Source organism: Hemitrygon akajei, chromosome 18, assembly GCF_048418815.1.
Source record: "Hemitrygon akajei chromosome 18, sHemAka1.3, whole genome shotgun sequence".
In the NCBI taxonomy this organism is placed as follows: domain Eukaryota; kingdom Metazoa; phylum Chordata; class Chondrichthyes; order Myliobatiformes; family Dasyatidae; genus Hemitrygon; species Hemitrygon akajei.
In genome coordinates this window covers 17,391,618-17,463,706 of record NC_133141.1, presented here as the reverse complement: position 1 = coordinate 17,463,706, position 72,089 = coordinate 17,391,618, and the positions used below count along the sequence as shown (strand labels likewise).

At 48.0% G+C, this 72,089-nt stretch overlaps 1 protein-coding gene across 1 annotated transcript; it reads right to left on the bottom strand.

Annotated features, from left to right (window-relative positions):
* Nucleotides 1–30,932: 30,932 nt before the first annotated feature.
* On the bottom strand, nucleotides 30,933–68,542 carry LOC140741156 (peripherin-like). The gene is made up of 9 exons (XM_073071001.1): nucleotides 67,930–68,542; nucleotides 46,431–46,491; nucleotides 43,211–43,306; nucleotides 40,706–40,867; nucleotides 38,877–39,002; nucleotides 36,541–36,761; nucleotides 32,502–32,545; nucleotides 32,326–32,402; nucleotides 30,933–31,403 (listed from the first exon to the last, which is right to left on the bottom strand). The coding sequence occupies exons 1-9, from the start codon at nucleotides 68,436–68,438 to the stop codon at nucleotides 31,356–31,358; spliced, it is 1,344 nt and encodes a 447-aa protein (XP_072927102.1). The 5' UTR covers nucleotides 68,439–68,542; the 3' UTR covers nucleotides 30,933–31,355.
* Nucleotides 68,543–72,089: the final 3,547 nt, after the last annotated feature.

The following is a 72,089-nucleotide window of genomic DNA, read 5'->3' as shown; positions in this document are numbered from 1 at the left end:
CTGATTGAAACATATAAGATTATTAAGGGATTGGACACACAGGAGGCAGGAAGCATGTTCCCGCTGATGGGTGAGTCCAGAACTAGAGGCCACAGTTTAAGAATAAGGGGTAGGCCATTTAGAACAGAGATGTGGAAAAACTTTTTCACCCAGAGAGTGGTGGATATGTGGAATGCTCTGCCCCAGAAGGCAGTGGAGGCCAAGTCTCTGGATGCATTCAAGAGAGAGTTAGATAGAGCTCTTATAGATAGCGGGGTCAAGGGATATAGTGAGAGGGCAGGAACGGGGTACTGATTGTGTATGATCAGCCATGATCACAGTGAATGGCGGTGCTGGCTAGAAGGGCCGAATGGCCTACTCCTGCACCTACTGTCTATTGTCTATTGTCTATATAGTACATACATATACAATCTGTTTAAGGAACAGGGAAAGCAGAAACCACAGCAATAAAAACGGGTTAATTTCTGCAGAAGGTGCAGTGAGTGGGGATAGATACATTTAACTTAAGTGCATGAGCTCCGTTGCCTATAGTACAATCACCAAACTTGATAGATCAGGGGATTACTCAACTCTCTCCACTCTGTTTGGCTATAGTGTCAACAATATATTCAACATTCAAAAATAGACAAAGGAAATGAGTTTCAGAGTTCCCAGTCTCGTCACAGTTATCAGTGAGGTGCTGAAGGAAGCAGCCCTCTGTTGCTGTGCCCGAGTATAAGGTAGCTGGTTAAACACGGGACTTGGCTGACTTCAAGGCTGTTCATTAAATTGCTCAGACAGCCTGATGTGAACAGAATAGTAAGACAATGGTTTCCATTATTAAGGTGCCACTTGCAAAAAAAAAAACAATCTTGTACGTCATTTACAGTGAATTCCTTCGTACCAGGCTCCAGAGCCATTGGTAGACAGCTCCTCATCCAGATTAACACTTGCTCACCCAGTGATTACCCACCCTCCAGCCAACATACCACCTCATCTCCAGCCTCCTTCAGTCAGTCAGCAATGATTAACCCCATGGAAGAAGGTGTCACAGGGTGCAATGAGTAGAGACACTACTTCATAGCATCAGAGATATGGGTTTGATCCTGATCTCTGGCACTGTCTATGTGTAGAGTTTAAATGTTAATCCTGTCACTGTTTTCCACTGGGTGGAATCCTGTCACTGTTTTCCACTGGGTGGAATCCTGCCACTGTTTTCCACTGGGTGGAATCCTGTCACTGTTTTCCACTGGGTGGAATCCTGCCACTGTTTTCCACTGGGTGGAATCCTGCCACTGTTTTCCACTGGGTGGAATCCTGTCACTGTTTTCCACTGGGTGGAATCCTGCCACTGTTTTCCACTGGGTGGAATCCTGCCACTGTTTTCCACTGGGTGGAATCCTGTCACTGTTTTCCACAGCTTTCCACTGGGTGCTCCATTTCCTTCTATATCCCAACGATATGCAGATTCATGAGAGTGGTGGACTTGCCAACTGTTCACACACACAAACAGGCCCTGGAACCTCTGGGCCTCCGACCCTTGGCCCTGAACTCTTACACTTGCAGACATTGTGCCTCTACCTCCGGACTCACTGATTTCAGTCTTCGAGATTCAGGCTTACTACCTCTGGACTGTCCAAGCTCAGAACTTCAACCTTTGGCTCTGCCTTCTGGATTTATCTAATCTCTGTGTATTGACTCAGGACCCACCAATGACCTTCAAGCCTTGATCCCAGGGCTCACCAATCACAAATTTGGTTTTCAGACCTCAACTTCCAGACCTGTATGGACCTCCAACACAGGTGCTTTAATGCACGTGGCCTCCCCGCCACCAGGGTAGGTTGGTGACCACCCACCCTCTCTGTATGGACCTCTGTTTTGGAGATTGTTGACATTCGACCAAGAGTGAGCATCGTATTACAGGAACCCCTGACATGATAAGTTGAACCCTCGGGACTATCTTTTTAAAGAAGCAGATGACTCCTGTCCCATATCCTGGCCAATATTTATCTGTCCTAAATCACAGCAAAAACATTTGGGACACTGGGATTTCCCCAGTGAAACCGAAATTAAAGCAAACATAAACAAAAAGCGATCAAGGCAGAAAAAAAATTATTTGTCCAAGTGTGACACAGAGTATCTGAATGTTTTGCTAGAATATATCAAAAGATTTTACTTGGATTTCTTCCAAGGTCACGACAGATAATGAAGGACAAGATGGGATCCTAATTTCCTGTCCTTTTTTTCATGTGATGCTGTATTTGGATCTTGCATCAGACATGCCACCCATTCCCTTAAAGATTTCCTGCCCGACCCACTCTGATTTCTCTTGAAATGAAGCCTCTTTAACTCTGTTTAGGTCATCCGAAGTCCACCACGATTCATGATCATGCAGTCTCCAGGCTGCAGCTATTTATACTGGCCTTGCTAAACAGAACAAGAGCTTTGTTTGTGTTTTGCCAGTCAGTGAAAGGCCACAAAGCAGTGAATGAAGTGAGTGGTTACAGGACATTGGAGGAGTGAATGTAAGTTCACACCAAGACTGAAGGTACAAGGATGAGAGCGGAGGCAGACTGGCGAAATGGAGTGTTGGAAACGAGGCAGTGAGTGGGATTGGGGCTATCAGAAGGTGCAAATGTGGAAGATGGTGGGCGAGACTGGGCAAAACTGAGAACAGAGGGATGACTGCAATGACAAAGTTAATGGGGGTTGTTGAAGAGTGATCGTAATATGACAGAATTTTACATAAAGATTCAAGGTTAAAAAGTTCAATCTGAAATCAGGAATTTATGTCTGAATAAAGCTACCGTAGATTTCGCACTACAGAGCGCACCTGATTAAAAGCCGCTGGCTCTAATTTTAGAAAGAAAATCAATTTTGTACTTGTACAAGCCGCACCAGATTTTAGGCTGCACCGGATTTTAGGCCGCAGGTGTCCCACGTTGTAATATGAGATATTTACACAGAAAGATATTACACGTGAGGATTTTTTAACTTTTAATTAAATCCATATGGTAACATAAACAAATACATATTGCAAATGCTTTTTTTCGAACCGTGCCTGTAACATGGCTACTTTTAAATATACATACGTATCGGTAACACACAAATTACGTTGCGTATACATTCCAATATCTCCTAACGACTGGTAAAAAAATATATACTGCAGCCTACCAGGAAAAGTTATTGATCGCCTTTAACTTAAAAGCAGCGTTTCGCGCTGGCCTAATGCCCCCACGTTCCCGTTTATCGCAAACCGGTATTTCCCACAAGACGCGGCGAAACCGGATGTGACGTCATAGTATCCCAGGATGTAGTACTTCTAACTTTAACTAGAAAATACTAACAAATGAATTACTAAGCGAAAATATTATAAACTAAATAACTGCCATAAAGGCAGCACAATGCTTTTCTTCGAGTGTTTTCCATGTTGATGAGGGTGAGTACAAATGACTGATTTACAATAATTTAATTGTGAAAGTGCGCTTGATTTATCGTACAATTTCATTGGACCTCTGTGAACTACTCATCAATTTTATTGGTCTACTGTTACGAGGCAAAATGTTTTTGACGGCATGAAAAAAAACCATGCATTAGCCGCACCGTAGTAAAGGCTGCAGTGTTCAAAGCTGTTCAAAATGTGGGAAAAAAGTAGCGGCTTATAATCCGACATCTACGGTAGTTACAAAGGTGCGAGATAATAGACATCCAAGGTAGGGTGGGGAAAAAACATATTAAAAGGGGGGTATTGATAATGTAGATGGTCACAATCTTTTCCCTAGAGGAGAGGAGTTTAAAACTAGAGGGCATAGGGTTTAAGGTGAGATGGGAAAGGTTTACAGGGGAGCTGAAGGGCACCTCATCTTCCCACAGAGGGTGGTGAGTATAAGGAACGAGCTGACAGAGGAAGTGTAGAAGACAGTTAGACGGATGCCTGGATAGAGGGATAGACAGAGGGATATGGGCCAAACATGGGCAAGTGGGACTATCTCAAGTAAACAATGGACGGGTTGGGCTAAAAGGCTTGTTTTCATGCTCTTTGACTCTATACAGCTGGCTGCTAGTTTCAGCTGTGAAGAGGATGCAATGCAGAAGGGTTAGATGAATGGACAGGGGTATGGTATGTAGAATATAGTATAGAAGATTGCAAGGTCATCCACTTCCATTGTACAAATAGAGAGAGAGATTGATAGGTGTAATGTTCAACGGAACTTGGGTGTTGCACACAAATCACAGAAAGCAAGTCCTGCAAGCAATTACAACTGACTGATGACCTCTAGTGCAAGTGGACTTAGTATAAGAGTTTTGCTCCAATTCTACAAAGCCCCAGTGAGACAGCATCTGGAATATTGCGTACAGGTCTGGTCTCTGTACACTTGTAACAGAAGGAGTTCAGCAAAGGTTCACCACATTGATTCCTGGGATCGTCGTACAAGGAGAGATTAAACAGGTTAGGCCTTTTGAGTTTCAATGAATGAGAGGTGACATGAACAACATTTTTATAGTGCTTGCTTGCACAAGGATATCCAGGGGTGACGTTTCTCAGACTGGGTGTCCAGAATCCAGAATAAGGTACTGGCCATTCAGGATGAGGACGAGAAGGAATTACTTTACTCAGAGGATGGTGAATCATTGGAATTCTCTACCCAAGAGGACTGCAGCGATTAGCTCACTAAGTATATTCAAGAAAAAGACAGATGCATTTTTGGTTATTGAGGGCCCTGAGGAATAAAAATCAAGTTTACCGTCACGTTCAGAAGTACATGTATGCACAGGTGCAACGAAAAACTTATTAGCAGCAGCATCACAGGCTCACAGCATCAAATACACAACATTCACAAGGAAGCATAAATTAAACAGAAGCTATATAATGTTTTTACCAGAAAGAACAACATTAGAATAAAGAAAAGCAAACTTCGTTGAAGTGCAATGTGGTTAAAGTGGTTCTAGTTTTACTATACTGAAGTAGTGCTGATGGTTGTGCCAGTTGGTTCAAGAACCGAATGGTTAAAGGGAAGTTGCTGTTCTTGAACCTGGTGGTGTGGGACTTCAGGCTTCTGTACCTCCTGCCCGATGGGAGCTGCGAGAAGATGGCATGGCCCTGATGTTGGGGATTTTGATGATTGGTGTTGCCTTTCTGAGGGAGCACTTCCTGCAGATACCTGCAGGGATGTGCCTGTGATGTATTCGGTTGAGTTTCCTACTGACTGCAGCTTCTTATGTTCCTGCACATTCAAAATGCCATACCAGACCATAATGCAACCAGTCAAGATAACATTCCCTCTCACCCTCCCCCAACACACTTCCCATTGATGCTCTTCCTGTGTACCTAACTTTTCTTCCCCCTCTCTCATGCATACTTCTTCTTGTCCTGACTTACTCCTGTCTCCCTCTTTCTCTGTTTGCTGTATATCTCTTATGCCTCCCATCTCCAGATTGATCTCTGAAGCTCTTGTGCAGCCAACTGTCATAAGGATATAAGTGACAGAGGCAGGAGTAGGCCATTCAGCCCCTCATGCCTGGATGACCTTTTTACCTCAGTGCCACTTGCCTACACTCGTCCTATACCCAAAGACCTATTGTCTTGTGGCACTTATATCAACTGTAATTAACTGCTTTGAGAGACTGGTTATGGTGTGAATCAACTCCAGCCACATGAGAAAGAGGCGTGGTTAACAGAGGCAGGGCAGAAAAGATGAAACTGGACGCCGCTCAAGACTTCTCCTCCAGGTCGTACCCTTCCCAGTCGACCAAGTTACTGCACACCCTGTCCATGACAACGCGAATTCATCAACCGGTGAACAGTGTACACTGGATCACCTTCCACCATCCCAGGTTCCGGAGGTGCAGGCTCAGGTGGGTTGAGTGGTCCTTGGACAATGGGCTTGAGGCAGGACACGTGGATGGTAGGTGTGATCCTGAAGGATGGTGGCAAATGCAGATGGTAAGTGAATGGATTGATGCGATGGGTGATCTTTAAAGGACCAATGAACCAGGGTGAGAGCTTGTGGGAGTCGGTGCACAAGAGCAGATCTCAGGTGGATGGCCAGACATGGTCTCCAGACTGGAGTAATCTAGCTGGGGGCTGACGGTGGTTGGCCTGTCAGAAGTAGGCACAGTTAGCAGCCACGATGCCCCTCCATGCTCTCTTCCAAGCAGAGCCCTGGCGGACTGAGCCTCCACTGTTGGCTTCTCCACGGTGAACAACAGGCGTTGGTAGTCATGGAGCACTTCAAAGGGTGACAAACCTGTGGCAGAGGAGGTGTGTAGATTGTGGGACAGTTCTGCCCAGAGAAAATACTTCATCAGTGTGGAAGGGTTAGAGGCGGTGAAGCATTGCAGAAACTTCTCCACTTGCTGACTGACTCTTTCTGACTGTCCATTGGTCTGCTGACCACAGCCAGAGAACAAACTCACTGAGGTGCAGAAGAGGGAGCAGAAGGCTCACCAGAAGCAGGAGACAAATTGTGGGCCCGATCCGACACAACGTCCTGAGGGAAGCTGTGGAGGAGAACTTGGGCGCTTGGGTCTCGAGAGGGGAGAGGGAGAACAGGTGACTTCAGGGAGGGATGGTGCCCAGGAGGAGGTCAATCAAGCAGTCGTGTGGCCTGTGAGGTCTTTTACTGAAGGTGATGGTGAAGTTGTGATATTCCTGTGGGAGTTTGGTGAGGCTGAGGGTTCTCTCCGTCTTCACGGATTTACAGGGTGACGGTAACTGAAGTTGCAGGGAGGTTGTCCGGCAGGTGGGTCAGTGAACCGGATGACCAGGTGAAGTGAGGGTCGTGAGTGGTGAGATTGTGAGAGGAGTGTTGCGTTAGTCGATAAGGAGGGAGTGGATCGATTCGCGGTGCTCTCCGATACTCATGTGCCCAGGCTACGTGTGTGCTCTGACCATCCCAAGGGATGGCTGCCAGTGGTCGTGATGCAGAAGATAGTGAGAGATCCCCGTGCAACAGGTTCCTGAGCAGGTTCACCAACACCTGTCCACCTGTCCATTCAGTGGGCGGGAGGAGTCGGTGTACCACACGTACACAGGATGCAAGAGGTTGTAGCCACTCTTTGAGTTCCACTTTAGTCCCGCTGTCCTCAGATACGGGCACCCAGTTCGGAAGAGGGCCGAGCAAGAGGAGGATCTCCTGGTGGGCTTGGTCCTGGGCCTTGCCAAGATGGCCATCCACAAATCGAGGCAACGGAAGGCGGAGGGTGTTGCCCGGGCCGACTGCCTGCCCTTTTCCGAGGATACGTCCATGCCCAGCTGTCCTTGGAAAGGGAGCACACGGTCACGGTGGGCACATGGGGGGCCTCCTGTGAGCGGTGGTCTCCCCGCGGTCTAGGCTGTTTTATAGACAGTCGTGACCATATTGTAATTTAAGTCTAACTACTGTCTTTGTAAATATAGATTGTTTTGTGTCTATGTGTTATTAATAAACTTTTATAGTATTGATACAAAAAAAGGGCGGGGTGAGAGATACAATAGGATCGTTGAGGAGTCCAAACCGCACACAGAGGTTCCGGTCCAGAAATTTGCCTGCAGTGCTGGAATCTACCAGAGCCTCCCATGCGCGTAGAGCTGTCAGGGTGTGGAGGAGGACGGAGAGTGTGAGTCAGACTATGGTGCTGGAACAAGGGACTGGGGGAGCTGACCAGATAGATGGTCCCTTGTCTCTACCTGGTGGTGGATGCAGTGGGAATTTGATATGTGGGTGATCAGCTGCTTCGAGTAAGCGCACAAGTTATTTCTCCTCCGATGTTTACTTTTTTTTGAAGTGGGGGGGAAATTAAGGGATCTCTCCGTAACTGCCTGGGTTCTGGAGGCATTGCTGAGGATGGTCCTGCAGCCTGAACTGGTTCTGGGAACAGAACTGGGGTTCTGGCTGGTGATCTGGGGGGGTCGTTCCACAAGATGCTTGTCGACACAGAGGGCCAGAGTGATGAGGCTTTTGAGGTAAGTGGGCATCTCACAGGTAGACAGCTCATCTTTCAAGGATTCTGGGAGGATGTGATGGTAATGGGTCACATTCCAGCCATACTCCTTGCAGGCGAAATATCCAATCTGTTGCCTCCCTTCCACTTCCCGAATGGTCGAAAGTCTGGCACATCTCAGTGGTGAATTCCTCATATTTATTGCAAATGGTGGTTTTATTGTTCCAGATCAGAGCTCATCCAGTCAAGAGAGAAATGACAAAGGCAACCACAATTCCGGGAATGAAAGGGTTAGCATATGAGGAGTGTTTGGCAGCTTTGGGCCTGTACTCGCTGGATTTAGAAGAATGTGCAAGGATCACATTGAACCTACCAAATGTTGAAAGGGCTAGATGGGGTGGATGTGAAGAGGATGTTTCCTCTGGGTGGAGGTATCCAGAACTAGAGGGCACAGCCTCAACATTGAGGGGTGCCCTTTTAGAACAGAGGTAAGAAGGAATTCTTTTAGTCAGAGAGTAGTAAATCTGTGGATGCTCTGCCATAGACTGTGGTGGAGGCCAAGTGCGTGGGTATATTTAGGGCGAAAGTTGATGGTTTCCTGATCCGTCAGGGCATCAAAGGATACGGTGAGAAGGCAGGTGTATGGGGTTGAGTGGGATCTGGGATTGGCCATGATGGAATGGCAGAGCAAACTCGATGGGCTGAATGGCCTATTTCTGCTCCTATGTCTTATGGTCTTATGGCTTGGTCCATAGAACACAGAGATAACTGGAGCTCAAAACGAAAGATGCACTGGGACAGGGAGTTGTAGCGTCGCACAGAAAGTTGGGGATCCATCGAAGCATTCAGGCACTGGAATCTGGGGCTCTGGGGAGGAAGTTGACTGGTACGGGGTTGCTGCAATATCAAGATGGAGAGTTGGCTGAAAGTGGCAAGCTGATAGTCAATGGAACTGGGTCTATCGGAGAGAGGTGAGAGACTTAAAGGGGATCTGAGGGGTAAGTTTTCCGGCACAGATGGTGATGGGTATCTGGAATGAGCTACCAGAGGAGGTGATAGAGGCAGGTACAATCCTTCAGTAGGAAAGGAGTAAAAGGATATAGACCTGACGAGAGCAAATGGGATTTGTGGAGATGTACATAATGCTTGGCACAAGGTTGTGCTGAAGGGCTCATTTCCAAGCTGTATAACTACGGCTCTAGGTTCCTTAAGATTGTTATAGCCGGGGGTGGAAATGGGGACAAGCTCCCACTACCTATTAAATGCCCCCAATGGCGTGTGACTCAAATAACCTCTGACTACCATCCAGCTCCTGGTCTTCACGTGTGGCTTAGCTCCTAAGCCCAATGGAACCGTTTCTACTGACAGGAGAAGGGGCAAAGGTGGGTTACTGGTGCTTTAAAACCAGTCGCTTCAGGCAGATGGGGCTTGTCAGCTGTGGTTGGCAGCTGATCTAGGAGAAGGAAAACCCTGATCCCAAGTCTTGTGGCTATACCCGCTCATGGAGAAGGCTTCGGGAGTAAATTCCAAGGAAAAATCCGGAGCTGGAGTCCCTAAGGCGGTCCTGCATGGAGTTCAGCACTGACTGGCAACTCCTGCGATGCTGCTGGTGCCAAACTGTATCGGTCTCTGCAGTTCCTTTGGGATCATCAGCTGTTTGGAGAGGGGGGAGCCTGTTACATGGGCAACAGCTTGGTCTCCGTATCAGACTGCCCTGGCTGTGTAACACAAAGACAGCTAGGACACAACATCCATGGTTGACCCCAATCAACAGAGGGCCTCAACTATGATTCTATGATATACCCCCTCCGTCTTTCTTTACTGTGGTGAACTAGATATACCTGTCTGACTGCTCCTGTGGCTCCTCCCACAGACCCTGCTGACTGCTTCTGTGGCTCCTCCCACAGACCCCTGCTGACTGCTCCTGTCACTCCTCCCACAGACCCCTGCTGACTGCTCCTGTGGCTCCTCCCACAGACCCCCCCTGCTGACTGCTCCTGTGGCTCCTCCCACAGACCCCCGCTGCTGACTGCTCCTGTGGCTCCTCCCACAGACCCTGCTGACTGCTTCTGTGGCTCCTCCCACAGACCCCTGCTGACTGCTCCTGTCACTCCTCCCACAGACCCCCTGCTGACTGCTTCTGTGGCTCCTCCCACAGACCCCTGCTGACTGCTCCTGTGGCTCCTCCCACAGACCCCTGCTGACTGATCCTGTGGCTCCTCCCACAGACCCCTGCTGACTGCTCCTGTGGCTCCTCCCACAGACCCCCCGCTGACTGATCCTGTGGCTCCTCCCACAGACCCCTGCTGACTGCTCCTGTGGCTCCTCCCACAGACCCCCTGCTGACTGATCCTGTGGCTCCTCCCACAGACCCCCGCTGACTGCTCCTGTGGCTCCTCCCACAGACCCCTGCTGACTGCTCCTGTGGCTCCTCCCACTGACCCCTGCTGACTGCTCCTGTGGCTCCTCCCACAGACCCCTGCTGACTGCTCCTGTGGCTCCTCCCACAGACCCCTGCTGACAGCTCCTGTGGCTCCTCCCACAGACCCCCTGCTGACTGCTCCTGTGGCTCCTCCCACAGACCCTGCTGACAGCTCCTGTGACTCCTCCCACAGACCCCCTGCTGACTGCTCCTGTGGCTCCTCCCACAGACCCCTGCTGACTGCTCCTGTGGCTCCTCCCACTGACCCCTGCTGACTGCTCCTGTGGCTCCTCCCACAGACCCCCTGCTGACTGCTCCTGTGGCCCCTCCCACAGACCCCCTGCTGACTGCTCCTGTGGCTCCTCCCACAGACCCCCTGCTGACTGCTCCTGTGGCCCCTCCCACAGACCCCCTGCTGACAGCTCCTGTGGCTCCTCCCACAGACACCCCGCTGACTGCTCCTGTGGCTCCTCCCACAGACCCCCTGCTGACTGCTCCTGTGGCTCCTCCCACAGACCCCCTGCTGACAGCTCCTGTGGCTCCTCCCACAGACACCCCGCTGACTGCTCCTGTGGCTCCTCCCACAGACCCCCTGCTGACTGCTCCTGTGGCCCCTCCCACAGACCCCCTGCTGACTGCTCCTGTGGCCCCTCCCACAGACCCCCTGCTGACTGCTCCTGTGGCTCCTCCCACAGACCCCCTGCTGACTGCTCCTGTGGCCCCTCCCACAGACCCCCTGCTGACAGCTCCTGTGGCTCCTCCCACAGACACCCCGCTGACTGCTCCTGTGGCTCCTCCCACAGACCCCTGCTGACTGCTCCTGTGGCTCCTCCCACAGACCCCTGCTGACTGCTCCTGTGGCTCCTCCCACCGACCCCCCGCTGACTGCTCCTGTGGCTCCTCCCACTGACCCCCTGCTGACTGCTCCTGTGGCTCCTCCCACAGACCCCTGCTGACTGCTCCTGTGGCTCCTCCCACAGACCCCCTGCTGACTGCTCCTGTGGCCCCTCCCACAGACCCCCTGCTGACTCCTCCCACAGACCCCCTGCTGACTGCTCCTGTGGCTCCTCCCACAGACCCCTGCTGACTGCTCCTGTGGCTCCTCCCACAGACCCCCTGCTGACTGCTCCTGTGGCCCCTCCCACAGACCCCCTGCTGACTCCTCCCACAGACCCCCCGCTGACTGCTCCTGTGGCTCCTCCCACAGACCCCCTGCTGACTGCTCCTGTGACTCCTCCCACAGACCCCTGCTGACTGCTCCTGTGGCTCCTCCCACAGACCCTGCTGACTGCTCCTGTGGCTCCTCCCACAGACCCTGCTGACTGCTCCTGTGGCTCCTCCCACAGACCCTGCTGACTGCTCCTGTGGCTCCTCCCACTGACCCCTGCTGACTGTTCCTGTGGCTCCTCCCACTGACCCCTGCTGACTGCTTCTGTGGCTCCTCCCACAGACCCCTGCTGACTGCTCCTGTGGCTCCTCCCACTGAACCCTGCTGACTGTTCCTGTGGCTCCTCCCACTGACCCCTGCTGACTGCTCCTGTGGCTCCTCCCACAGACCCCTGCTGACTGTTCCTGTGGCTCCTCCCACTGACCCCTGCTGACTGCTTCTGTGGCTCCTCCCACAGACCCCTGCTGACTGCTCCTGTGGCTCCTCCCACTGACCCCTGCTGACTCCTCCCACAGACCCCTGCTGACTGCTCCTGTGGCCCCTCCCACAGACCCCCGCTGACTGCTCCTGTGGCTCCTCCCACAGACCCCTGCTGACTGCTCCTGTGGCTCCTCCCACAGACCCTGCTGACTGCTCCTGTGGCTCCTCCCACAGACCCCCTGCTGACTGCTCCTGTGGCCCCTCCCACAGACCCCCGCTGACTGCTCCTGTGACTCCTCCCACAGACCCTGCTGACTGCTCCTGTGGCTCCTCCCACAGACCCTGCTGACTGCTCCTGTGGCTCCTCCCACTGACCCCTGCTGACTGCTCCTGTGGCTCCTCCCACAGACCCCTGCTGACTGCTCCTGTGGCTCCTCCCACAGACCCTGCTGACTGCTCCTGTGGCTCCTCCCACAGACCCCTGCTGACTGCTCCTGTGGCTCCTCCCACTGACCCCTGCTGACTCCTCCCACAGACCCCTGCTGACTGCTCCTGTGGCTCCTCCCACAGACCCCTGCTGACTGCTCCTGTGGCTCCTCCCACAGACCCACTGCTGACTGCTCCTGTGGCTCCTCCCACTGACCCCTGCTGACTGCTCCTGTGGCTCCTCCCACAGACCCCTGCTGACTGCTCCTGTGGCTCCTCCCACAGACCCTGCTGACTGCTCCTGTGGCTCCTCCCACAGACCCCTGCTGACTGCTCCTGTGGCTCCTCCCACTGACCCCTGCTGACTCCTCCCACAGACCCCTGCTGACAGCTCCTGTGGCTCCTCCCACAGACCCCTGCTGACTGCTCCTGTGGCTCCTCCCACAGACCCCTGCTGACTGCTCCAGTGACTCCTCCCACAGACCCACTGCTCCTGTGACTCCTCCCACAGACCCCTGCTGACTGCTCCTGTGGCTCCTCCCACAGACCCCTGCTGACTGCTCCTGTGGCTCCTCCCACAGACCCCCTGCTGACTGCTCCTGTGGCTCCTCCCACAGACCCCTGCTGACTGCTCCTGTGGCTCCTCCCACAGACCCCCTGCTGACAGCTCCTGTGGCTCCTCCCACAGACCCCTGTATAAAGGCGACTGTGGTCTGCTGCTCTCCCTCATTTTCCCCAGGATGTAGTGCTGTTTATTCTTCCAGTCAATAAGAGCCGATATCTCACTTCCTAAGTCTCAGCGTGAGTTATTGATGGTGCATCAATTTTATTGACTGGAAGTTACAACATGGAAACCGTTTTTCGCCCAGAACGCTTAGATTTGGACCCCCAAGACCCTGAAGCAGCTCTTGCCTTTGAACACTGGCTTGTGTGCTTCCAATCGTACTTGGAGGAGGTTCGTGCCACCGACTCAGCTGTTCGGCTCAGACTTCTCCTCTCGAGGGTCGCCCCAAAAGTTTATTCATTCATCAGGGACCTCTCCACCTACGAGGCGGCGCTTGCCGCCCTCAAAAGACAGTACTTGTGGCCGGTAAACGCAGTTTATGCCCGGCACCGCTTGGCAACACGAAAACAGCGGCCTACGGAGTCAACTGCTGAATTTCTCCGAGCTCTACAGGCACTCGTGCGGACTTGTGACTGCCAAGCGCTCACAGCGGAACAGCATACGGAACTCTTGGTCCGAGACGCTTTTGTGACTGGAGTCCGGTCAGTGTATTTACGCCAGCGGCTGCTGGAAAAAGCTGATCTTACCTTACGCTCAGCGATAGAGACGGCCGATACGTTGGAGGCTGCGCAGCTGTACGCCGAAGCGGTCCAGCCGCGCGATTCCCCGGTTCCGAGCGAATTTGCCAACGCCGCTGCCAGTCGCGGTATCACGAACTCCTCGAATTCGCCGAGTATAAAACTCTGTTACTTTTGTGGACTTCAGAAACATTCCAGGAACAGCTGTCCGGCTCGCGAAGCAACTTGTTCCAGCTGCGGACAGAGGGCCTCAACTATGATTCTATGATATACCCCCTCCCTCTTTCTTTACACCCATTCATTCTTTGGCTCTCAGTGCAAGAGTGAACCACGATCCCTAGAGAGCCTCTCTGCCCCTTCCCGTTGCTTCTGGGAAGCACAGGGCTCCTGCTCACGTCAGTAACTCCCACTTGAGTCTGTCATAGAAATAAATTGTCACCTTCTGTCTGCTTACTCACACAGCCATCACCATGCAGTCGATGAAGCTGTGGGACATTCCTGACATCTGATCTTCAGATAATTAACTGGGGAGTTTGAAGATGAAAATAGACAGAATCAGCCTTCCCCCATCTCATTCACTCATCAACCCCAAGAATAAATTGCCCAGTTAAATTAAATCTTCTAAATCCAGAATTCCCAACACTTCAATTTTCATTGACTTTGAAGATATAATAGTGCAGTAACTTATATTAAATTACATTATTTCCATTCACCCTATGTTCAAGGATAAATTCAGCATATGTAATCTGTCTACAGCAGAGAAATTAAGATTGAGACACAGTCATTTGTATTTATAGAGCAGGGGTTCCCAACCTTTTTTATGCCACAGACCAAAATCATTAGGCAAGGGATCCGTGGAGCTCGGGTTGGAAACCCCTGCTTTTAAGTACCTTTCATCCCCATGCATTTTATAGAAGGGAAAATCAAAAAGAATTTGTTGTTAAGCCATGTCAGGAGATGTCAGTGTGGGAGTCCGTAGATTTGACAATGAGGTAGGTTTTAAGGAGAGGGATGACAATTGAGGAGGTGCAGGGAGGGAATTCCAGAGTTCAAGACACAGTGCCAATGGTGGGGGATATATCGAGCATTAGTAAATCAAGGCAGCTGGACTTGCTGTGTTGTCTGGAAGACGTTTTGCCCCTCATCCGAGAGGCTTCTTCAGTTCTGATCCATGGTGGGTAGTTTTCTGGTTTATAAACTCTGTGAGTTCTTTAAAGGTATATCAATTACATGAGGGTCATTTAGAGTGTTGAGGTAATGAATGGAGGTGTGAACTGTTGTGGAGATGCTGGGGTGGAGATGTTAGGACTGCTTTGTAAGTAGCTGATCGGTGGTGTTGTACCCCACCCCCTCTGTTCAGGGATGGGTTTTCCAGTTTCAAAAAGATGGCTTCTTTAACCCCTCTTTCAAACCACCTGTCCAAAATGTGGACATTGTTATCATCAAAGGAGTGTCCCTTGTCCTTTCGGTGTAGATAGACAGCCTGAGGAGTTAGCCCTCCTCTGTTTGTGAAGTGGTTGTTTTGTCTGTGCTGTTCGCATTGCATCGGATAACATTTACAATATTGCTGTTTATGTTTGCGTGTAGGATCCTTGGGGTGGACGAGTTTCTGTCTGAGTGTGTTTGTAGGTTTGAAAAACAAAGGGATTTGGTGTTTGTTGAAAATCCTTCCAAGTTTCTTTGCAACTCCAGCTACATATGGGATGACAATGTTTTTCTGTCGCTCTGTCTGTTGGGCTGCTATTGTTTGTTGCTGCCTTGGTGAAGGCCCGGTCAGGGTAGCCGCAAGCTTTCAAGGCTTCTCTCAAATGCATGCGCTCCTTTTCTTTAGCTGTAATGTTGGTGGGCACATTCTCAGCGTGGTGACGTAATGTTCTGATAACCCCCAACTTATGTTCTAACGGGTGATGGGAGTCGAACCGTCGATACTGATCTGTGTGGGTTGGTTTCCTGTAAACTTCAATATCTAGATGTCCATTTTCTTTGATAAGTACTGCCCAGTCTGAAAAGGCCTGTCTATTGTTCTTAACATCTTCTCAAGTGAATTTGATGTTATTATCCACTGTTGATGTGTTCTGTGAAGGTTTGCACCTCATGGATTTTGATCTTGGTGTCACCACATACCTGAACCAATGACTGGGTGATGTTCCATAGAAGGTATTCAAGGCTGTCCTTTCTACTTCCATGTATAAGTTGGCTACAATAGGAGCCACAGGCGAACCCATGGCACAACCATGTTTCTGCCTGTAGAAGACATCTTTGTATTTGAAATAGTAGTGTTGAGACAAAGATTGAGTAAAGTACATACCTGATCTGAGTTGAGTGTGGTTCCACTGTCCAGGATACTATCCTGATGTAGCCATTTTCTTACTGTCTTGACAGCTTCTGAAGTGGGCACAGATGTGAATGAAGACGTGACATCACACGCACGACACCATGGTCTCGTCTGTACTCAGCTTCAGATGCTGATCAACAAAGTCCTTGGAATTTTGGATGTGATGTGGAGTGTTGCTGACCAAAGGTGTGAGAATGGTGGTAAGGTATTTCACAAGAGTTAATGCTGCTCACAATTGGCCTGTATACATTCACCTCATGATGTTATACACCTCTGTAAGCCTTGAGCTTCAGGTTTGTTTCTGAAACAGCTGAAACCATGAAATTTCCAGCTCATAGAAACAAATGTGTGTTTGAACAGCAAATGTGTGTGTGAGAGAGAGAGAGAGAGAGAGAGAGAATGAGACAGAATGGGACTGGGAGCACAAAACAGGATGGAGAATGAGAAAAAGATGAAGGGAATGAATGAAAGTAGAAGAAAAAGAGGATAAGAGAATGTTAACAGCGATATACCATGGAAAGACAGCGAGAATGAGAGGGAGATAGGGACAGAATGAGGCAGAAAGGGTAAATAAGACAGAGGAGGGAAAGGTTACGTGGTGTGGAGAACAATTTGCATCTTAAAGGAAGCAGGATAGATCTATAGGGAGGTTAAGAAGGTGTACACAGTGCCTTCCTTCATAGCATAATTGAGCAGCAAGGTTGTACTTGAACTGTGTGCAGTGCGAGCTGGTCAAATCTCATCCTGTTCTGGCCATCATGAATAAAGGGGAAAGATGTAAGTCCTTTACAAAGGAGTTTATATTTAAAGGAACTAGATTCGAAGGGGAGATGGGGAAATGGTTTAACCCAGAAGGCATCTGGAACTCATTGCCTGGAAGGGTGGGAGGCACATAAACCCCCACCGCGTTCTTGAAGAGCAATGACCTGCAGGGCAAAGGAGCCTGTGTTGGAAGTCCGGCAGCCCCTTGGCAACCAGCACAGACACAATGGGCTAAATGGCCTCCTTCTGTGTTGTAAATATTTGGTGAGAGAGGCAAGGAGGGACAAGACTTGGCGGGGGGGGGGGGGGGGGTGTGGATTTAACTGTTTGTAGTTTGAGGCCTTGCGGAACCAGGAGCCCATAGAGGTTGAGCAGAAAGAGATGAGTGAACACTGGAGGTAGAACCCTGGAGGGACTTATTTCTACAAAGCAAGGACAGCTTCTATCCTGCTGCTTCCAGACTCTCAAACAGACCTCTCGCCTGCTATAAAATTAACTCTAGACCTCCCAATCCACCTTATCATGGTCCTTGAACTTTGTGGTCTACCTATACTGTACTTTCTCTGTAACACTATAATAATAAACTAATTTCTGTTTTCTTTTCCCTGCGCTTGTGTACTTCTGCATGGAATGATGTGTCTCCATGGCATATAAAATCAATCGTTTTCCACTGTCGCTGTGACCAGGGAGATAACTGGAGCTTTTCACTCTAAACAGTACAGACGGCCTTTCTATTGGGTCTCTCAGTGGAGACTCCCTCCTTTTACAGCACGCAAAGTGGCACACATTGTATCAGAAGTCAGATAACACAAACTCCGGAGTTTCCAAGTCTCAGCAAAACTTTACTCACAAGGACACGATAAATCAGAGTAGGAGGAATCTGTTTGACCACCCACTCCCGTGTCTGACCGCCTTGTTGTCCCATATAATCACATCTGATTTTCCACCTCAGCGCCAATTTCCTGAACTATCCCTGAATATCCAAAACCCCTGTCAACTTCCATCTCAAATATCCTCACCAACTGACCCACCACAACCCCCAAAAGATTCACCACCCTCTGGGTGAAAAACTTCTCCCCATCTCAGTCCTGAGTGGCTGACCCCTTTTCCCATGACTCTGACCTACAGGTCTGGACAGCCCAGCAAACTCCACAGATCCCTGACCTGACACATTAACTGTGCCTCTCTCTCCACAGTGGATTCATAGAGTTATAGAGCACTGCAGCCAGAAACATGCCCTTCAGCCCATCTAGTCTATACCGAACTATTATTCTGCCTGTACCACAGCCCTCTATAACCCTACCATCCCTGTACCTATCCAAACTTCTCCTAATGGTTGGAATCAAGCTTGCATCCACAATTTCCACTAGCAGCTCGTTCCATACTCTCATGACCCACTGAGTGAAGAAGTTTCCCCTCATGTTCCTCTTAAACTTTTAACATTTCACCCTTAACCCCTGACCTCTGGTTGTAGTCCAACCCAACCTCAGTGGAAAAAGCCTGCTTGCCCTATCTATACCCCTCATAATTTTGGATACCTCTGTCAAATCTCCCCTCACTCTTCTACGCTCCAGGGAATAAAGTCCTAACCTATTCAACCTTTCCCTGCAACTCAGGTCAAGGCCCGGCAACATCCTTGTAAATGTTCTCTATATTCTTCAAACCTCATTGATATCTTCCTGTTGGTAGGTGACCAAAACTGGACACAATATTACAAATCAGGCCTCACCAACATCTTACACAACTTCAACATAACATCCCAACTCCTGTACTCAATAGTTTGATTTATGAAGTGGTTAAAATTCTCTCATATGTCCTTATGTCACGGAAGGAAACTATTCAGCACATCAGCTGTATGTTGGCCACAGTGCAATCCCCTACCCATTCATTTTCCCTGTAACCTATTCTCCACATGTTCCCTACTGCTATACCCCTCACTTACACACAGGGGCTACAGATCCGGAGGTATGTGTTCATATCTCACCATGGTAGTTGGGAATTTAAATTCAACTAATTAACTAAAGCAGGTCTCAGTAATGGTAACAATGAAATCACTGGTACAATCCCATCTGGTTGGCTGACGTCCTTCAAGAAGATGAAAGGAACCTGCCATCCTACCCAGTTGCACCTCCTCATTTCAGGGGCAGTTAAGGATGGGCAATAAATGCTGGCACTGCCAATGATCCCCATCTTGTGAATGCCTGGATGGCAACTGGCTGTTGCACTTGGAGGACCCCTTGTGGCCATTCTATTAGTTGCGTTCAGTTTACTCCAGAAAGACACATTTCATCACAGTTCAGGATAGCCCAAAGTGTTTAGATAGATAGATAGATAGATAGATACTTTATTCATCCCCATGGGGAAATTCAACATTTTTTCCAATGTCCCATACACTTGTTGTAGCAAAAACCCATTACATACAATACCTAACTCAGCAATAATATGATATGCATCTAAATCACCAACCCAAAAAGCATCAATAATAGCTTTAAAAAAAAAAGTTTACAGCTCGTCAGACGTAGTCTCTATTAAACAGTCAGAAACCCAATGGCCAATCTGTGCTGACAATGGTCCCCACAATCAGCCAAGTGATAATTCTGTTTCAGCGATGCTGGTTGAAAGGTAAGTGTCAGACTCACGTTTCCGGGGAGAATTCCCCTATTGTTCATTAAAATAGTGCCGCTGTATCTCTCCCATCTACCTAGGCGAGAAGCTTGAATTCCCTTTCGTGATATTCTGATCATATTTGCCGTTATTGTCCATCCCCATCACCTACACCATCTTTTCTGATGAACACAGCGACAACATGCTGGCAGCAAATACAACTATTAACTACTTTGTTTTTTTTTGGAAACGATCACTGCAACTCTTGAAAGCCTCTGTGAAGAAATGCAACAGGCCCACAGAGAATTCCAGGCCTGCAGGCACTCACAGTGGAGAAAGTGTCGAGAGGAGCAGAGTATCAAAGGGACTGCGTTCCTCACAATCTGCCCAGCCTTCTCGATTCCTGGTGCAGACCTGCCGGAGAGTTAAGTCTGCTGTTTACCCTCAATCTCTAGGGACCACCCGTCACCCTCCATCCCCAGGGATCACCCATCACCCTTGATCCTAAGGAAAAGATGATTGGTTAGTGAAGTATCCATTCATTTTCATTAATGAGTTGGGGAAATGTATTCATGGATGCCCCAGCATGGGGTTACAATAGACAATAGACAATAGACAGTAGGTGCAGGAGTAGGCCATTCGGCCCTTCTAGCCAGCACCACCATTCACTGTGATCATGGCTGATCATCCACAATCAGTACCCCCTTCCTGCCCTCTCCCCATATCCCTTGACTATCTATAAGAGCTCTATCTAACTCTCTCTTGAATGCATCCAGAGACTTGGCCTCCACTGCCTTCTGGGGCAGAGCATTCCACATATCCACCACTCTCTGGGTGAAAAAGTTTTTCCACATCTCTGTTCTAAATGGCCTACCCCTTATTCTTAAACTGTGGCCTCTAGTTCTGGACTCACCCATCAGCGGGAACATGCTTCCTGCCTCCTGCGTGTCCAATCCCTTAATAATCTTATATGTTTCAATCAGATCCCCTCTCATCCTTCTAAATTCCAGTGTATACAAGCCTAGTCGCTCCAATCTTTCAACATATGACAGTCCCGCCATCCCGGGAATTAACCTTGTGAATCTACGCTGCACTCCCTCAATAGCAAGAATGTCCTTCCTCAAATTTGGAGACCAAAACAGCACACAATACTCCAGGTGGGGTCTCACCAGGGCCCTGTACAGCTGCAGAAGGACCTCTTTACTCCTATACTCAATTCCTCTTGTTATAAAGGCCAGCATGCCATTAGCTTTCTTCACTGCCTGCTGTACCTGCATGCTTGCTTTCATTCACTGATGTACAAGAACACCTAGATCTCGTTGTACTTCCCCTTTTCCTAACTTGACTCCATTTAGATAGTAATCTGCCTTCCTGTTCTTGCCACCAAAGTGGATAACCTCACATTTATCCACATTAAACTGTATCTGCCATACATTTGCCCTCTCACCCCACCTGTCCAAGTCACCCTGCATTCTCATAACATCCTCCTAACATTTCACACTGCCACCCAGCTTTGTGTCATCAGCAAATTTGCTAATGTTACTTTTAATCCCTTTACCTAAATCATTAATGTATATTGTAAACAGCTGCGGTCCCAACACCGAACCTTGCGGTACCCCACTGGTCACAGCCTGCCATTCCGAAAGGGACCCGTTAATCGCTACTCTTTGTTTCCTGTCAGCCAACCAATTTTCAATCCATGTCAGTACTCTGCCCCCAATACCATGTGCCCTAATTTTGCCCACTAATCTCCCATGTGGGACTTTATCAAAAGCTTTCTGGAAGTCCAGGTACACTACATCCACTGGCTCTCCCTTGTCCATTTTCATAGTTACATCCTCAAAAAACTCCAGAAGATTAGTCAAGCATGATTTTCCCTTCATAAATCCATGCTGACTCGGACTGATCCTTCTACTGCTATCCAAATGTGTTGTAATTTCCTCTTTTATAATTGACTCCAGCATCTTTCCCACCACTGACGTCAGGCTAACTGGTCTATAATTCCCTGTTTTCTCTCTCCCTCCTTTCTTGAAAAGTGGGACAACATTAGCCACCCTCCAATCAGCAGGAACTGTTCCTGAATCTATAGAACATTGGAAAATGATTACCAATGTGTCCACGATTTCTAGAGCCACCTCTTTAAGTACCCTGGGATGCAGACCATCAGGTCCTGGGGACTTATCAGCCTTCAGACTCAACAGTCTATCCAACACCGTTTCTTGCCTAATATAAATTTCCTTCAGTTCATCCTTTACCCTAGTTCCTTTGGCCACTATTACATCTGGGATATTGTTTGTGTCTTCCCTAGTGAAGACAGATCCAAAGTACCTGTTCAACTCGTCTGCCATTTCCTTGTTCCCCATAATAAATTCACCCGTTTCTGTCTTCAATGGCCCAATTTTGGTCTTAACTATTTTTTTGCTATTCACATACCTAAAGAAGCTTTTACTATCCTCCTTTATATTCTTGGCTAGTTTATCTTCGTACCTCATTTTTTCTTAGTGTATTGCCTTTTTTGCTATCTTCTGTTGCTCTTTAAAAGCTTCCCAGTCCTCCGGTTTCCCGCTCATGTTTGCTATGTTATACTTCTTCTCTTTTATTTTTATACTGCCCTTTACTTCCCTCGTCAGCCACAGCCGCCCCTTACTCCCCTTAGGATCTTTCTTCCTCTTTGGAATGAACCGATCCTGCACCTTCTGCATTATTCCCAGAAATACCTGCCATTTTTGTTCCACTGTCTTCCCTGCTAGGGTATTGTTCCATTGAACTTTGGCCAGCTCCTCCCTCATAGCTCCATAGTTCCCTTTGTTCAACTGTAATACTGACACATCCGATTTTCCCTTCTCCTTCTCAAATTGTTAGAAATCAGTTCTGCCGCTATCTTTGCAACTTTCTCAGGAACATTTCCTTGAACCCCTACAAAGCAAATTTTAAGTCACTGTGACCTGCTACCAACAAGATCTGAATTGTAGTGTGTTAAGACTTGCTTGAAGGACTGTGGCCTCACCGTCTTTTGTTAAAATATCCATAAATGGGATTTATTAAGCACCTCCGACTGCAGGAGTTGTCCTTGGCAAGTATTCCCAATTTACTTTGGCAACCATTTCCTGGAATGGGATGTGGAAAGTAGGGATGAATACTGTGGTATGCAGGCAGAATAAACACAATTCCAATAAGGCCACAGGTCTTTGATGTCGCCAGGCAACTAAGAGGCATCAACATTGTGGCTTGGGAAAGGAAAAGTTGTTCTCGCCAATCACGAAACATTTTATAAAAACATCACATTGCTAAAGACACTGCACCATGGCAGAATGCTAACCCTTCATTTCAAATACGGATTTCTGTAGGTGTACCATGGAGAGCATTCTGACAGGTTACGTCATGGCCTGGTATAGAGGCTTGAAATCACAGGATCGCAAGAAGCTGCAGACGGCTGTAGACTCAGCTGACCATTGTCAAAGGCTCTTGGTTGTGAATTTCAGGCCTGGCCTTGCTGCAGCACGATGTTCCAGTCAGCAGGACATTGCTGCGTTACCTGTACTTAGTGGCAGAGTATCTCCACTTTCAACCACAAGTCCATCAGGGAATTGTCAGCACAGAACGTCCTGCAGATACTGTGCGACAAGGAAGTGGGGTGGTTCCCTAAGCAAACTGCCAAAACCATCTGGCAGAAGCTCTCATCACCAGATCTCACTGGAAAACACCAGATCTCACTTGGAGGGACCTTCTCAGTCAGATCCTCGCTACGCAGTCAGAATCTCATTCCCAACTCAAGCTGGGAATGCACCATCAATAACTCACTCTGAGACGTAAAAGCGAGATATCAGCTTTTATTGACTGGAAGAAGGAACAAGCAGTGAGTGACCACCATACTACATCCTGGAGACTGAGAGGCCGGGCTCAGACCTCAATCGCCTTTATACCGGGGTCTGTGGGAGGAGCCACAGGAGCAGTCAGCAGGGGGCGTGTCCAGACAGGTATATGTAGTTCACCACAGTTGGTAACCAGGCAGCCATTGAGAGTGCCAGGTGATTTAATTCTTGATGCCACATCTGCCTGGTCGGCCTCTCAACAACACTCCCTCCTCCTCAGTAAATTGAATTCCTTTGCACCTATTCCTACCTCTCATCATGGTGTACAACACTCCTGGGTTCCTGTTGACCGACATTCCACCTCGTTTGTTTTCGTCTGCCATGATGTACACCAACATCCCCTTAGGCCTCCTTACGATGGCCCGTTCCACATTTTGGAACTGGGCGAAAAGACTTTTATCATAAATAAGAAGGGTAGACCTGAATGTATTTCAGTAGATCACCTTAATCCAGCTCACCAAGAATTGGTGGATTCCACAACTATGCCGCTGCTGTCAGGACGTGACCATGACCGTGTCAGCACTCATCTGGACGAGCCAGAGGCCCGTGCTGTTCCTCCACCATGGAACACAGGACCCAAGCCAAGCCCTGGACAGGCTCGCAATGCCGGTTTTAGTGAATTCTGGGGGTGGGGGGGGCTGTGTAGGGTAACGTAATTGGTATAAATGTACATAATTCACAGCCACCAACACTTTAAGAGGCTGGTCTGACATGATGATGTAATTACATAAAGAGATTTTACCGTGCTTTGTGTTCAGTGTTTGGAGTACAATAAATGAGTTGTTACAAATTCCTCCACCCTTTTTATTTGCAAAAAACAATTCATTCCTATTCATTTAACGATTTATTTACTCTTGACCTGGTTCCTGCTTCATTCGGCGGCTCCATGCACTTTATGGATAAATGAATGGTCACCTTTGTCAATTCTGACTCACCCACCCTGCACACACAGCGAGATGGTCGGCCACGCCGCAGTACCGGCTATCCGCGGCAGGTGGCGATGCGAGCACACTGATCAGCGGCACCGCCGGCTGCTCTGGGAGTTTTTCAGGCGCAGTGTTTCTCAAAGTTCCCTCGATGGCCCCAAGAGCGCAATCACAATCATTTATTCAATTATTGAAATTCAAAACAAAATTTTACCTTCTAACCTTTTTTTTTATTAACCAATGCATTCACTAGGAGGCTGTTAGTGTTACAGTAATTGGGCAGTGCATTATTCTTGATAAAGCAAGGATATTAAAGCATGCGGAGACAGGGTTGCTTAAAGGAGTTAGGTCATGGGTCAGTCTGATATGTTGAATGCTGGAACAGTCTCGAAGGGCCGAACGCTCTGCCGCTGTCTACGCGTGAAGATTGGACCGTTCAGTGCAGAGCAGAAAGCTTTCCACTGTGTAATACTATATTCGCTCACAGGATGTCCCCAAAGTACCTCTCAGAATGAGAATCAGGTTTAATATCACTGGCATACGTGGTGAAATTGTTTCCCGGCAGTAGAACAGTGCAATATATATGAGGGCCAACCAATCGCCCAGTTAGCCAACCACTATTCTGCAATATAATCAAACATAATAATTAAAAATCTAGAAATTACAATAAGAATATAAAATTAAATAAGTAGTGTAAAAAGAGCAAGCAAAAGGGAAAAAAAAGCACCACACACAAAATGCTGGAGGAACTCAGCAGGTCAGGCAGCATCTGTGGGAAAAAGTACAGTCGACGTTGCGGGCTGAGATCCTTCATCAGGACTCATGGTGAAAGGTCTCAACCCAAAACATCCACTGTTTGTTCATTTCCATAGATGCTGCCTGACCTGCTGAGTTCCTCCAGTATTTTGTGTGGGTTGCTCTGGATTTCCAGCATCTGCAGATTTTCTCATGTTTGAGAAAAATAGTGAGGTAGTGCACATGGGTTCATTGTCCATTCAGAAATCTGATGGCTGAGGGGAAGAAGCTGTTCCTCGAACATTGAGTGTGTGTCTTCAGGTTCCTGTACCCCCTCTCTGCTGGTGGCAATGAGAAGAGGGCATGTCCTCTGTGATGGGGTCTTTAATTAGCCTAATGATGGATGCAGCCATTTTGAGGCAACGCCTTTTGAAGGTATCCTCAATGTTGGGGAGGCTAGTGCCCATGATGAAACTGGCTGAGCAGCTTTTCCGATCCTGTGCATTGCCCCCTCCATACCAGACCAGTTAGAATGCTCTCTACGCTACATCTGTAGAGATTTGCTAGTCTCCTGAAACCCCTAATGAAATATAGCTGCTGTCATGCCTTCTTTGTGATTGCATCGATATATTGGCCCCAGGATAGATCATCAGAGATGTTGACACCCAGGAACTTGAAACTGCTCACCTTCTGATCCCTCAATGAGGACTGGTGTGCGTTCCCTCAACTTCCCCTCCCTGAAGTCCACAATCAGTACCTTGATCTTACTGACACTGAGTGCAAGGTTGTCGTTGCAACACCACTCAACCAGCTGATCTGTCTCGCTCCTGTACGTCCTCATCACCCTCTGAGATTCTGCCAACAATAGTTGTGTCATCGGCAAATTTATAAATGCCATTTGAGCTGTGCCTAGCCACACGGTCGTGGGTGTAGAAAGAGAATAGAGCCGTGGGCTAAGCACACATCCCTGAGGTGCGCCAGGTTGAGGAAATGTTATTTCAGATCTGCGCTGACTGTAATCTTCCGCTGAGGAAGTCAAGGATCCAGTTGCAGAGGAAAGATGCAGTTGCCCAGGTTTTGGAGACGGTGGGTATGATGGTAGAATGCTGAGCTGTTGGTGTCATTTCCAAAATGGGGCAGCCAATTTGCACAGAGCAAGATCCCAAGGCAGCATGGTATTGTCAAGTTCTTGTCTTATTTGGGAAGGCTGGAAAGGAGAGGGAGCTGAAGTCAGAGGTGGGGGAAGGGGAGGACGACAAGCTGGTAGGTGATAAGTGAAGCCAGGCGAGTGGGGAGGGGGGAATGACGTGAGAAGGTGGGAGGTGATGGGTGAATGGCTGAAAAAGAGGCATGAGGCCTGGTGAGTACATGGTTGAAGAGTCAGAGAGCAGCAGAGCTGACAGAGGGGGAGCAGTGAGAGAGGTTGAGAGAGGGTCTCACTGCACTCCTGTTGAAGATTTAAACCTTCAGCCTTTTATATTTCCACTTCGAGCCTCCCAGCTTTTTACTTCGTCCCCCTCAGCTGCCAGCCTGTACTCCTTCTCCCCCCACCCCCTCCATTCTTATTATTCTGGCTTCTGCCCCCTTCCTGCCGTGGGAAATAAATAGTTGATGTCTCAGGCTTCTGGTTCACGGACTTGAGGTTTCCAAACCCATCCAAAATGCTCCCTGCTCCACTTTGAGTGGTCATGGCTGTCAAATTCCCCAAAGTCGGTGGGGTTGTGAAGCGGCATAGTTTTTAGGTGATTGGAGGCAAGTCACGGGGAATGCCAGAGTGGTGGGAGTGTGGAATGCGCAGACTCCTGATGAAAGAACCTTGTGCCGGGTCCACACATACAATTGTAGGTTCAAGATCCGCCAACACGACCAGCAGCTCTCTTGCCATTGATGGTTGCCAAAGGGCGAAGGTCAGAGGGCGTGCCGAGGCCAGGGGGTTGGGAGGTGCCAATGTGCAGAATCTCAGATACTGCCACTGGGAAGGAAATCACTGAAGTCAATCATGGAGCTCATCTGGAGCAGGTTTCATGGTGTCCTGTACAATGTGATCTGCTCTCAAAACAGGACATCAATCATACTGTGACTCTTAACCATACAGCACGGAAACAGCCCAACCAGTCCATGCTCACCAAGATTCCAACCTAAGCTAGTCCCATTTGCCAGCATTTGGCCCATCTCCTTCTAAACCTTTATCATCCATGTACCTGTCCAAATGTCTTATAAATGTTGTTAAGGTACCTGCCTCAACCACTTTCTTTGGTAGATCATTCCATATATCGTACGAGGAACATTTGATGGCTCTGGGTCTGTACTCGCTGGAATTCAGGATGAGGGGATCTCATTGAAACCTTTCGAATGTTGAAAGGCCTAAAGAGTAGATGTGGAAAAGATGTTTCCTATGGTGGGAGAGTCTAGGACAAGAGGGCACAGCCTCAGGATAGCGGGGCACCCTTTCAATGGAAAATAAACTGGACTGGTCAAAGAACACTGAGGCTGTCTACAAGAAGGGTCAGAGCCACCTCTATTTCCTGAGGAGACTGAGGTCCTTTAACATCTGCCGGACGATGCTGAGGATGTTCTACGAGTCTGTGGTGGCCAGTGTTATTATGTTTGCTGTTGTGTGCTGGGGCAGCAGGCTGAGGGTAGCAGACACCAACAGAATCAACAAACTCATTCGTAAGGCCAGTGATGTTGTGGGGGTGGAACTGGACTCTTGACGGTGGTGTCTGAAAAGAGGATGCCGTCCAAGTTGCATGCCATCTTGGACAATGTCTCCCATCCACTACATAATGTACTGGTTAGGCACAGGAGTACATTCAGCCAGAGACTCATTCCACCGAGATGTAACACTGAGCGTCATAGGAGGTCATTCCTACCTGTGGCCATCAAACTTTACAACTCCTCCCTCGGAGTGTCAGACACCCTGAGCCAATAGGCTGGTCCTGGACTTATTTCCACTTGGCATAATTAACTTATTATTTAATTATTTATGGTTTTATATTGCTATATCTCTTCACTATTCTTGGTTGGTGCGGCTGTAACAAAACCCAATTTCCCTCGGGATCAATAAAGTATGTCTGTCTGTCAAAGCTGAGTGGCGGAGAAATTTCCTTAGCCAAAGGGTGGCGAATTTGTGGAATTTGTTGCCACGAGCGGCTGTGGAGACCAGGTCATTGGTGTACTTAAGGCAGAGATTGATAGGTTCTTAATTGGACATGGCATCAAAGGTTACGGGGAGAAGGTTGGGAACTGGGGTTGAGGAGGAGATAAAAGGATCACCATGATGGAATGGTGGAGCAGACTCGATGGGCCAGATGGCCTAATTCTGCTCCTGTCGTATAGTCTATACCCATCACCCTCAGTGAAGAAATTGCCCTTCAGGTCCCCTTTGAATTCCTGCAATATGCTCCCAGTGTCAGCCCTCCCTCACCTCCTCACACAGTGGAGAGTTGGAATCTTTTGTCTGAAATTGGGAAGGAATCCTTTCACAGGAAGGATTAAAGTCAACTGATGGATTACACACCTGCCCCGGCTGGGGAACAGCCTTTGAGTTTCACTTTGACCTCAGAATCCCCAAAACCAGGGCTGAAGCAAATTACCTTCAATCACGAGGAGCTCTTCGCCCTGTGCCCTCTCCACATCCTGCCCACTTACACTCAGAGAACTGTGACAACACTTGAGGTCACTCTGCCCATCGTGTCTGAGCCAATCAATGAAGGGATCCAGGCCAGGCCAACGTTTCCTCGCTGTCAAACTCACACTCAGTCCAAAAACAACCCTTTAGCACAGTGTGTACACTTTTATTTCACAAACTGTCACTTTATGATCCAACTTGAGCTGCTTTGCAACCTTGGTGGACATGGGCAGATCTGCGACCAGTATGTTTAGTGTATTCTGAGCCAGTGGCTTGCCAACAGGAGAGCAGAAATCTAGCAAAGGCAAAGCTTCAGGAGAAAGGGGCACCAGTGAGAATCAGAAACAGGTTAATAATGTGCTTAAAGCTTGAAATATCACAAATTCATTCGAAATGACCAGCTCTTGTAACTTGGGCCCACAAGCACGACCAGATTTGTATCACTGTATCTTCAGTGCATGCTTGTTTCAATAAGGGCATTTCCTTGCCTTCCACTGTTCTGTCTGCAGTTCTGAGCCAAGTTCACTCAGGGTTACACCCCTGCAGCCCCACCCAAGCTGCCCAGGTTCACTTCTGAACCTTGGTCAAGGAATAGCAGCACAGGAGCAGGCCATTCTGCCCAGAAGACAGTGTTAGATACTAGTCCAACCTGTTTTGCCTTTTCCTTCATACTCCCTTTGCTTTAACCACACACACCAGCCTCCCCTCTGTTCACCCTGCCTACACTTCCCACTCTCAGAGATCAGGACCCTTGCTGCCCTGGACATTCTCCTCTATCCCGTTGGGAAGAAGATACAAGATGACTTCTGCTCTGCTGTTATAAGACGAATGAACAGACCTCTTTTACGATAAAGATCTTTTCACCTTACAATTACTTCATTGTCTCGATGTACTGATGTATGGAGATCTGTCCGGATGGCACACAAAGAAAGATTTTCATTGTATCCCATTAGATGTGACAAATGATAAGCCAATTACCAGTTTGTCAGTGGGCTCCAATTCAGCCACTAACTCTTCAGTCACAATGTAAATATTTCACGATCACTATATCTTTGAGTCTGAATTTCTGTGCCTACATTCCAGTGTGAATCCCAGTAACTGTACACATCGCTGGATTGGTAATGCGTGTCAACCCCTCTTGGTCTAAATCCAAGTATGCAGTCTGAGAGACCCGTGTCTGATGAGGTGCATCCCAGAGCAGTTCCACGATGCGCTCTTCCAAAACCTCAACATCATTCCCCCCGACGTCAACAGCACAAAGTACAGTGCCAAACTGTGCTAACAGGTGTCCCAAATCTCTCAATCACTATTTGAACCAACTGCAAGATATGCCAATGATGGTACCTGTGCCCTCACAGTTGACTTGAGTTACATTGGCATGCCTTGTGGAAGGCTCCCATTCCACGCTCTCTCAGCAGATAGTGCAGTTTACAGTAACTCCTGTGCACAACAGCAGGTAGAAAGTGGAGTCACAGGTAGACAGGACGACGAAGGTGGCTTTTAGCATGCTGGCCTTCATCAGTCAAAGAATCAAGTGTAAACGTTTGGAGGTCACCGTGCAATTGCACAAGATGTTGGTGAGGCTACATTTGCAATAGTGTGTTCAAGTTTTGGCTATTCCGCTACAGAAAAGATATTAATTAACTGAGAAGAGTGCAGAAAAGATTTACATTGATGTCGCCAGTACTTGAGAGACCGAGAGAGGTTAGACAGGCTAAGTCTTTATTCCTTGAAGTGCAGGAGACTGAGAGGTGATCTTAAAAGAGCTATAATCAAAGGTATGATCTTTTGTAAGTCCAGGCCAGAGACTAAAGGTTGGAGGCCTGATGTCTGAGAGTCCAGAGGCCTGGCCTGGGACTAAAGGCCTACCTGTGTGTGTGAGGAAGTGGGTGATGGGAGGGTGAGAATGGGGCTTGTGGTTTGTTTGGCTTTTGTTGTTTTGTTCTGCTGGAGAATTGTGGGCAATACTTGCAGGCTGCTCCAGCACGCTGGCCATTAATGAAAATGACACTTTTCATTGTATGTTTTGATCTACATGAATCTGAATCTGAGGCAACATCACGAGGGGCACTGACAGTCTTTTTTCCCCTCAAGTTAAGGAATCATGAACTAGAGGGCATAGATTTTAGATGAGGGAGGAGAAAATTAATATGGACTTGAGGGGAATTTTCCTCCTCCCACACAAAAGGTGTATGTGAAATGATCAGCCAAAGGAAGTGGTTGAGGCAGGAACAATAACATCATTTAAAAGACACTTGGAACTCAACGGGTGAGGCAGCTTCTGTGGAGGGGAACGGACAATTGATATTTTAGGTTGAGACCCTTCCTCAAGACGGAAAGAAAGGAGAAATAGCCAGATATTTGGATTAGTAATATTCAGGATAAACACAGTCTCCAGTGTACAATAGAAAAGACAGAGCGATGCACTTTGGAGAATAAGATAGGATCTTTTATTTCAACATTTAAGAGAAATTTGGGTAAGTACATGGATGGGAAGCATATGCAGGGCCATAGACCATGTGGTGATCAATGGGATAGGTAAGTTTGGCATTTGAATGGGCTGAAAGGCCTGTTTCTGTGCTATAGTACTCTATGACTCAGTGAGGTAGAAATGGGACCGGGTGTAAATGAGTAGAGGTGGTTGGCACTGACTCGGTGGGTTGAAGGGCTAGTTTCATGTATCAAGCTTTGGGAGTGCTTGCTGCCTAGGTGAGTGTCCAATAAAACAAATACAATCTATTAACTGGTCATTTCTACAGCTCTGAGTTTTAAACTGTGGGTGACAGGAATAGATGGAGGAGAAAATGGGGAAATAAGTCTTCTCTTCTGCATCTGTTTGACTCAAACTCTTTAATGATCCCGATCATTCTGCTGCTCCTTCCTGGACTCATTCACCACCTGTGGAATCAAAGAACAACTTACATTAAGAAAAATAAACATCTTAAAAGATTTTCTAAACTGTGCAAAGGTCGAACAGGAGGCAGCCAGTTCCAAAATCAGTGAGGATTGGACTGCTGCTAATGCAAGTTCAATGCAGGCTGTGAGCGGGACTCTTGCCTGCACAAGGTGGCAAACCGTCACCCACAGTATTCATTTCCTGACTGTGTGTGTGTTGCTTGTGTAGCACCCGATCAAGATTTTTACTGCTGTGCTGTAGGTATTTCATTTTAGCTGTTGTGTAAAAGCAGTCTGTATTGCTCTCAGCTTGTCTGGGTTTGAGCTGAGAGAAGCTTTGTTATTCAACTTAGGAATGTGCTGGCAGCCAATCAGGATGGTGGATTTGGAAGGAGGTTCCAGAGGATGCGGGCAGAGGGGCCTCTGTTGGCGGGAGCTGGGAGAGGACAGGATAAGAAACATCTCTGTTACACGAGGTGCTTTGTGCAGATGAATGGCTTCCAGAAGGGAAAACCAGTACTCTGGTGGGAGGCCCGTTTGTTCAATTGCCAGCGACATTCAGAAGGTGGTGTGAGCTTTCACACAGACCAAGGGTTCAGTGTGTGAGTGACTAACAAGTTCAAGATGAGCCGGCTTAATCATGGAATTTGGAACATTGTGTTACAGCTCTAGACGACATTGCTTAGGCAGTATTTGCATTTTGTGTACATTTTTGACAGAGGGGATTATCTATATCCCAAATTGATGCCTACATCCATAATCCATTTAGGAATTAGTCTGAACCCTTTTCCTTGCTTTAATTTCAAGGTTTGGTTTGAACGATAATTCCAAGGAAAAGGAATCGATTAGTGACATCTCTCTAAAGGTTTTTAGACTATCCACATTTGTCCAAACAAAAAGACTGCTTTTAATTCATTATTCTCACCTCTCCATCCTGAGTCTCAATAGTTTTGATTAACACAGTCTTCCTGGTTTGAATGTCTTGCAGATTGTGATCATAGTCTAAAGTGTGGTACAAACAGAAACAGAAATAAACCCCACTGAGGTGAAAGGCACCATCTCAAATATTTCAAAGTCTCTTCTAAACCCTTACAGACTTACCTCGAAAGCTGAGCGAGGCAAAAGACTGGACTGGGACTGCAATCCTAAGAGACAGACAGTGATTGTTAATCCTATAAAACTTCATCTCATGGTTTCACAGACTTGCTGAAAAATGTATGAGTGCATCAGCGAAGCTTTCATCAGAAGCATTTGAAACTTAATCTTCTACATCCTGTAACAGCCCAGTGTTGTGCTGGGAACAAAGGTATGCTCTAAAATAAACTGAATTAATAAGTTTTGGTAGTATCATGTGCAATATTGTTAATCCTGGACTATTTAAAACTACTCTAATTTAGTAATAGTCCTGATAAATTTTGTACATGACTTCTGTTTTGAATTTGTATAACTGTAATGTTGCTGTACTCATATATGAAATTCATCTATGTTGTATTTTATAAATGGATAAATCTTGGTAGCTTTTAATTGATGCAGATTGAGTAACTTTGAATGTGCAAAAGCTAATATTAATTCATAAATAGTATTTTCTGAACAGATCTAAATACCATTGTTCTGCACAGGTTGGTTTTGACGGTTCCACAATCTGGTGATAATTCAATACTTGAAGCTAATGTGTTTGCAAGGAATTTCTATGTAGTTACTTCATTTTTCATTGCTTGTACAATGCGAACACTGTCCTCTTTAACAGCTTCTCAGGTACAAGTTACGGGGATTAGGCCAGAGAGTGGAGTAGAGAAGGGGAGAAAAGAGAATCAGCCATGATTTATGGTGGAGCAGAGTCACTGGGCCAAATGGCCTAATTTTGCTCCTATGCCTTATGGTCCAAGTAGCAGTGGATAATATGTGCTGTCAGTGACGACCATGATTGGGGAAGAAAAAGGAAAATAATACTTCAGTGTTGTTTGTTGAGCTCCACTTGGTGCCAGGAATATTTTTATTAGCAAGACCTTGATGAGAGTATAATTAGCATGGTACTAAAGGTCTGGGGAAAGATTGGAAAGCTTCTCATTGTGTAACAGTGCGGGCTGTAGGTATAATACCTGAATACACATCACGGTCAAAGAAGCTACCTAATGTTGCTACACCATCTCCATCATTGGCATCCATCTCACAGACAGGAGGTGCATTCGCGTCGCTTGCTTAAATACATGAGCGCAGCATAGGGATGTTTTCACTCAATCTTTAACGTTCCGGTCTTTTAGACTTTCAGGGCATCTGGGACATTCCTTCTGTAAATGGGCTACACAGCTAGGTTCACAAACCAATGCAATGCTGAGGGAACACTGCCCCTATTCAGGTGAAATATTGAAACCAGGCTTCCTCCGTCTGTTCGGCTGGCTGCTTTCACTCCCTGGATGTTACTTGAAAATAAGCAGGGAGGCATGCTCTCCCTCCATGACGAAGAAAGGAACCAGCCAATTACTGGAGTGGGATCCTGCAGTGCATATTGGCCAAAACATTTGGCTAAAACGTAAATTGTTGAATGCACAGGAGACCTGTTAAGGTGTTGAATGAATATGAATCTCTTTCCTGCTTCTTTGATGTCTGATCCAATGATTTTTTTGTTCTAACGGGCACAATTTTCCTCTCTGGATTGGCAAGAGCTCATTGGAAAAGATTCCATTCACAGGTTTCCATAACATCCTGACAAAATCCCAATCCTGTGGGAAAGCTGGATTGGGCATCAGGGTTAAGGTTACCCCAAGCACAAGCTGGCAATTACCTTCAGTTCCTACTGCTTTCATCACCATACTTTTGAAAAGAAAAGTTGTTTAAAAACTCTTGTTAATATCTTTCTGGAATATTAATGCAAAACACCAAATAACACTCCCAATGTACAAAAAGTATCAGCTGAATATTTATTTTCTTACTCTTTATTCACTGTCCTTTTCATTTTAATTTTACTTTTCTTCCTCCTCTCTCCAGCCATCTTTGCTATACTTGAGGTTTGAAATTTTTTCTTTCTGCTCCCACTGATGGAGAGGCAGTAACACTTCTCCCCATAACTGGTTGACAGACTGGAATTTCAGCTAATGGAAAGGTAGGGTTCTGCTGGAGACCAACTCTGGACAACAATGCGACTATGTCAAGAACAGATAGTCTTTACAATACTCAGCGACATCGACAGGGCCTATGCTGCATTTCTCTATAAATGGAGAGAAACTATTTGTACTGGTGGGGAGACTGGGACCAATATTAGTGCCAAAGTTGCAGGAGTAGGGTTTGGAAACATTTCAGAGAGTGGGAAGTATGTGGCATTGTATTTTAGCAAAAAAGGCAACTGATGCCAGTTTCAAACAAGTCAGCAGATGCAGGAAATCCAAGCAACACACACAAAATGCTGGAGGAACTCAGCAGGCCAGGCGGCATCTGTGGAAAAGAGTAAACAGGCGACGTTTCGGGCCGAGACCCTTCATCGAAACATCAGCTGTACTCCTGGCCATAGATCCTGCTGCGTTCCTCCAGCATTTTGCGCGTGTTGCCAGATTAATTGTTAACTTTAAATCTGAGATTGATTGAATGTACTCAGTGATCGAGTCTCCATGGGTTGTAATTTCCAAAGATTCACCACCCTCTGGGTGAAGATAGCTTAAGCCCTTATTATGAAACTGTCACCTCCGGTTCCAGTTACCCCAGCCAGGGAAAACAACAGCTCTGCTTCTATGCCAAAGCCTCTCAAGTGTCTACAGAGAGTTGAATGGTGTGCACGTACTTGAGTTTTGAGTAAGCTCAGGTTGGACTGTACCAGCCTGGCTCACTTACTCTATACAGAATGGTATAGTTTGTTTCATCCTTCGTCTGCAATCAATAGCAATGTACCTGCAGGTCAGGGCAAATCAGGAATCACCAGCAAGTCCAGCTCCATTCCCATTTGCCCCTTTAAGGTGAGTTGCCTTCTTGAACTTCAGGACATCCTGAAGAACTTCAGTGGGTCACTTCTTGGCCAGCAAGGCCCCACAACGATGGTCAGATAGTAAACACGAGGGATTCTGCAGATGCTGGAAATCTTGCAGATGCAACAGGGTCTCTCAAGAGACTCTTAGACAGGAACATGGCATTTAGAAAAATAGAGGGCTACGCGGTAGGGAATTTCTAGGAAGTTTCTCGAGTAGGTTACATGGTCAGCACGACATTGTGGGCTGAAGGGCCTGTAATGTACTGCGGATTTTCTATGTTTCACACACAAAATGCTGGAGGAACTCGAGCGTCAGGCAGCATCTATAGAGGGGAATAATCAGTCGGTGCTTAACGGGCCAAAACCCTTCATCGAGATTGGAAAGGGGGCAGAAGCCAGAATAAGGTGAGTGGGGGGGGGGGTGGGGGTGGGAAGAGGGAGGATGAAGTAAAAATTGGGAGCTGATAGGTGGAAGAGGTAAAGGGTCGAAAAAGGAATTTGCTAAGAGAGGAGAGTGGACCATGGAAGACAGGGAAGTCAGGACAGTCAGATAATGTGTTTTAGTGAAGGATAAACAGTGGGTGTGGTAAAGTGGCAGGGACACAAAACCAGAGACCTGGGTTTGGTCCTAACCTCAGGCACCGTCCGTGTGGAGTTTGTACGTTCTCCATATGACTCCATAGGTTCCTCCCACATCCCAAAGGCATGCAAGTTGGTGAGGTGATTGGCTGCTGTAAATTGAGGTAGAATCGAGGGAGTTGATGGGAATAGACTGCAGAGGTGTAGGGTAATAAGGAGATGGGATCTAGCAGCAGCTGACTGGTCCCCTTATGTGTAATGTGTATAACAAATCTCTTTGAACCTCCTGATTCAAAGACAAAGGTGCTGTCCACAGAACCAGACATGACTGTTCCAATCAGGATCCTGTGAGATTTGGAAGTGGTAATTACTCGGTTTGACCAGATCTGTGTAAAGTTGGAAGCTAAAGGTGCCCAACATAGTCTGAAATTGGGTGGGTCAAGGTACAGCACCAGTTCTCACACAGAGAATGGCCTCTTAATGAGGCTCTGGAGACACTGTCCTCATACCAACTGGTCCTGAACCATCAACTTTCCCTGACGATGCCAAGTCCTTGATAGAGCTCGTGACAGCTCCAAATCCTGGCTCCCAAGTAATCCAGCTCACCTGCTCTCTTCCCCTTCCAGTAGCTTCCTGTAAGTGGCAATTTCAATGTCCAGGGCCATCTTGACATTGAGCAGATCCTGATACTCTCTCAGATGTCTCGCCATCTCATCCTTCATGTGGTGAATCTCCTGCTCCAGGCGACTGATGTTGTCCTGGTAACCTACGGACTCAGCAGAAAACTGCTCCTCCATCTCACGGAGTTGACGTAACAGAGAATCATTCTGCAGAGAGATACTCAAAAGGCTTATGATACTGGCTCTCCTTACACAGACACTGCCCACCTGGAGTATACCCCACACTGTGTCGGGAAAGCTTAACTCACCATAAGAAATCCCTATGAATCGGGGTCTGACTGATCCACCAGGCTGAAGGACAGCTGCCAGCCTGGTGTTATAAGACTAGAGGATATACCTCATATGTTAAAGATAAACTCTTGACCTCAATGTCAGGGGTGGCAAACTTGTTACACGCATGCCCGAGGTGGCAAGTGCAATAATTTTGCTGCCACACAGAATGCAGTGCTGCCCCTCGATTCTTTCAACCCCACTTACAATAGAAAGGTACACAATGATTATCTACTGCCAAATGAAGCAGTGGATGAGTTTTTTACAACCCAAGAACAGTGAGATATTTCCACAGGAAAACGTCTCACTCCAGCACGGCACCAGCTCTTGTGAGAATACGTGGCGTTGGATGATATGTTTTGAAGTTCTCACAGACCTGGTGTGTGCATTAGTATTTAGATAGTGAACAGATGGACCAGTTGTCACTGGCTTCACTCTGCTTATAGTCTGCTGTTTGTGAGTGAACACTGGATATTCAGTGACAACAACAGTAAATAATGTATATAGTTTAGCGGCTCTATAAATATTTATCTTTACATAATATACACCAAAGCTTATAACTTCACATTTCCATTCTTTGTTATATATGAGATACAATAACAATACTATTTAGAAATGATGTCTTTTTTCCCCAATTCTTTTTAAAAAGATTATTAATTTTTGAGTGGGTTTTTAAAATGCTTCATTTATTTCAATCTGTCACTGTTCGTTTTATTAAAAGTAAAACAATGAATACATATACAACAGAACTCATCCTTTTTCCTTAAAAACAAGTGCATAATTATTGCTACTAATTCATTAATGGAAGATAATCTCTGCTCAAAATTACATGGCACATGAGAGATTCTTTTTCCATTATTGCCAATTTGGGCACATGCTCTTAAAATAGGTTTGCCACCCCTGAACCTTATCGTGACCCTTGCACCTTATGGACTGCCTGTATTACACTTCCTCCAGAATTGTAACACCTAATTCTGCATTCTTTTATTGCTTTTCCCTTGTACCACCTCAATGTACTTTTGTTTGGAAATAATCTGTACGGATGGCAGGCAAAAGCAAATTTTGCTCTCTTTCTCAGTATATGTGCCAGTAATAAAGCAATATTAATTCCAATCGGCACACAGGCTACTGTTTGAATCAGGTTGGCCTATCTTTGCACCCAGTACTGCGGATTGACAGCTCCGTGATGCAAATGGATTCACTGAACAAGAAACTGGTTGCTCATCCAACTGATAAGAAAATTGGTGCTGAGGTACAAAGATAAATGTACATCTCTCAGCTTAATCAAATGACATTTGAGCCCCTTTGCAATGGAATTTGTATTTCAAAGAAGTTTCTTATAGAGTTATGACGTTGGGGTGGTTGAGCTCCTGGATTGTTCATCCAAGGATGTGAATTTGAATCCACCATGGTAAATGAGGAATTTGTAATGAAGTGAAGCTGAAATGTTCAGGACAAGGGAAACAATAACAGTAACAGAGAAAGTGCAGTACAGGCCAACAACAATGTGCAAGGGCCAAGAGTCCAGCTTGTTCTGCTAGGGGTCTGTTCAATAGTCTGATAACATCGGGGTGGAAGCTGTCCTTGAGCTTTTGGGCTTTGTATCTTCTGCCCGAGGCTGGAGTGGAAAAGAGAGAATGTCTGAGGTAATTAGGTCTTTGAGTCAATGGAGTTTTTGATAGACCTTATCTTTTGGTCTGTCACAACAGCCAATTAACCTACCAACCTGCACGTCTTTGGGATGTGGGGAGAAAGTGGAATCTCACATGCTCACAGGGAGAATGTGCAAACCACACACAGCCAGTACCCTAGGTCAGTATCGAACCGTGTCTCCGGCAACAGCTCTATCCACCGCGCTCCCGCGCAGCCCACTAAACAACCGGTAGTACCATGGACCTAAAACCTCCTCAGCTGGTGGTGACATCACCGCAGGCCCCCCTCCCCACAAACCCCCACCGCTCCACTGATTGATGGGTGGAAGCTTCCACTTACGGTCCCTCTCAGAGCATCCAGATCACAGGTCAGGGCCTGGATCTGTCGCCGCGACTCATTCAGGTCCTGCTTCGTCTGCCTGAGGGTCTCGTTACTCCGGTTTGCGGCGTCCGTCAGGTCCGAAAACTGTGGAGTGAAGGGCAGTGAGAGTCAAATCAGGCGGTGTATCTGTACACGCTGAGGGGAAGAAGTGGAGGAAATACTAACCCCTTGCCCAGGAGGCAAGTGTACTTACCTCCATGGCCAAACAACCGAGTGGTAACCGCCATCAAACCTCACAAGATGAGGCGAGCGGAAGGCACCGGTGAATCTCAAATCCAGGATGAGCTGTTGTTAGCAGAAGGGGAATGTTGGGAAGCAGACTAGAGGACTTCAGTAATGGGGAGAGATTGGACAGGCTGAGCTTGTGTTCCCTGGAGCAAAGGAGGCTGAGAGGAGGCCTGACAGAGGTGGGTAAGATTATGAGAGGCATCAATAGATAGTTTAAATCTTCCTCCACAGGGTGGGGGAGATCAGAAACAAAAGGCTTAAGTGGAAAGAGTTTGAAATGTTTCTCCCACTTACAGCAAGTGGCTGATATCTGGAACTTGCAGCCAGAGGAAGTGGAGGAGTCAGAAATTCTTGCTACATGTTAGCAGCGTTCGGGTAAGGTATAGAAGGATACGGTCCTGATGAGGGCAAAAGGGATGGGCAAAAAAGGCCAGCATGGTTGCTGTGGGCCAAAACATCCGTTTCTGTGCTGAACACGTGATTCTGTGTGTGTGGTTTTTTTTTGTGAGATTAGGCTGATTAAATCTGGTGACTTTTGGGCTTGGTCAGGCAATAGATTCCTCAAATAAAAAAAACCTACCTGGCCCAGGCCTACACGTGACTCCATTCCCAAGCCACATCGTCTTAGAAAGGCCAACAAATGCTTGTGTTGCCATGGTCACCACATTTCAGGTACAAACACACTAATTTTCTTTTTGGACAAATGAGGAGGAACTGCTTTTCCTAGAGAGTGGTGAATCTGTGGAATTCTCTGCCTTAGGAAAGGGTAGAGGCTACCCCAGTGAGGTAGGCTCCACCAGACAGATGACATATTCCTATTTCTCATGTTACTAAGAGGGATGGGTTTGTGAGAAAGCGACAGGGAGCTTATCTATTGCATTTGACACCCACAATGACAGACCCCCCTCCCCTTCCCAACGCTCCCTCCACCACCGGCACACAGTGGCTGCATTGTACACTGCAGGCACTCACCCAGGCCACACCGACAACCTCCAGCCGGACCGAGAAGGATAAGTGCAGCGGACACATTGGAACATCACCCTCTACAGGTTCCCCTGAGTCTCACACCATCCTGACTTGGAAGTAGAGTGGATTTCAGTTGATTGGGCAACTGGTAAATCAGGACAGCCACCTATTCTTAAAGAACAAAAACTAATCGAGGAAATAGCCAGGATTTCCTTTGTTTATTTGGGACTCTACGCCACTTAATTGGGGCAGGGAGACAGCTGCCAAACAGTCAAATGGTTGCTTGTCTTCTTTAGACCTTTTTAACTATTTCCATGAAACTTTGGCTAATTAGGAGGGCAGCCACTTAATTGGGCCAAAATGTATTAATCCTGATGTGTCCCAATTAACCAAAATCGACTGTTTGTCACTATATATATCTGCATTGCGACTGGGTGCAAGTCCTGCACTCTCCCCAACACCACTGCGGCAGCACCTTCTCCAGAAGGACTCCAGCACTTCACCCCCACCTTCTCAAGAGTGATGAGGGATGAGCAGTAAATGCTGCTCTTGCCAATGAAATTTTAAAAATAAACATCCCACTGCCCTTTCACCTTGGATTTGTACCATTCCTCGGCCTCTTGCACGTTCTTGGTAGCGATGGTCTCGTACTGTGTGCGGATCTCCTTCAGAGCCGCTGTCAGGTCTGGCTTTGACACTTCCATCTCAACCTGCACCTGGGAGGCCTGCAGGTTCACCTGGAGCTCCCGCAGCTCCTACAGTGAGAGAGGAGCAAGGAACACAGAGACTTAGACAGAGACACACGGAACAGCAACACAAGAAGCTCGAATGCTGACACTGCAGTTCTTCAAATTTTCTGAGACACAAGGGATTCTGCAGATGCCGGAAGTCTTGAGCAACACACAAAATGCTGGAGGAAGTCAGCAGCTCAGGCAGCGTCAATGGAGGGGAATAAACAGTTGACTGGGTGGGTCAGCATGGACTGGTTGGGCTGAAGGGCCTGATTCTATGCTGTGTTGATCTGTGACTCGATGACGGCTCATGCCGAATCAGGACTGGAAAGGAAGTGGGTGGAAGCCACAGCAATCGGGTTAGTGAAGGGGAAGGCATGCAAGCTGGCACTAGAATCTGTGGGTTTTCGCGGCAGACAAGATACTAATGCAGCAGGGTAACAGATCCTTCCGCCCATCAACCATCCACTTACACCAATCCCATACTTTAATCCCCCCACAATCCCATCAACTCCTCCCCAGATCATGGGAGGAAACTACAGAAGGAATCCCACATGGAGAACACGCGAAGTGCTCACGCAGAGGTTGGAATTGAACTTGGGTCTCTGGAGCTGTCAGGCAGTTCAGAGAGATCACCATGCCAAAATGGCAAAACAAGTCATTTCCTCCCGGGAACTTTACAGATCTGGTAACTGATGATACTTGCCAAGGCTCTGGGAACTTTGGAGTGGGTGCAAACCGAATAGCTCCCCCTTCCCCACTTTCCTCCCCTCCACAATATAACAGCAGGAGCCCACCCACCCAGTGTGGTCTCTGGGTCAACTCCCTGTGCAGTAATAGCACATGCTGTCATGCAGAGGGTAGTGTGGCACCTGATCCCTCTCTTTATCCCCCTCGGACAACTGGGGAATGAGACATTCATTCTGGGCAAAGGCCACTGTGTGATGTGGAAAGTGATATGGATAGTTGGAGACTGAGTCACCCACAATCTCGCTGAACAGAATGGGTTTGGGAGGCTGTTCCCATGTTGTGAGCCTTGCAGGAAATATCCAGCATGCAGGTTGCACCACACACAAAATGCTGGAGGAACTCAGCAGGCCAGGCAGCATCTATGGGAAGGAGTAAACAGTTGATGTTTTGGGCCGAGACCCTTCAGCAGGATCTGCAGATTTTCTCTTGTTTGTGCTGGTGGCACCACACTGCTTGGCACAGTGGCACAATGGATAGAACTGTTGTCTCAAAGTGCCAGATTCCCAGGTTCATTCCTGACCTCCGGTGCTGTCTGTGTGGAGTTTGCACGTTCTCCCTGTGACCATGCAGGTTCCCTTTGGATGCTCCAGTTTCCTCCCACAGCCGTGCTGATCGGCGAGTTAACCTAGCGTAGCTGGGTTGCAGGAGAATGAGAGGAGAGGGTATTGTCAATTGACATATGAAATAGGATAGGCTACACGGACAAATATGGGGCACTGGGATTAATGGGCACACTCAAACAGCTACCGTTCACTCACTGGCCAAACTGATGGCAATGAGGGAACTATCAAACTTAAATGAGTCAAAAACATTGGAAGTAAGCACACCAGATGCCTTTGTTCTTGCCATGTGCATGAAGGAATGGAGGCTGCCATTTTGTGAAGCTGCTCTGTAACCTCCATTTTGTGAACTTTGATGAACTGATTCTTTCTCTGGGATAACTTAATCAGAGCAATTGACTGTAGACACAAGAAGTTTATGCTAATGATCTGTTAAACCCCAGACCATTCACAGATGAATTGTTATTGTGTACAATGGCAAGTTTGCAGAAGTAACTTCATTATCTCAGTCCAGTGTCATTGGTTTGAACCAGAGTTGAACAGAACAAAAGAAATCATCTAAGGAACAAAGCTGTGTAGCCCTTGACTACAACCAATGGGAATCGGACACAGGAGTCAGATGACCTCAACCCAATGAGATTGAAATGCAACATTTGAACTGATAAGGAAAGAGTATAAGAATGAGGGGCTTTGAATGCAATGTGGTGAGAACTCCAGAGACTAACTATTGCAAAGAAGAACCCCATGCCAGGGGCTGGGAGAACAACAAAAGGATTGATCATCTGGCCAAGGGAAGATCTCTGTGTCGGTGTTATAAATTGCATAAGGTGGTCTGAGTGAGTATTGGCACAGAGGGAACAGTAGAATTCATGTTTGAAGTTGTTGGCATGGGGTCAACATAGATACGTTGATATATGTATTGAGACACGCAAGAGTTGCATCGTGAATTGCGTAGCCTAGATTAGTTGATGATTCATCAACAACACAGCCCCTGTCTGTGCCATAAGAAAATATGAGCATGGGAATACAGGCATCAGGGGAACAGCTAACAAGTCACCTCGTCATGTAGCTTCTTGAGAAATTCAATTTCATCCAATAAAGATTCCACCTTCCTCTCCAGCTCCAGCCTGGCCAAGGTCGCATCATCAACATCCTGTGGGGTCAAGCATAAGAGTGTAAGAGAGAGTAGTAGGCCATTTGACCCCTCGCACCCGTTCTGCCATTCCACAGAATTGTGGCCGACCCTCTACCTCAACACCATTGCCCTGCACTAACCCCTTATTCCCTAAGTGGGGGGGGGGGGGGGGAGTGGAGAGGGTGAGGGCGCAGAAAGGCAAAAGGGGAAAAGTTGATAGTGAAAGAGAAAATGCATATTTTTAAATTGTTGTGGGCTAGGTGTTATAGTAGTGTTTGCTCTGAGTTAACTCTAAAGTCAGAGCAACAAAGAACAGAAGCAGGCCCTTTGGCCCAACTCGTACTTGCTCAATCACAGCAGTCCCATTTTCCCTCGTTTTTGCACCTGTCCAAATGTGGGTAATATAACTGCATTAACCACTTCCTCTGGCAGTTTGGTCCATATACGGACCATTCTCTGGGTATAAAAGTTTCCCTTCAGGTCACTTAAAACTTTACCCCTTTACCCCTCACTGTAAAGTCGAGAGAGAAGAGAGTTGGATTCAGCGGAATGTCTGATGGCCTTGTGAATTTGGCAGGAACAAGAGACCACTTAGCCCCTCAACTTTGGTCCTACTATTCATCGAGATATGGTTGAACTGCGCTGTGGGCCTATTTTGGCTCCACATCCCTTACTAAACTAGCGTGGCAAAAAAAATCTATCGCACCAAGGTTTAAGATGAACAATCAAGCAAGCATCAAGTGGGAAGGTGGGAGTGAATTCAACTATTTGTACAAATAAAATAAAAACCTCCTGAACTTTCTTCCAGACGCCCAACCATTTTCAGACCCACTGTACCCCTGAAACTGACCCTCCTGTCCTGCTGGTTTAGCATCCATATCCTTACTTAGTGTTATTTTGTGAAGTGGCCTTCAGTCATCGGCGTACATGAAGGGCCACGCACCATGACCATTTCCCGCCGTTGATGGTTGCTGTGGCCATGGATGCATGCTGCCAGAGGGTGCCCATCACATAGCAATCCTTGGTACCCTCTATGGGGAGTACCACCGAAAGTCTTGCATCAGGTGCGAGTGGCTGCCAACAATAAATAGTGCCTGGATTCAGATCTAACAACTTATGCCACCCCACGTTTGCCCAGTAAAGGCTCCTGATCTGCATAAAATGTGCGACAGTATGGTTTTAAAGAAACCATGCCAGCAATCGAGGGTGGCCACTCATAGATTTTCTCTGTACTCTTTCAACCTTATTTACATCTTTCCTGTAGGTAGGTGACCAAAACTGGACACAATGCTCCAAATTAGGCCTCACCAACACCTCATACAACTTCAATACAACATCCCATCTCCTGTGCTCCATACTTTGATTTATAAAGGCCAATGTGCCAAAAGCTTTCTTTACAACCCTGTCTACCTGTGACACCACTTCCAATGAATTATGGACCTGTATTTCCAGATACCTTTGTTCTACCACACTCCTCAATGCCCTACTGTTCACTGCAAGACCTACAGGTCATACTGAAATCCAACAGCTTGCGCTATGGACTTGGATCCCAAGATCTCTCTGCTCAGCAACACTGTTAAGGATTAAATTCCATCTGCCATTTTTCAGCCCATTTTCTCTCCTGGTCCAGATCCTGTTCCAAGCCATGATAGTCTTTCTTGCTGTCCACTGCACTCCTGATCTTGGCATCATCCACAAATTTGCTGATCCAGTTAACCACATTATCATCCCGACCATTGATATAGATGACAAACACCAATGGACCCAGCACTGATCCCGGTGGCTCTCCACCAGTCACAGGCCTCCATTCAGAGAGGCAACCCTCTACTACCACTCTCTGGCTTCTCCCTCAAAGCCAATGTCTAATCCAATTTAATGTAGCTCCTTGAAAAGGTGATTAAGGTGGCTTATGGAATGCTTTTATTAGTCAAGGCATTGAGTTCAAAAGTCAAAGGTTATGTTGCTGCTTTATAAAACTCTGGTGAGGCCACATCTGGAGTAATGCATATAGTTCTGGTTGCCCCACCATAGGAAGGATGTTGCGGCTTTGGAGAGGGTGCAGAAGAGGTTTACCAGGATGCTGCCTGGTTTAGAAGACGTGCTATCACGAGAGGCTGGACAAACTTGGTAGTTTTCTCTAGAACACCAGAGGCTGAGGAGAGGGTGCAGAAGAGGTTCACCGGGATGCTGCAAGGAGAAGATGGACAAACTGTTTTCTCTGGAGTAGCAGCCGTCTGTGGTGAGCCACAGAGCATCGGATTTCTAGGCTTCTCGTACTTACTAATTGGTTTTGCGGTTTCTCGCCATTAAGCCCTTGCGCTTTCTGTTTAATCTTGTCAAGTTAATTGTGACTGGCACGGGTTTCAGGCATTCTATGATTATTTAATGCGGACCCCTGTTTAGCACTCGTCATGGGGTCCTCGCTCACACCACTGCGTTCAGTTATTGCCAGTGTTCACCGTGACAGGCGCAGAGGGAGGGGAGTTTTATAAGATTACGAGAGGCATAGACAGACAGCCAGTGTCACTCTCCAAGGGAGAAAATGTCTAATACATTTAAGGGGAGAGAGGAAAAGTTCAACAGAGATGTGTGGAGCAAGGCTCATTTTCACACAGAGTGGAAGCATATATGATAGAGAGATTCAAGAGGCCCTTACGTAGGCACATGAATATTGCAGAGAATGGAGGGATGTGGACCATGTGCAAACATTAGAGATTAGTGTAATTCAGTGTCGTAACATAATTAGCTCAGCACAACTGTTGGCCAAAAGACCTGTTCCTGTCCTGTTTGAATTTAACCTCCTGACTGCTGAGTGGGCTTTGAAATCACATCCATGGATCCACAACCCTGGCCTCTGGATACCAGTCCAGGCCAGGATGCTGGTTAAGGAGCCCTCCACTCCAAAGAGACCTTTCCTTCACTTGTTTGTGACTAGAGCAGCCTTTCTGCTTTAAGACTTGGGGGAAGCTGAGGGTTTTCTGTGGTTACAAAGGCCCTTCGTCTGGCACTCCATTTTGTACATTTCACCATTTGAATTCTGAGTCTCTCAGCCTGACCGTTTTTGCAAGATAACTTCTTTTTGACATTCATGCAGATTTCACTGTATCACCTTTCTTTTGTTCGTTTCTACTGAGCCACTCACCTTCCTGAACAGAACCAGATTATTTTCAGCATCGTCCCTCTTCTGCGCTTCCTCTTCCAACCTGCAGCACAATTACACACGAGTGTTACTGAGAATAAAACACCAGGTGTTCCAAGCACCTCAGTCATGCTACGGCAGGTGGACGGTCATCAAAGCTGGAGGCTTCTCGCGAGTTACCAAGTTGCAGTGAGGAATGTGGCTAGGTTTAAAAATGGCATGCAATTTGCAAAACTTCCCTTAAAAATGCAATGACTTACTTTGTCAGCAAGTGCTACGGCTATGTTTTGAGCAAGATCATGTACAAATAAGTGTCACGTGTTCGGATTTGATAATGTAACCATTTATCAAGGGGTACATCACACACACACACGCCAAATGATTACTGGGGGTGAGAGGAGCCATTTTCCAGTTGGTAAACAACCCCTCCCACACCTTTTTTGCCCCGTGTTTCGGTGATGTTGGCTGAAGCAGGAGTGTTGACCGTAGCTCCTGGGATTTAGTTTAAATAGTCATGAAGCAATATGGCATGGCTGCAGGCAATTCGGCCCATCCAGGCCATGCTACTGTTGAACCCACCCAGCTACTCCCAATTTCCTGCATTTGGCCCACGTCCCATTAGGTCACCTTCAGAAGAAAGATGGAGAGTCACAGATGTACAGCAGGGACACAGGCCCACCAAGTCCACACCAACCAATATTTCCCCATTTACACTAAACTTACTTCATCATCCTCTTCTATTGTCCCTACATTCCAAAGTGGCCAAAGCAATAAGTGCAAATTGATTAGTTTGGCACTGACAGTAATATCATTGTATCAATAAAAAAAATTAAGTGACTTTCACCTCAGAGTTCAACCTCCCATGGATCAACTCAGAGGCTAATGTGTTGCTAACTGAGGTATCTGTTAAAAAGAGATGTCAATTAGGAAAGATGGCTTCAGGAACCTTCTAAGAAAATAGAGGAACTGCCTTTTTTGTCTGTGATGACACTTACATGCTGGTCTCAGGACAGATCCTGATATGTTGACGTCAAGGAATTTAAAACTATTGACTCTTGGCCTTTGATCCCCGATGAAGTCTGGCTAACAGTACTCCAACTTCTTCCTCCCGAACTCAATGATCAGCTCCTTGGTCTTGTTGACGTTGAATGAGAGGTGGTTGTTGTGGCACCATTCAGCCAGATTTTCAATCTCCCTCCTATATGCCAATTCGCCACCATCTTTGATTCAGCCTACAACAGTGGTGTTGTCAGCAAACTTAAATATTCCAGTGTGGCGACCCACTTCCTAGCGCACTCGAACCGGCTCACAAATAGCCAGCGCGCCGGCACAAAGGCCAGGTCTGCTTCACCAACAAAGGGAAAAGCCTGCGGGGGGTTTGTGAGTACGTGCCCCCTACAGCATTCGCGCCCGGGGAGGGCGGGATGAGGGAGGCTTTAAAGCAAGGCTGTGAAGTTCGAATAAAATCTTCTTTAATTGCAGTTTACCGACTCAGTGTCGTTATTTTAGCGCTGCGTGTAGCACAACGCTACAATTGGTGACCCTGACGGTCCAAACGATTTTTGGGCCGAAGATGACCGACGCCGCATCTGTTCATGCGGTTTCATTGAAACTGCCAAGCTTCTGGACGCTGCGACCTCACCTATGGTTCCAGCAACCAGAAGCCCAATTCCACTTTCGGCAGATAACCTCAGAGGACACACGTTACTACTACGTGGTGAGCTCCCTTGACCAGGAGACAGCCGCCCAGGTTGAGGAGTTCGTACAGTCTCCCCCGGAGGACGGCAAATACACGGACTTCAAAGCCCTACTCATAAGGACTTTCGGACTCTCACGGCGCGAGCGGGCTGCCCGTTTACTGCACCTGGATGGCTTGGGAGACAGACCTCCATCGGCTTTAATGAATGAGATGTTGTCTCTGGCCGGCAGACACAAGCCCTGCCTCATGTTTGAGCAGGCATTCCTGGAGCAGCTGCCCGAGGACATACGCCTGCTGCTGTCCGACGCGGATTTCAGCGACCCCCGGAAGGTGGCAACCCGGGTGGACTTGCTGTGGAACGCCAAGAAGGTGAGTGGGGCGTCCATCGCACGGATCACCAGGCCACGCTCCCAGCAGCAAACCAGTCCAGGCCCGGCCGCCGAGCCCACTAACCCCAGAGGCAGGGGTGAGGAGCCCAACGAACAATGGTGCTTCTACCACCAGCGGTGGGGTGCACAAGTCCGCCGCTGTAGCCCGCCCTGCAAGTTCCCGGGAAATGCCAGGGCCAGCCGCCGCTGATGGCTACGGCGGCTGGCCGTCGGGATAGCCTCCTGTATGTGTGGGACAGCAGGTCGGGACACCGTTTTTTGGTCAACACCGGTGCCGAGATCAGCGTCTTACCTCCGACGAGTTACGACACCCGCAACAGGGCACCGGGTCCCCCCGAGGGCCGTGAACGGCAGCACAGTAAGGACCTATGGCACCCGTACGGTGCAGCTACAGTTCGGCTCCAGCCGGTTCACGTGGGACTTCACACTGGCCGCCGTAGCCCAACCACTCCTGGGAGCGGATTTCTTGCGGGCTCACAGCCTACTGGTCGGCCTGCCAAGGAAGAGACTGGTTCACGCCGAGACTTTTCAGACGTTCTCCCTGGGAGAAGCCCAGTTGCCAGCCCCACACCTCGGCTCCATCACGCTGTCCGACAACGACTTCACCAGAATCCTGGCAGATTTCCCATCGGTTCTGGCACCGCAGTTCACGGCAGCCATGCCCCAACATGGCGTACAGCACCACATCCCGACCCAGAGACCACCCCTCCATGCCCGTGCTCGGTGGCTTCCCCCGTACAAGCTCCAACTGGCGAAGGAGGAGTTCAAGACGATGGAGGAATTGGGGATCATCCGGCGGTCCGACAGCCCATGGGCCTCCCCCCTGCACATGGTGCCCAAAGCGACAGGGGGCTGGAGACCGTGCGGCGACTACCGCAGGCTGAACGAGGCTACCACACCGGACCGCTACCCTGTGCCGCACATTCAGGACTTTGCAGCAAACCTGCACGGCGCATGGATCTTCTCCAAGGTAGACCTCGTCCGGGGATACCATCAAATCCCGATGCATCCGGATTACGTCCCCAAAACGACTCTCATCACCCCGTTCAGCCTTTTCGAGTTCCTCCGCATGTCGTTCGGCCTGAAGAATGCCGCACAGACGTTCCAGCGGTTAATGGACGTGGTGGGACGCGACCTGAACTTTGCTTTCATCTATTTGGACAACATCCTCATAGCCAGCAGCAGTCGTCAGGAGCATCTGTCCTACCTCCGACAACTCTATGCCCGACTGAGTGAATACGGCCTGACAATCAACCCGGTCAAATGCCAGTTTGGGCTCGACACCATTGACTTCCTGGGCCACAGGATTACTAAAGACGGGGCAACCCCTCTGCCCGCTAAGGTAGATGCGGTCCGCCATTTCCCCCGACCCAACACAATCAAAGGCCTTCAGGAATTCGTAGGTATGGTCAATTTCTACCACCGCTTCCTCCCTTCAGCTGCCCGAATCATGCGTCCCCTGTTCGCCCTGATGTCGGGTAAGGGCAAGGACATTACCTGGGACGAGGAGTCCGCCGCCGCTTTCATTCAAACGAAGGAAGCCTTGGCAAACGCCGCGATGCTAGTGCACCCCAGAATGGACGTCCCTACCGCCCTCACAGTGGACGCATCTAAATCGGCAGTCGGTGGGGTACTGGAGCAACTCATCGAGGGTCGCTGGCAACCCCTGGCATTTTTCAGCAAACACCTGCGGCCACCCGAGCTCAAATACAGTGCTTTCGACCGGGAACTGTTGACGCTATACCTGGCAATCCGGCATTTCAGGTACTTCTTAGAAGGTAGGCCCTTCACCGCGTTCACGGACCACAAGCTGCTTACCTTTACATTCACAAAGGTGTCCGATCCCTGGTCGTCCTGCCAGCAGCGCCATCTGTCCTACATCTCTGAATACACGACGGACGTCCGGCACGTCTCGGGTAAGGACAATGTCGTGGCGGACGCGCTCTCTCACCCTAACATTCACACCCTTTCCCAAGGGGTAGACTTTGAGGCGCTGGCAGAGGCGCAGCAGGCAGACGAGGAGATCCCGAGTTACAGAACCGCAGTCTCCGGTTTGCAGCTCCAGGACCTCCCCGTAGGCCCAGGTGAGAGGACCCTACTCTGTGATGTCGCCACCGGCCAGCCCCGTCCCGTCGTCCCGGCACCTTGGCGACGACGCATTTTCGACTCCGTTCATAACTTAGTGCACCCCTCCATCAGGACAACCGTCCGGATGGTCTCCAGCAGGTTTGTTTGGCACGGACTCCGCAAGCAGGTCAGTGAATGGGCCAGAACGTGCATGCACTGCCAAACTGCAGCGACACACCAAAGCTCTGCCGCAGCAGTTCCACCCTACCCAGCGGCGTTTCGACCACATTCATGTGGATATCGTGGGCCCCCTGCCAGTGTCGCGAGGAGTGCGGCACCTCCTCACTATCGTGGACCGGTTCACCAGATGGCCAGAGGCGGTCCCGCTCACCGACACCACCTCTGAATCTTGCGCACGGGCACTGATCGCCACCTGGGTGTCCCACTTTGGTGTACCGGCCCACATTACCTCCGACAGAGGCGCCCAGTTCACTTCCGGCCTGTGGTCAGCTATGGCCAGCCTGTTGGGGACTCAGCTGCACCACACCACTGCCTACCACCCACAGACGAACGGACTGGTGCAGCGTTTCCACCGTCACCTGAAGTCGGCTCTCATGGCCCGCCTGCGAGGAGCTAACTGGGCGGACGAGCTTCCCTGGGTCCTACTCGGCATCCGCACAGCGCCCAAAGACGATCTGCACGCCTCGTCGGCAGAGTTGGTGTACGGCGCACCCCTGGTCGTCCCCAGGGAGTTCATACCAGCCCCAAGGGGGCAAGAGGAAGAACCCGCAGCGGTCCTGGGCAGACTACGCGAGAGGCTCGGTGCCCTGGCCCCCATACCCACTTCACAGCATGGGCAGAACCCGACCTGCGTACCCAAAGACCTGCAGAACTGTAAGTTTGTGTTTGTACGAAGGGGCGGACACCGGACACCGCTACAACGGCCCTACGAGGGGCCGTTCACGGTGCTCCGGAACAACGGGTCCACGTTCGTGCTGGACGTTGGGGGGAGAGAGGAGGTTTTCACAGTGGACCGACTCAAATCGGCCCATGTGGACTTGGCGCAACCAATCGAGTTTCCGGCACCGCGGCCGACCTCCCAAACAGGGTCCGGCCCAGACTGTGGACATTGAGGGGTGTATCGCCGGTTCTGGGGGGGGCGGGGTTATGTGGCGATCCACTTCCTAGCGCACTCGAACCGGCTCACAAATAGCCAGCGTGCAGGCACAAAGGCCAGGTCCGCAACAAAGGGAAAAAGCCTGCGGGGGTTTGTGAGTACGTGCCCCTTAGAGCATTCGCGCCCGGGGAGGGCGGGATGAGGGAGGCTTTAAAGCAAGGCTGTGAAGTTCGAATAAAATCTTCTTTAATTGCAGTTTACCGACTCCGTGTCGTTATTTTAGCGCTGCGTGTAGCGGCATTCTCTCGCTTCTGCTGCCCCCTCCGCCAATCAGGCAGAGAGCACACACCACCAGGCTCAAGGACAGCTTCTACCCCACTGATATCAGACTCTTGAATAGACCTCTTGTACGATAAGATGGACTCTTCACCTCACAATCTACCTTATCATTGTCTGTCATTACCTGCACTGCACTTTCTCTGTAACTAACACTATTCTGCATTGTTATTGTTTTCTGTATGAACAGCATGCAAAACAGTTTTTTCACTGTATCTCAGAGCATGTGACAATAATAAACCAACCCACCAATTACCAGGCACAAGCAGCCTCAAATACTCATCTGTTATGGAAGACCATTTTTCTGATGCTTCAACACAGGATTCAAAACAGACCCCAGACCACCCCCACTCTCTCCCCTCCCAAAAAGTCATCTTAGATGTACCCGTGATCCCATGCCAGGGTACAGGATTAGGACTTGAGGTGCCAGCTGCCTTTTGATACCTCACCCAATTTGGTGATCTGCGACACTCTACTCACAACAGCTACGCACGCCAGTCATTCACCACTCACAACCAGCCTCAGCCACTGTTCCATAGCAACAGGAGCAAGGACACCGTGTGGTTTGTCACTTCCCCAGCCCTACAGGGGAAGTCACTGAGCTCCAGTGCAGGGCCTTCTCACAGGCTCCGCTAACTAAGGACTGGCCTGGGAGTGACCTCTGATCCGACTGAGAAGAATTACAAAGAACAGGAAGATTTGTCAGTAAAAGGACATTCAGCAAAGGAACAGCCAGACATAAAATCAGAGAAGTAGGAGGAATAGTAGTCACTTGGCCCTTCAAGCCTACCCCGCCATTCAGTATCATGGCTGATCTGTTCGGGAGGCCTCAATTCTTCCTTTGCCACAGTTCCCCATAATCCTCGATTCCCTGGGAACAGCAGTCAGCGAAGTCCACCAGGCCCCAATAAAATCATGTTTAATAAGCTCTTCAGTCCAACAATAACTGTCTTGTGAGGGAAGGGTGGTGTTCGGGAAGGCAGGGCCATCCATCTTGTCAATATAATGGTCCAGATGTCAACATAATGCGTTGCCAAGGAGACAGCCTGCAAATCCAACTGGCCTTTGTGTGGAAATAATTCAGCGCCAAGCTCCCTAAAGTGTCTATCAACGGGGCTCGGAAAACTAAAGGAGCCACAGTTGGGGGTTGGCGGAAAAAGAGTGTGAAGCTCATTTACACACAGTTCACTCTTCCTGTGCATCAAGGTCACCCTGCCTTGGTTTAAGTGGCTGAAACTGATTTTAGTGCAAGTAAATTAAACACAACTTTCTGGAGTTCATCAATCCTGCTCTTACTGTATGAAGTTTTAGCCACATCTGTTTCCTTGGCACTGTGAAGAGGCTCTAAGCTGCCATGGTTCATTGCACGATTGATTCTTTGCTGCATTTTGCACACTCCACTCCACCGCCCCCAATTCCAAGGAAAAGGTGTCTGTTGATGCTCTGTTAAAACAACAGATTAAGTTGCGACCTTCAGCTCCGAAAATGCCTTCACATCCGGCTACAGGCGAGAGCTGGGAAGGCAAACCCTGACAAAGTAACAGTGTGACATAGCGGGGAGGGAGATTTACTCTGGTTGCCGTGTGGAATGTCCTGTTGTACTTGACTGCATTTTTAGTGGAGCTACACAGTCAGGCCGCAAATAACTCCACCCCTTGTGGTGAACTACATATACCTGTCTGGACATGCCCCTCTACTGACTGCTCCTGTGGCTCCTCCCACAGACCCCTGTATAAAGGCGATTGGGGGCACTGCTCCCCCCTCAGTCTCCGAGATGCTGTGCTCCGTTTTGCTGCTAATAAAAGCCTATCGTTCGCCTCCCGTCTCCGAGAGTTATTGATGGTGCATCACCCCTCTCAAACATCAACTTGCTGGGGGGGGTGTCTGTGGTGAACTACATATACCTGTCTGGACACGCCCCTCCGCTAACTGCTCCTGTGGCTCCTCCCACAGACCCCTGTATAAAGGCAATTGGAGGCACTGCTCCTCCCTCAGTCTCCAGGATGTTGTGTGGTGGTCTCTTGCTACTAATCGTGGTCTCTTGCAGCTAATAAAAGCCTATTGTTTGCATTAAAGGGGACATTGCCAAAGCAACGACGCATGCGGTGGACGAGACCATTCCCTTCCAAGTAGAGAGTGACGCCTCCGATTTCGCGCTGGCTGTTACCCTCAATCAGGCAGGCAGGCCAGTAGCATTCTTTTCTCGTACCCTTCAAGGCTCTGAACTTCGGCACTCTGCGGTGGAGAAAGAAGCCCAGGCCATAGTGGAAGCTATAGGCACTGGAGGCACTATCTCACCGGCAAAAGGTTCACCTTGCTGACCAACCAGCGCTCAGTTGCGTTCATGTTCAGCAACCAACAGCGGGGCAAAATCAAAAATGATAAAATTTTGCGGTGGTGAATAGAACTCTCCACCTACAACTATGATATCCTGTACCAGCCTGGAAGGCTCAATGAGCCCCCTGATGCCCTATCCCGGGGAGCGTGTGCTAGCGCACAGCTCGACCAGCTATACGCCCTCCATGCACATCTTTGCCACCCGGGGGTCACCCGATTTTACCATTTCATGAAAGCCCGGAACCTGCCGTACTCCCTTGAGGACATCAGGACGATGACCAGGGACTGCCAAGTCTGCGCTGAGTGCAAACCGCACTTCTACCGTCCTGAAAAGGCACAACTTATCAAGGCCACTCGTCCCTTTGAGCGACTGAGTGTTGACTTTAAGGGCCCCCTCCCCTCCACCGACTGCAATGCCTACTTTCTCAACATTATCAACGAGTACTCGCGGTTCCCCTTTGCCATCCCCTGCCCCGACACCACTGCCACGTCCATCATAAAAGCCCTGCGCCAGCTCTTCACTCTGTTCGGATATCCCTGCTATATCCATAGTGATAGAGGGTCCTCCTTTATGAGTGACGAGCTGCGCCAGTACCTGCTGGCTAGGGGCATTGCTACTAGTCGGACCACGAGCTATAATCCCCGGGGAAATGGACAGGTGGAGAGGGAGAATGCCACTTTGTGGAAGGCCACACTTTTAGCCCTCAAGTCAAAAGGGTTGTCGGTCTCTCGATGGCAGGAGGTCCTCCCCGAGGCACTCCACTCCATCCGCTCCCTGTTATGTACGTCCACCAATGCCACCCCTCACGAGCGCTTATTTTCTTTTCCCAGGAAGTCTGCCACTGGGACCACCCTACCGGCTTGGCTGACATCCCCAGGGCCAGTGCTGCTCCGGAAACATGTGAGGAGCAATAAATACTCCCCGCTGGTCGAGAGGGTTCACCTTCTACATGCGAACCCCCAGTATGTCTACGTGGTCTTACCTGATGGGCGGGAGGACACGGTCTCCGTCCGCGACCTGGCGCCCGCAGGAGTACCAGACCCCTACCCCAAACACTCCACGGTGACTATGAACCCCCGTACCCACCGATGTATATACCCATGAGACATCGCGCACGCCCAGCCCTACACTGACTCCTCCCGACACTCCCATACCGGGCGCCTCGCACACGCATGAGGGATTACTGATGCCTAATGGGCTGGCACCTCAAGTCAGGCCGGAACCAGCACAACCACCATCACCGGTGCAATCACCACCGGCACCTGTGCAATCACCACCGGTGCTACGTAGATCGCAGCGACAAACTCAACCACCTGATAGACTTGATCTGTAAATATACTTGTAAGAAACTTCGCCCCGTGGGGACTCTCTTTTAAAACAAAGTGCGGGTGAATGTGGTGAACTACATATACCTGTCTGAACATGCCCCTCTGCTGACTGCTCCTGTGGCTCCTCCCACAGACCCCTGTATAAAGGCGATTGGGGGCACTGCTCCCCCCTCAGTCTCCGAGATGCCGTGCTCCGTTTTGCTGCTAATAAAAGCCTATCGTTCGCCTCCCGTCTCCGAGAGTTATTGATGGTGCATCACCCCTCTCAAACATCAACTTGCTAGCAACTTCGAAACACAGTATGCAATAACTCCTGTCTTTGAATTGCTACATCACAGGCGTACTGTGTAACGTCCAGGCTCTACAGACCCATCACTTTAGTCTTTGGTGCAACATACAAAGCTGCAGCAGTGAGCAGTTACATCAGGAGAATCTCGGGCCGAAACATCAACTGTTTATTCCCCTCTATAGATGCTGCCTGACCTGCTGAGTTTCTGTGTCTCTCTCCATTACCCCAGCTTCTCCTTCCTGGGATCTGCTTCTAGAACTCTCCTAACACCTCAGCGAAAGCCTCGACCGTGAGCTTCTGTGGCCGATTTGGCTTGCTTTACATTCATAGTGGCATTCAGTTTATATGTTCACCATGTTGTCAAGTTACTACAGTCACAGTGCTATCAAGTTAGTAAGCTGTGGGCATGCAGTGCTGGGGGAAGTCACTGGCTAAGCCAGTGTTTATGCCCATTTCCCATGGAGGAACTGTCCTGGGTCCAGCATGCAAAAGTGCCATTTCAAAAGTCCCTCTATTTTCTTAGAAAGTTGTGCAGATTCAGCATGTCATCCAAAACTTTGACAGGCTTCTATGGATGTACAGAGTATCCTGATGGTTGCATCATGGCCTGGTACGGAAACTACAATTCCCAGGAACGGAAATGCTAACGAAAAGAGCCAAGTCCATCACTGGAAAAACCCTCCCTGCTGTTGAGCACATCTACAACGTGCATTGATATAAGCAAGTATTGGAGTATAAAAGTATAAACTTTAACTATGAAGTCAGTTATTTGCTATGCATGTACTCAATTTAGTAGAATGAAATCTTAGGAATGTAGAAGACAATGGTGTGTTAATGAGAGGTAGCTAAAGAACTAAAGAAATGTAGATTAGAACATTGCTCAGTTCTGAGTTTATTATTTGCTATGCACAATGTACGTGCAGCACGTGTAAAATGCAACTAGAGATTGCTTTAAAAGCTGCTGTGTCCGAGGATCGGTGGGCAATCAGCGACTAGCTCAATGACTGTCTCAGCTTTGATTTGCAAATTAAAGTTTAACCCTTCTTGAAGAATCTTCTGCGTCTCCTGGTCATTTGTAAGGCACGAAAAACCACGACACAAGCAGCATCCATCATTAAGAACCTCCACCAGCCAGGCCATGCTCTCTTCTTGCTGCTGCCATTGGGCAGGAGGTACAGAAGCCTTGGGTCCCACACCACCAGGTTCAGGAACAGTTATTACCCCTCAATCACCGTGGGTAACTTCACTCATCCCAACACTGAGCTGATTCCACAACCTCTGAAAATTTCAAGGACTTTACAATCTCATGTTCTCATTACTTATTGCTTTTTTTTCCACATTTGCACAGCTTGTCTTCTTACACACTAGTTTTTGTCTTTCTTTGTTTGTGTGGAGTTGTTTGTTGATCTATTGTGTTGCTTTGTATTTACTGTCAATTCCTGCAAAAAAAATGAATCTTGGGATAAGTGTGCACTCAGTAGCCACTTTATTAGGTACTCCAGCTCATTAATGTAAATATCTCATCAGCCACTTGTGTGGCAGCAACTCAATGCATAAAAACACGGTCAAGAGGTTCAGATGTTGTTCAGACCAAACATCAGAATGGGGAAGAAATGTGATCCAAGCATCTTTGACCGTGGAATAACTGTGGGTACCAGACAGGGTGTCTGAGAAACTGCTGATTTCCTGGGATTTTCACACACAAGTCTCCAGAATTTACAGAGAATGGTGCGATAAACAAAATTAAAACATCGAGTTAGCAGCAGATCTTTGAGTGAAAATGCCTTGTTGATGAGAGAGGTCAGAGGAGAATGGCCAGACTGGTTCAAGCAACAGTAATTCAAATAACCACACGTTTAAACAGTGGTGTGCAGAAGAACATCCCTGACCACACAACACGTCGAACCTTGAAGTGGACGGACTACAGCAGCAGAATTCCACTCAGTGGCCATTTTACTAGTACAGGAGAAAAAATTTACTTTGAACTCTGAACTCTGTTAAACATTGGTTGTTCGTCAGTCTGTGTCTATTTCTGCAAAATTCGATTGTTCATCTTTTTTTCCCTGTTAGAAAATGTTTCTCAAGGTAGTATATGGTAACATATATGTACTTTGATAATAAATTTACTTTGAACTTTGATACACCGATCCCATAAATGAATACAAAGACCCAGAAGCCCAAACACTCCAGGTTTTCTATCACAGTTCAACAAGAAGGCGCAACGTACATTTATTTAAGTTTCTTTCTCATTCTAGACATCTACCAATCCACCCACAGCCCTTCTGCAGCTCTACAGAATAAGTCAGAGAGCAAGACTTGAACCCAAAACCCTTTGCTTTCATAGACAAGAGCCAAGGCTCACCTGGCTTTTCACTGAATAGGGGAGCAACATTCATTTCCTTCCACTCTTCCAAATGCAAAAATCTCCACCAGAGCCCCAGCAATTACCTCCCTTGCTTCACATAACACCCCAGAATAGACTTCATCAGGCCCTGGGGATTTGCTCACCTTCATGTGCATTGATCGTTCCAAAAAACACATCCTCTTTCCTGCTACACACACGTTCCAGACTGTCAGTGTACAGCACCCTTTCTCCCCAGTGAATGTTGGACCTGAAGCAAGGTCTCAAAATGTCAAAAATACTATTCAACCCACTGAGCTCCTCCAATAGATTGTTCTTTCATTGCCTAATCTTACCTCATTTGTTTCTCTTATCTTTCCAGGACTCCATACTCTTACTATTTCACTCTCAGCCACCTCCCACTTATTGAAGAGTGAGCAGCTTCAAGTCCCTGGGTGTCAACGTCTCTGAAGATCTATCCCGGGCCCAGCATATCGATGCAAGGAAGGCACAACAGTTGTTATATTTCGTTAGGAATTTAAGGAGAACTGGTATGTCACCAAAGACACTCACAAGTTTCTACAGATGTACCGTGGAGAGCATTCTAACTGGTTGCATCACTGTCTGATTTGGAAGGGCCACTGTACAGGGTCAGGAAAAGCCACAGAAAGATGTAAACTCAGCCAGCTCCATCATGGGTACTAGCCTCCCCAGCATCAAGGACACCTTCAAAAGGCGATGACTTAAAAAGGTGGCATCCATTGTTAAAGACCCCCATCACACAGGAGGCACCCTCTTCTCATTCACTGCAGCTATGGTAGAGGTGGTACAGGAGCCTGAAGACACACACTTAACGATTCAGGAACAGCTTCTTCCCCTGAATGGGCAATGAACACCTCACTATTTTACTCTTTTCGCACTATTTAATTTAATTATCTTTTTTATATACACTTATTGTAATTTATAGTTTTATTGTTGTGTACTGCTGGCCCCAAACAAATTTCACAACTTATGCCAGTGATATTAAATCTGATTGAGAGTGTTGATCTGCCCTTCTTGCAGGTGCTCCCAATCCACATCCGCCAGCTTCTGTCTTCCACTAGTGAGGTCGCTCTTCCCCCAGATACGGACCTCAACTCTAGGTGCAATCGTATCCTTCTCCGTGATCATCCATGATATGGCGATAGTTCGCAAAGGGAACCTCCCTCATCTTTCCACATTCTATGGATTCCGAACAAACAATTCTGCCCAGATATGCATTTGCTATGAACTTGACTTCCAAGATTTGTCTTTCTGAAGAGTTGTTGCAATCACAGCCTCAATTGACATGTTAGTTCCAGCTAACAGATACCCATTACGTTCTGTTCTGTGTAAAAGAGAACCTGTAATTATATTTGTCTTAAATGATTTGTTTCTTTATATTCTTTTGTTTAATTTGCACAGGTATAACCCTCATGAATAGTATCTATGAACAGAAAATTTAATATTCAAAAATAAATGCCTTCAATTAGGTCCCCACTTTAATAATGAAATAGGCTAATAGGTAATAAATAAGAGAAAATAGTACCGGTACATTTGAGAAAGGATACATCTCAGTGTTAATGTAATCATAACCAGAACAAAGGCCAGTAGTTAATGGAAGCCTTGAATTCAGTCTTGAGTTAAAGATCAAAAACATTTAACCCAACGGATGGCAGGAAGCTCACAGGATCAAGTTTTACCGGAAAGAGTTAATATTAATCCAATCTTACCTCAGCCTGTCAATATCCAGTGTTAAAATTGTCCAATATTCTCAATTTTGTGGGCAAGTCTGAGCTCTTCCATCAAATGCAGTAGCCCAGATAATGGAACCCAAACTAAATAAAGACTACTACTCAAAGCTGGCCTGTTGTCAACATTTCAACTCCAAGAAATGCAGAGCAACATCAACCACTATACACAAGTCTTTTCTGGTCCACAAAACTCTGATTTTGTCAATTGAGTGGAACTATGAAGTATCCTCAAATTTGTCTGCCAACAGAAATTCACCTGTGTCTTGCATTTGTTTCATAGAGTCAGATCAATACAACACAGAAACAGGCCCTTTGGCCCTTCTAGTCCATGCCAAATTGTTGTTCATTCTGGTTCCATTGACCCACACCTGGACCAAACCCCTCCCATCCATGTACCTTTCCAAACTTCCCTGAAATGCTACATTCGAACCCACATCCAGCAGCTGCACTGGCAGCTTGCATCACACTATGAGGAAAGGCATTCCCCCTCAGGTTTCCCTTAAATATTTCACCTTTCACCCTTAACCTATGAGCTCTAATTCTAGTCTTAGTGGGAAAAGTCTGCTTCAGAATACATGCAAACTATAATTTTAGCCAGCGGGGCCACAGCCAAGCCAATCACAGTGCAGACCAGTGTCAAGGAAGACTCCAACACCACCTCAGTATTTCTCATCACAATGAATCCAAGTGGAAGCAGGTCACTCTTAAAAGAGAAAAGAATATGCTAGGAATGGTAAAATATTGACCTGGTACTGGACTGGTGCCTTATGCCCAATGCACTGAGATGGGGGGAGGGTAGAACAGACATTTCCCGCACCAGTAAATTTCTTAGTCCGTCATTCTGAAGGCACGAGCTCAAATCTTGACTATTTTTTTTTACTACTTATTTAATTTATATAAGATATACTCTATATCTTACTGTGATTTATAGTATTTCATGAATTCCACTGCACCACTGGCACAAAACAACAAAATTCCACGACACACATCAGTGATAATAAACCTGATCACAAACAAGAAAATATCTGCAGCTGCTGGAAATCCAAGCAAGACACAGAAAATGCTGGAAGAACTCAGCAGGCCAGGCAGCATCTGTGAGGAAGAATACAGTCAACATTTTTACCCAAGACCCTTCAGCCCCTTTGAATACCGTCTTTGAAATGTGGGAAGAAACCCACAGGGTCACAGGGAGAACGTACAAACTCCTTACAGACAGCAGAAGAATTGAATCTGGATCACTGGCATTATGCTAACCATTACACTACTGTCCCACCCTAAATCTAGAATGTAAAACAAAACACCATGAGTAAAGGTGACCATAAAACAACTGCTTCATCATAAAAGCTGATCTCATTCACTAACGTCCATTACAGAAGCAAAGGGCCATCTGTCCCCACAGACCCACAGCAATGTGGGTACCACATGAGCCAGCTGTTCCTGCAAATGGTTCAGGACAGAGGCTTCTTAGTGCACTGGGGATAGACGATCAATGCCAGCAACGCCGACATTCTGTGAACGGATGGGTTACCCAGTGAGAATGGTCTACCTGGCCAAGAATTAAGTCACGCCCTTGTCCTTCCCAACTACAGAAGCTCAACTACCTCAGAATCAGAATCGGGTTTATTATCAATACTATATGTCGTGAAATTTGCTCATTTGTAACAGCAGTACATTGCAATACATAAAACGATTACTGTAAGTTACAAAAATAAATAAATAATGCAAAAGATGAATAATGAGGTGGTGTTCAGAAATCCAATGGCAATGTTCTTAAAACAGCACTCAAATCCAAGAAAGACACCTTAAGAAGTCTGCTGTACGCATTCTGACCTACACATCAAAGCTTCTCCAACATGAGGATCACACTCTGCTGCTCAGGGCAACCACTCTGAATGTGATGTTGTTACACAGCCAATTCACACAGCAACGTCCACTGAACAAGCATCCAAGACAAATACCCTGGACTGCTGCCGGAGCAGCGTATGCACCAATCCTTGCTTTCCTACACATAGCACCACCAAATGGACCAGTCCCTTCCAGGAGAGGGCACCTCCAGTAACGCAGAACTCCCGCAGTACTGCACTGGAGTGATGCAAGGGATTGGACTCAACTTGCAGCTGAACTATCCCACCAACTGCCCCGAGCTTATAACGTGACCAAAGTCACGCGCAGCCACAGAATGGCAGTCAAGGTGCTGCTGAGGAACTGCATTGGGGGGGGGAGGTAAGTACATAGTTAAGTACAGCTGATGTGATCAATGTACTTGATCTTGACAAGAAGTAAAAGTATAAATACAAGAGACTCTGATGCTGGAAACCTAAGGTAACAGACACAAAATGCTGGAGGAACTCAGCAGGTCAGGCAGCATCTATGGAAGTAAATAAACAGTCGACATTTCGGGCCGAGATCCTTCTTCAGGACTGGAAAGGAAGGGGAAGACAACAGAATAAAGATGTGGGGGGAGGGGAAAGAAACAGCTGGAAGGTGATAGGTGAAGCCAGGTGGGTAGGACAGCCTGGACACCTCCGGCTGGTGACAACTGTCGCCAACCCCAGTTCCAACAACCCCGAGCAGATCCAGACCTCAGAATCCACTGCCGTCAACTTCAGAACTACGACCCAGGATGCCTCCAGACTGCAAATTGTGTGACCTCTAGCTCCAGCTCCAGGCTGGACCTTGGCTGCCAGCACGTCCAGGCCAAGACTTTCCTTGCTGCCACTGAGCCCCCAGGCTCCCCTTTCCCCACCAACAATTCAGGCTCCACTGTCACCTCCTGGGTCCTCGGAACCTCCATCTTGCCCAAACACCCCAACCCTCCCACCCCCCCCGATCCCACTCTAATCCCTGCCACGTTTTCACCATTCCCTCCGACCTTTCCCTCTGAGGTGGAACATTCTGTCCTCACTTTTGTCCTGCAGCTGCCTGGGCTCTTCTTCTGTCGCCTCCGTCTCCAAGCCCACTTCTTTAGTAAGAATTCCACACTTCACACGGATGACCCCCTTCTCCCATCTCCAACCCTCCTCCTTTTTCTTGGACACCCCGCTCTGGTTCTCTGCCTGCTCTGCATCTTTTCATCTTGGGCTGCCGACATCAATTGGCTCGAGTTCAGCACTCCTCTCTCCTCCTTGAACCCCACCTCCTCTGAACGCACTGTTCTCCACTCTCTGCACACCTTACATCAAACCTGCTGACAAACGGGGCAGACTGACCTCTGACACCTCCTCATACCTACCCCTTGAAAAGGACCCCACTCCGGACCATCAGAAAACTGTCTCTGACGCCATCAGCATCAACGGTTGAGGAAGGGAAACCTTTTTCTTTGAAGGAGGACATCTCTGATGTCTTGGAAAGGAAAGCTGCACCCTGGGATCAGATGTGGTGGAGAAAAGGGAATGGCATTTTTACAGGAGACAGGGCGGGAAGAGGTATAGTCAAGATAACCGTGGGAATCAGTAGGTTTATAAAAGATGTCAGTCAACAGATTGTCTCCAGAGATGGAGACAGAGAGATCGAGAAAGGGAAGGGAGGTGTCAGAAATGGACCAAGTGAATTTAAGGGCAGGGTGGAAGTTAGAGGCAAAGTTAATGAAATTGACGAGCTCAGCACGGGTGCATGAAGCAGCACCAATGCAGTCATCACTGTAGTGGAGGAAGAGTTGGGGAGCATTACCAGGGAAGGCTTGGAACATGGACTGTTCTAAGTAGCCAATGAAGAGGCAGGCATAGCTGGTGCCCATGGTTATCCTGAGTCTGGAGAAAGTGGGAGGAGCTGAAGGAATAATATTTGAGGGTGAGGTCCAGTTCTGTCAGATGGAGGAGGGTGGTGGAAGTATGGAACTGGTTGGTTTTTTATTGAGAAAGAAGCTTTAAGGCCTTGATGGGGGATGGAAGTGTATAAGGACCGAACATCCATGGTGAAGATGAGGCGGTCAGGGCCAAGGAATTGAAAGTTATGGAGGAGATGGAGAGCATGAGAAGTGTCATGGATATAGGTGGGAAGGGACAGATAGAGTAGAGTTGAGGTATGAGATCACAAGTTCAGTGTGGTGGGGCAGACAGAGACAATAGGCCAACCCGGACAGTCAGGTCTGTAGATCTCGGGTAGGAGGTGGAATCAAGCAGTGCGGGTTAAGGGAACTATGAGCTTGGTGGTGGTGGATGGGAGTTCTCCAGAGATGATGAGGTCAGTGATGGCGTCAGAGACAGTTTTCTGATGGTCCGGAGTGGGGTCCTCTTCAAGGGGTAGGTATGAGGAGGGGTCAGAGTTGTCGTCTGGCCTCAGCAAAGTAGAAGTCAGTGTGCCACACCACAATAGCAACCCCTTTGTCTGCAGGTTTGATGGCAAGTTTATGATTAGTGCAGAGAGAGTGGAGGGCAGTGCATTGAGAGGGGATGAGGTTCGAAGAGGAAAGAGAGGAATGCTGAAGTTGAGACGGTTGATGTCTCGTCGACCATTTGAGATGAGATCCAGAGCAGCCAGAGACCCAGAGCATTGTGTCTAAGATGAGGAGGAGGGTTGCAGACGAGAGGAGTCATTAGTGCGAGGTGTGGAATTCTTGCCAAAGAACTGGGTTCAGGGATGGAGATGATGGAAGAAGAGCTCGAGGTCTGAACTCAGTGAGGTGTGGTTAAAGGGGGACAAAGGTAGGTCCCTTTGAAAATTCTGCCTCAGAGAGGGGAAGGTCTGGGGGAATAGTGAAGGCACAGCAAAGATTAGAGCTGGGATCAGACAGGGAAAGAGATTTGGTGGCACCAGAGGAGAGGGTTGGGGTGTTCAGGGAAGGCAAGGTGGGAAAGAAGATGGAGGCTCCAAGGACCAAAGAGGTGACAGTGGAAGCTGAGAGACCCAGGGTGGGAGAGTGGTGGTGGGGAAAGGGGAACCTGGGGGCTCAGCAAGGGAAGTCTGGAGATGCTGGCAGCCTGCAATTTGCAGTCTGAAGGCCTCCAAGAGTCGTAGAACCAGAGTTGGTGACTGTGGAACCTGAGGTCTGGATCCAGTCAGGCTCGTTAGAACTGTGGTTGACAATAATTGTTACCAGTCCAGAGGGGTCCGCAGCAACCAAGAGACCTGACAACTGAGCTAGAACCCATGTGGAACAAGATAGCGGTGACAACCAGTTCGTAGGAAGGATAGCAAGTCTGAGTGAGTATATGGTCAGCAGAGACCACAGAGGTGGAACAGTGAGAGAGGGTTTCACTGAACTCCTGTCAAAGTAAAGATATAAACTTCTTCAGGGTAGGCATCGCTTGGAAAAATTTTGCAGTAGGGCAGCAAATCATAAACATAAGAAATTCTGCAGATGTTGGAAATCCAAAGCCACACACACAGAATGCTGGAGGAACTCAGCAGGTCAGGCAGCATCTATGGAAAGGAGTAAACAGTCGATGCTTCGGGTCCAGACCCTTCATCAAGACTGGAAAGGAAGGGGGAAGATAGGGGGAGGGGGAGGAGGCTAGCTAGAAGGCGATAGGTGATGCCAGATGGGTGAAAAAGGTGAAGGGCTGGAGAGGAAGGAATCTAATAGGAGATTGGACCATAGGAGAAAGGGAAGAGGGACACCAGGTGGAGGAGATAGGCAGGTGAGATGTGGTAAGGGGTCAGAGTGGGGAATAGAAGAGGAGGGGAAGGAATTTTTTTTTACCTTAAGGAGAAATTGATATTCATTCCATCAGTTTGAAGGCTACCTAGACAGAATATAAGCTGTTGCTCCTCCACCCAGAGGGTGGCCTCACTGTGGAGCAGGAGGAGGCCTCACTGTGGAGCAGGAGGAGGCCATGGACAAGTGCTTATCTGATATCTTAATGTGTCTGGCATTCTGGAACTAATTTGCGAAGAGTAGAAACTTCCCTTAAATGATGTGTGTTGTGAGTGATGAAAAGGACCGGCCTCACACTGCTTGGGAATGAAACTTTTTGATTGGTTCTGTGTCCGGATGCAGGGAAATGGCTTGGATTTTTTAAGTAACAACACATGACCCTGGCACTCTCAGCACCCGTGACAAGGTGAACAGGAGGGACCAATGTGTGCCCCCAGGACTCTTGCTCAGTCACACAAAGTATGTGCAAGAAGGTAGTTAGTCCCTTACAGAAGTTGCTATCTGTGACAGACAACCCTGGGCCTACGTGAGACTTCTGAGGGAGCTCCATGACCATAGTAGATTTGTAAGCATAATATAATAGGAGCAGGAGCAGGAGATTCAGCCCATCAACTGCAACCCTCTACTCCTCTTCTGTGACAGTTCCCCATGGCCGAGTGTGCACAGGAGGGTGACAAGAGGGGTGAAATCACAGGAGATGATCGAGCAGAGAATTTAGGGCAAAGGGAGGTTGGGGTTAGGCAGAATAATCGACATATAAGGAGTCCAAATAAAAACATGTTCTGCTCGGGGGCACATCGGGTAAATAGGCAGAGGTACAGAAAGGGAAATATGAGAGGAAATGGAAAATGGGATTGGTAAGAAAAAAAAAATCTCAAAGATTAAATTTTTAAATGATCCCTAATAAAAATTGAATTTTGAAGAAATGAGGTTCCATGCTAGCTGTGGTTAACTTTCAGCACCAGAGAGGCTGTCCAGCATTAATTAACAAATTTAAAAATAAGAATGGATGTGGCCCAAATTATGCATTTGATAGCAATCCATCAAAAATGTACTCTGCAAAAGAGCAATGGACTCTGCCTAATACACCATCCCCACCATCTACAGCAGTGGCCGACTTATAACTTCTAACACTTATAACTCCCATCTGTCTACACCGTGGTACGTGGCTGGGTGCACCATATACCCGCATTTCCAACAACTTTTATCTTGTGAAAGACATGACTGTTCTGGAAAATAACAAGACCAGAGTAATGAAAAATACAATGAGGGGAATCAGGCAGAAGCAGAATTAAAGTTACAGGTTAATGTGCTTTTAACGGAAAACTTTCTCTGTAGCATAAGTAACACATTAAAGGGATTTTAGAAGCAAAAGAGAAAGATAATTGTGACCAAAAAACCAAACTCAGCAAATCAAAATCCATTTCCACTTTCTAGCCAGACCTCCACAAACCTCCTCCACCCGCCCCCCCCCGCCCGCCAAAAAGCAGGCTTCAAATTTGAAATATTAAAACAGGCCCAACCTGTCCAAGTTAGCATGTCCTTTCAATGAAGTACAAGACAGTAACCTCATCAATCCACTTTGCCTCTCTACCTTTCCCTTCAACCTCCACTTCAAACTAACATTGGCATGGATACAAATTCCACAAACTCAATCCCACAGAAGTGAGATTCTCTAGCCCAGTTTGTACTGGGGGGAATAAACAGTTGTCAATTCCGACTGAGACCCTTTATCAGGATTTACTGAAAACCCTGAATAAATGCCCTGGCATTCAGTGTGCATTGCTCAAGATTTCCAGCATCTGCAGGGTGTATTGTTCAGCTGTTTAACAAAAAGGTATCAAATAGGTGTAAGAAAGAATCTTTAGGACCAGTTCAGGGATCAGAAAAAAACGGTGTGAAATCTCCCAGTCCACACTGATGAGATTTAGTGTGCTTTTCCAACGCCCAAATTCCCCGCCCTACTCAATCTCTTTCCCACCTTCCAGTAAGTAGCGGTTTCTGCATTCAGCTCTCCCTTCCCCCAACCCTCACAAAAGATAGGTCCAACCCTTGGACAGGGAAAATCAGATATGTAACCTAGCACTGCGCCGCACGCCCAGGATACACACAGTGATGTTGGAGCAGTTTTTTTTTATTTTAAAAAGGCAGGTGGTAAACCGGATGATGCATTTTCAGAAAAAAACTTCCCCCTCCCCTCTCTCTCTCTCTCTCTCCAAAGCAGTCTTACCTTTGCCTTAAGTTTTGCAGATCTTCAGCTAAGTTCTCCTTCTCCACCTGGATCCGGTCCCTGTCCTTCCCCACCAGCTCCAGCTGCCTCTTCAACTCCCGGATCTCCTGCAGGTAGAGGTCCCCGGCCCTGCTGGGCTCTTTGGACCGGAGCTGGTTGAGCTCCGCCGCCAGCACGGCGTTCTGCTGCTCCAGGAACCTCACCCTGTCGATGAAGTTGGCGAAGCGGTCGTTCAGCTCCTGCAGCTCCACCTTCTCGTTGGTGCGAGTGGTCAGGAACTCCTGGTTCAGGGCGTCGGCCACTGAGAAATCTACCTTCTCGTAAGAGAGCCTGGGCGTCGCGGGGGTGCTGGAGCGATGCCGGTACCCGGTGCTCCTTGATGCAGTTAGGGAAGCAGGAGACGCGAGCAGCCTCCCGGAGCTGGACAGCCTGGAGATAGGTGACAGGGATGAACCTCCATATGACCTCCTGTAAGAGGCTGTGCCGCTGGATACCCGATAGGAAGACATACTTTTGCAGAGAGTGGGACTGAGGGAACAAGCACGTTCCAGACTGGACACTGGCTAAGCGGAGGAGCGCCTCACCTCTTCGTGGTTCTTTTATAAGGATTGAAGGAATGACCACGCCTTCTGCGGAGAACAGCAGCCCCTGCTCACACAGATGAGGGGCTCCGGGCATCGGCTGATTTCCAGCCCATTACACACCAACAACACGTGAACAGACTCATTCAATGCCGTCCAAAAAAGGGGGTTTGGGGCAGAATAGATGTTAAATGTGGCGATATTATGTGCATATGCGGTGGAGGAGTGGGAGAGGAGTAGAGTTTCAAAATAGCTGCACACCGACATTGATTGACTTATTTCTTGTACCGATACTCAGTGACAAACTTTGTTCTGCATGCCATCGACACAGATCAATCCAAACATCGGGGCAGTACAAAGGGAAAGGCAATAATAGAATGCAGAATAAAGTGCTACAATTACAGAGAAAGTGCACTGCAGGCTAACAAATAACGTGCAAGGGCCACAAGGGAGATTGTGGGGTCCAGAGCAACACACACAAAATGCTGGAGGAACTCAGCAGGCCAGGCAGCATCTATGGAAAAGAGTACAGTCGACGTTCCGGGTCTAAACCCTCTTGCAGGACTTCTTGTTTGTGGGGTCTAGAGTTACTTCTTATTGTACAAGCAGTCCATTCAAGGGTTTTATAACAACTGTCCTTGAGCCTGGTGGTAGGTGGTTTCAGGCTTTTGAATGGGAGAATGGAGAAGAGAAATTGTCCGGGGCTGGTGGGGTCTTTGATTAATGTGGCTGCTTTCCTGAGGCAGTGAGAAGTATAGACAGAGTCCATGGAGTGTGATGGTGGTTTTCATGATGGACTGAGCTATGTCTCCAACCCTGCAATTATTGTGGTCTTGAAGAGGCAGTTACCATACCAAGCTCTGATGCATTCAGATAGGAAGCTTTCTAAGGTTCACCTGTAGATATTGGTGCACGTCAAGGGGGAATGCCAAATTTCCCTCGCCTTCTGAGGAAGTTGAAGCTTCGGCATGCTTTTTAGGCCATGGCATTCACATGGTTGAACCAAGTCAAGCTATTGGTGATCCTTGCTCTCGGCTGTTTGAGGGTGATTCTGGAGAAGGGTTACACAGCCCGGTCCATCACAGGCACAGCCTTCCCCACCATTGACAGCATCTACATGAGGTGCTGCCTCAGGAAGGTGGCACTTATCGTCGAGGATCCCCACTATCTGGGCCGTGTCCTCTTCTTGCTTCCACAGTCGGACAGGAGGTACAGAAGCCTGAAGTCCCACACCGCCAGGTTCAGGAACAACTACTTTCCAACAAATACCAGGTTCTTAAACCAATCCACTCAACCCTAACCCTACCTCAGCAGCAGAAGACTACGGACCACCTCGTGTCCTTCTATGGACTCTATTAGTGTCTTTGGTTTCTTTTGTGTTAGGTCTTGCTTCTGCAAAATCTATTTTTCCCTATATGATATAACTTTATAAATGATTTATGTATAGTTTAAATGCTGTATGATGTCTGTGCCTACATGCCTGTGATGCTGCTGCAGGGAAGATTTTCATTGTACTTCTACCTCACATGACAATAAACTTGATTTGACAAGCAGCTCAAGCACCTAGAGGTCATGGGTTAAGGGTGAAAGATGAAATATTTATCGGGAATCTGAGGGGGAACTACTTCACTCAAAGAGTGGTGGGAGTGGTTAGTGTGGGTTCAATTGTAACATTTAAGAGAAGTTTGGACAGGTACATGGATGAGAGAGAAATAGAGTGCCGTGGTCAGGGTACATGTAGATGGGACTAGGGAGAATGGGTCAGCACATACTAGATGGGCTGAAAGGCCTAATTCTGTGTTATACTGCTCTATGACTCTAAAACTGGTAGTAAGTGAGACAGTACAGGCAATGAGCAAGGGGTGTCTTTGTCCCCTTTATGTCCCAGCATCTGATAGAAGGGCAACAAGAGGCTGACCACGCCTGGGGCAGGGACAAACCACATGATTCAGTGGCAGTCAGCAAAGCTAAACCCAGGAGTTGATCAAAGGCTCCTCAGCAATCAATCTGGAGGACCTTATGTAGATACTTGATGCCCAGCACTCAGCTCTGCCACCGTGCAAACACTGGGAATGTACACTTTGTATTTCCAAAGTTTTCTGGCTTTATTTCTGATATCCAGCAATTGCAGCTTTTCAAACAAATTTAATTGCTCTCAAAACTCCAGTGGCCTAGACGTCCTATGTGGTGGTCACCAATCACCTGCTAATTACAAGATTCCCATCCAAGCAAGTCCCATTTGCCTGCAGTTGGCCCATATCCCTCTAAACCTTCCTTATTCATGTACTTATCCAAATGTTGTTATTAACACTTCATCTGGCAGCTCAGTCCATATACCCACCTTCCTCTGCCTGAAGAAATTGCCCCTCAGTTTTGCTTTTAAAAATCTCTCCACGCTCAGCTTAAAACCTTGCCTTCTAGATTTTGACTCATTTTCACTGGGTAAAAGACTGCTGAGTCTTGCAGAGTTCAGATAAAACAATAGAACTTGCAAATGGACTTCTTAAATCTGGATGGATATTTAATGAAGCTCGATGACAATCAGCTCATACAGGAGAATGAGGGGGTGATAGATAGGAGCTACAGGGAGCTAGTCACCCCTAGGTTTCAGGAGGCAGGTAACTGGGTGACTGTCAGGAGAGGGAAAAGAAATGGGCAGCCAGTGCAGAGTACCCCTGTGGCTGTTCCCCTCAATAATAAGTATAACATTTTGAATACTGTTGAGGGGGATGACCTACCAGGAGGGAGCCACAGCGACCGTGTCTCTGGTACTGAGTCTGGTGCTGTGGCTCAGAAGAGCAGAGAGGTGAAGAAGACTGCAGTGTTGACAGGAGATTCCATACTCAGAGGATGAGGCTCTGATAGAGACACCCGGATGGTATGTTGCCTCCTTGGAACCGGGATCAAGGATTGGGTCCATGGCATTCTCAAGAGCGAGGGCGAGCAGCCAGAAATCTTGGTACATTTTGGCACCAATGACATAGTTAGACAAGGTGAGGATAGATTTTAGGGAGCTAGGTAGAAAGCTGAGAAACAGGACCTCCAGTAACCTCCGGAGTGCTGCCTGTGCCACGTGCCAGTGAGGGTAGGAATAGGGTGACATAGCAGGTGAATGTGTAGCGGAGGAATTGATGCAGGGGGCAGGGATTCAGATTTATGGATGATTGGGATCTCTTCTGGGGAAGGCACAACCTGCATAAAAGGTATGGGTTTGAATATCCTTGTGGGCAGGTTGGCTAGAGTTGTTCAGGAGGTTTTAAACTAATTTTGCAGGGGAATAGGAACGGGAGTGAGAGGGCTGAAGATGAGGTAGTTGGTTTAGAAACAGAAGTAATGTATAGTGAGACTCCTAGCAAGGAGAGGCTGTTGATAGGGCAAAATTGCAGTCAACAGGATGAGTTGCAGTGTGAAAGGTAGACAAAATTGTAAGACCATAAGATATAGGAGCAGAAGTAGGCCATTCAGCCCATCGAGTCTGCTCTGCCATTCAATCATGAGCTGATCCACTTCATCCAGTCATCCCCACTCCCCTGCCTTCTCCCCATACCCTTTGATGCCCTGACTACTCAGATACCTATC

What these genes read in the sequence shown, in the direction of transcription:
- LOC140741156 (XM_073071001.1), bottom strand. Translation starts at nt 68,438, where the DNA reads ATGTCTTCCTATCGGGTATCCAGCGGCACAGCCTCTTACAGGAGGTCA. An exon ending in TGCCTCGCTCAGCTTTCGAG is followed by an intron (nt 32,403 to 32,501) that starts GTAAGTCTGTAA and finishes ACCACACTTTAG; the next exon opens with ACTATGATCACAATCTGCAA. An exon ending in TTGAGACTCAGGATGGAGAG is followed by an intron (nt 31,404 to 32,325) that starts GTGAGAATAATG and finishes TTGATTCCACAG; the next exon opens with GTGGTGAATGAGTCCAGGAA.